This window comes from Zonotrichia leucophrys, chromosome 23, assembly GCF_028769735.1.
Source record: "Zonotrichia leucophrys gambelii isolate GWCS_2022_RI chromosome 23, RI_Zleu_2.0, whole genome shotgun sequence".
NCBI classification, from domain to species: Eukaryota; Metazoa; Chordata; class Aves; order Passeriformes; family Passerellidae; genus Zonotrichia; species Zonotrichia leucophrys.
The window spans coordinates 7585663-7654907 of record NC_088192.1 but is presented as its reverse complement, the minus strand read 5'-3'; the positions used below and the strand labels follow the sequence as shown (position 1 = coordinate 7654907).

At 48.9% G+C, this 69245-nt stretch overlaps 3 protein-coding genes and 1 pseudogene across 13 annotated transcripts; 1 reads left to right on the top strand and 3 right to left on the bottom strand.

Annotated features, from left to right (window-relative positions):
- Nucleotides 1–10747: 10747 nt before the first annotated feature.
- Nucleotides 10748–11725, bottom strand: LOC135457337 (olfactory receptor 14A16-like; annotated as a pseudogene).
- A 4952-nt stretch (nucleotides 11726–16677) lies between these two features.
- On the bottom strand, nucleotides 16678–33733 carry LOC135457085 (serine/threonine-protein kinase PAK 3-like). Of its 11 annotated transcripts, none has more exons than XR_010442660.1 (7): nucleotides 33514–33733; nucleotides 31346–31412; nucleotides 30611–30659; nucleotides 28917–29034; nucleotides 28116–28215; nucleotides 26058–26195; nucleotides 16678–17857 (listed from the first exon to the last, which is right to left on the bottom strand). XR_010442660.1 is itself a non-coding variant. In XM_064731433.1 (7 exons), the coding sequence occupies exons 4-7, from the start codon at nucleotides 29744–29746 to the stop codon at nucleotides 26122–26124; spliced, it is 342 nt and encodes a 113-aa protein (XP_064587503.1). In that variant the 5' UTR covers nucleotides 29747–29808; nucleotides 30611–30659; nucleotides 31346–31412; nucleotides 33514–33733; the 3' UTR covers nucleotides 20557–26121. The 11 variants fall into 11 exon arrangements, 3 of the variants coding, with proteins under 3 accessions (XP_064587503.1, XP_064587506.1, XP_064587505.1); XR_010442658.1 differs by lacking the exon at nucleotides 31346–31412 and adding an exon at nucleotides 29697–29808; XR_010442657.1 differs by lacking the exons at nucleotides 16678–17857; nucleotides 31346–31412 and adding exons at nucleotides 17958–18523; nucleotides 29697–29808.
- Nucleotides 33734–34006: 273 nt separating this feature from the next.
- LOC135457336 (leucine-rich repeat-containing protein 14-like) lies at nucleotides 34007–38252 on the top strand. Its single transcript, XM_064731867.1, has 2 exons — nucleotides 34007–34080; nucleotides 37486–38252. The coding sequence occupies exons 1-2, from the start codon at nucleotides 34007–34009 to the stop codon at nucleotides 37985–37987; spliced, it is 576 nt and encodes a 191-aa protein (XP_064587937.1). The 3' UTR covers nucleotides 37988–38252.
- Nucleotides 38253–40523: 2271 nt separating this feature from the next.
- Nucleotides 40524–46413, bottom strand: C23H8orf82 (chromosome 23 C8orf82 homolog). The gene is made up of 3 exons (XM_064731723.1): nucleotides 46155–46413; nucleotides 45110–45158; nucleotides 40524–41057 (listed from the first exon to the last, which is right to left on the bottom strand). Exons 1-3 carry the CDS (start codon nucleotides 46269–46271, stop codon nucleotides 40582–40584), a joined length of 642 nt encoding a protein of 213 aa, XP_064587793.1. The 5' UTR covers nucleotides 46272–46413; the 3' UTR covers nucleotides 40524–40581.
- Between the last annotated feature and the right edge of the window lie 22832 nt (nucleotides 46414–69245).

Sequence of the window (69245 nt, the reverse complement as noted above, 5' to 3'; positions counted from 1 at the left end):
AGCCCCAGAGGCTCATTAAAGTCCTTGTGCTGTGTCTGTGCTGCTGAGCTGGGCTGGGCTCCTGGCACAGAGGCAGCTCCTGGTAACCAAGAAGAGATTCAAAAAAAAGCACATTTCTCTTGATGAGCATCTCTTCTGCCAGCCCAGCAGGGCTGGGGCACTGCCTGCAGCCACCCTGGGCACAGCACAGAGGCACAGAGAGCTTCAATCAGTCAGGGCTGGGAAGGTGCTGAGAAATGCCTGGGGCACAATCAATGCCAGCCCTTGGCACAGGAACCTCTGGCTGCAGGACAATGCAGCTGCAGCTCCTGGAGCCATCTCCTAAAGCTGCAACATCCCACTGCCTACAGACCCTGTGAGTACATTCTCTGATTGTCTCTTGTGCAGAGCAACCAGGGGTGCCCAGGGCTGTGCTGCAGAGCAGGGTCCTGCAGCCCAGGGCGCCGTGCTGGGGCAGGGACTCTGCTGCCTTCCAGGGACAGCTCTCCACCAGCCGTGGCAGCTGCTCCCAGCACTGGGGGACAAGATCTGGGTGTGAGGAGACAGCTGGTCAGGCTTGGGAGTGTTCTCATAGTGTGGGGAGGATACTGCACTGATCAGCCATTCTCCTAGCATGACATTTAACTGCAGAACATTTCCAAGTACCTTATACAGGGAGTGCAGGAAGGCAGGGGCTGCATAAAAGGGAAAATCCTGCTTTTTTAATCTACTGCACTGTGTTGCCTGAATAGAAATTGCTTATAGCTATCATCTCTCAGTTCAGGTGGAGAATAAATACAAAAAAAAAATCTTACAGACTTGAATAAACCAGGCAGTGACAGAAATCAGCTCAGGGCCTTTCACAGGCAGCATCAGTGTCACTTTTCCAGCAGACACCTCAGCTCTCTGATGATCCAGGCACCATGCTGGGCCCTGTTTTAGACTGCAGTAGAGCAGATGTTGATAGGACAGGAGCCCTGCAGGGCTGTCAGGGACCTGCAGCTTGCAAGGTGCTCTGCTCTCCCTCTGGGACACAAGTGAGAAAGTGTCCCCAGGTTCCAGCTAGAGCACAACACTGCAGGCAGTGATGACAGGTGGGGACAAACAAGGCAAAGGTGTCTCTGGTGCTGAGCAAACCTCGATGTGGTTCAGGAATGCAAAGGGCCAAGGCCTGAGCCCCAGCCCCTGGCCATGCAGATCCTGTCCCTCCCTCCTTGCTCAGGGCTCTTCCCGGGATGGGCACTGGCATGTGGGGATGTGCAATGCCAAGGGCAGGACCATGAGGCGGCCCCTGCCAGGCTGCTGAGCAGGGACAAGGAGGCAATGAGGCCCCAGCCCTGCAAGGGTCACTTGTCCCCTCCTGGCCCCAGGGCCAGCAGCCATGGCCAAAGTGCTGCCCAAGATGGCTCTGGCAGGGCTGTCTTGCAGCTGCTGCCCATCCCTGTGCCCTGTGCAGCCCAGGCTGTCCCACGGTGTCCCTGCCCTGCGCCTCTGTCCCTGCAGGCTGTCGGCATCCCCCGGCTGCCCCACCTGGCTGGGCCCTTCCTTTGCTGACAGCTCTGCCTCCTGCCTGCCTCTGCCTGCCCACACAAAGCCTTGCGCTTGATATCAAAAGGTTTAATTCAATTTTTATTGTGCCTGTGAACTTTCAGCCAAGAAACAAGGCATTGAGGGACTGCTTTCCCAGCAGGAATGGTTGGAAGAGGAGATGAAGACATCTGGCTCAAGAATGCAGTGACAGAAAAAAGGTCTGAATCTGGGAACTTGGAGTGGGTTTTAGGGTTATTGGTAAATTGTAATACACATTTAGTGACACTGGTAGAATTACATGTCCACATAAGGTTAGGAGTTATCCCTCGCTAGACCTCAGGCCTGAATAAATGATACCCACTTAAATAGCAAATTAGTGTTAACGAGTCTTATTCTGATATTTCGGAGATTTGGTGGCAGTGCAGCCTGACAGAACCAAGGAGTCAGCTGAGACACTGAGCAAACTCATTGAACAAAGGGTCCATTGTGACACAGCGGAACCCCATGGAACCAAAATCCATTTTCGCACATTGGGGCCACATTGAACCAATTGTGATACACCACATTGAGATACTGCAGATCCAAGAAGAGCATTGTGACACTGAAAAACCTGTTGGAACCAAGGGACCATTGTGACACAGCAAGGCCTTGTGGAACTATGGGTCCATTGTGACACTGCAGAGCCTCACAGAACCAAGGTGACCATGTTCTACTATGGAACCTCATGGAACAAAGGAACCATGGTGACACTGTGGAACCAAGGAGACTCCTGTGGCTGTGTGAAAGCTCATGGAACCAAGGGTGCATTGTGACACAGCAAGGCCTTGTGGAACCAAGGATCCGTTGTTAAACTCGTTGGCCTCTTGGAACCATGAGCCATTGTGACACGGCGTAGCCACATGAAGCCAAGGGGCCACTGTGACACTGTGGATCCAAGGAGACCATTGGGACTGAGGAGCCTCATGGAACCAAGAGTCCATTGTTCCACTGTGGGGCCTAGGGGAACCACAGGGATGAAAGTGAATTTGTGGGTCTTCATGGAACAATGGAGACTGTTCTGACACTTTGGGACCCACTATAGCATGGCAGGGTCTCATGGAACCAAGGGACTACAGTGATTCCTGCGGGTCTCCACGGGATGAAGGGTCCAATGGAACCAAGGATACCATTGTGACACTCCGGGACATCATGGAACCAAAGGTCCGTGAGCAGGGCCTCATGGAACCATGGAAGCCTTTTTTACACTTTGAGGCCTTGTGAAACCAAAGGGCCATTGTTGCATTTCAGAGCCTTGTGGAGCCAAGGGGACCACAATGACACTCTGGGGCTCCATTAAACCAATGGTCTGTTGTGACACTGCAAGGCCTTACGGGATCATGGAGACTATTCTGACACCAAAAGCCTCACTGAACCAAGGGGCCATAGTGACACTAGAATGCCTCTGGGAAGCAAGGAATCATTGTGGCACCATGGAGTGTTGGCAGGCCAAATGGCAGCTGTCACGCTGTGTGGCACTGTGTGGCACCAAGGAGTCCATTGTGACACTACAGGGCCCCATGGAACTAAGGATGCATGGAACATTGCTGGAACACATGGAACCAAAGGTCCATTGTGACATTGCAGAGCCCCATGGAATCCTGGAGGCCATTATGACACTTTGAGGCCTCGTTGAATCAAGGGGCTCTGCAAGGCCTCATGGAACCAAGAAGACACTTCTGACATTGTGAGTCCCCATAGAGCCAAGGGTCCAGTGTGATACCATCAAATTTTTGGCAGTACAACAGCTCATGGAACCAAAAGTCCATTGTGACATTGTGGGGCCTCATGGAACCATGGAGATCATTATGACACTTCAGGATTCACTGGAACCAAGGGGCCACTCTGTCACCACAGGGCCTTTATATAACCAAGACAGACACTGTGACACTGCAAGATCTCATGGAAGCAAGGTGCCATTGTGTCACTGCAGGTCCCCATGGAAGCAAGTGGCCAGTGTAACACATCCAGGCCTGGTGGAACCAAGGGGCCATTGTGGCATTACGCAGTCCCATGGAAACAAGGAAGCCATTTTGACACTGTAAGGCCTCTTGGAGCCAAGGAGACCATTGTTATATCACTGGGCCTCATGGAAACAAAGATCTGTTGTGATCCTGCAGGGCCTCATGGAACTAAGGGGCCGTTGTGATCTTTCAGAGCCCCAATAGATCCCAGAAAATGGAACAGGTCTGATTGGCTGGACCTTCTGGGGGCTGCCTGACAGATTCAGCTGACCTTGGCATGTTGGGGGTCATTTCTCATCAGCCCCTGAAACCTTAGAATTCTGTGTTTTCCTTCCTGTGGGAAAGGACTGCCTTTCTCCTCCAGGGGTTCATGGCTGAAACTGGGATTCCTTCTCCAAATTTGATTATATGCAAGGATTATTTCCATATGAAACCTGCCAGGACAGACAGCTCTGGCTGGCCTTGGCTTCTTGGGGGCCACCTCTCATCAGCCTTCAAAACACTGGGAGCCTGTGCTTTTCTTCCCATGGAAAAAACTTCTTTCAAGTCCAGGCATCCATGGCAAAAGTTGAGAATCTGCCTCCAAAATTTGTTATATCCAAGGATAGCTCCCAGATTAAAGCTGCCACGACTATTTAGGTTCCCTTGGTTGTCTGAGAGTCAGCTCTCATCTGCCTTTGAAACACTGGGGCTCTGTATTTTCCTCCCTATGGAAAAGAACTGTCCTTCTCATCCAGTTGGCCCTAGACAAAAGTGGGGTTTGGCCTCCCAAATTCTGTCTGTCCGAGGATTCTCCCCTGAAAACAGGTCTGACTGCCTTGGCCTCCTTGGGGCGGCCTCTAATCAGCCTTTGAAACATTGGGGCTCTACCATTTCCTTTCTATGGAGAACTGTCATTCCAGTCCAGGAACCCATGGCGGAAAGGGAATTCCACCCCTAAAACTCCCCATATATCCAAGGGTTGTTTTCAGCCAAAAGCTGCAAGAACAGACAGGTCTGGCTGGTCTTGGCCTCTGGTGACTGCTTCTCATCTGCCTTCAAAACCCTGGGGTTGTGTGGTTTCCTCCTATAAAAAAGAACTGTCGCTCTTGTCCAGGTGCTTCTGGCATCAGGCATTTGACCACTGTATAGGGACACAGGAGCTCTGTGCTCAGTGGGGTGGAGACTGAGGACAGCAGAGGAGAGCCCTGGGAGGGATTGAAGGGTGGTTTCAGAGATGCTGGAGCTTTTCTTTATAGAGGATATAAGATTTTAAAAAAAATAATGGCACCAAAGGCAGCTGGGGAGGTGCAGAGCGGACACCAGGAGAAAGGAATTTCCCTGCCAGGGCAGGGATGTGGTGCAGCATGTCCCCTGAAGGAGCCTGGAGCAGCCCAAGGCTTTGTGGGGACAGGCAGAGGCAGGCAGGAGGCAGAGCTGTCAGCAAAGGAAGGGGCCAGCCAGGTGGGGCAGCCGTGGGATGCTGACAGCCTGCAGGGACAGACGCGCAGGTTTGCTCAGCACCAGAGACACCTTTCCCTTGCTTGTCCCCACCTGTCATCCCTGCCTGCAGTGTTGTGCTCTAGCTGGAACCTGGGGACACTTTCTCAGTCTTGTCCCTCAGACGGATCTTTTTAAAGTATGAGAAACTTCTGTGTTTCAATCACTTTCTGAGTCCCTGATAAGTTTTTTGAGCACACTCTGAGGGACTGAGTCTGATGCAAAGAGCACCAAAGCCCCAGAGGTTCATTAAAGTCCTTGTGCTGTGTCTGTGCTGCTGAGCTGGGCCGGGCTCCTGGCCCAGAGGCAGCACCTGGCAAGGGCAGCGCTGCGGAGAGACAGCTCTGGCCAGGAGCAGCTCCTGTGCACAGCCCAGCAGGGCTGGGGCACTGCCAGGGCCCCTCAGGGACACCAGCAGGGCACAGACAGAGCTCACAGGGGCTCAGCACTGGCAGGGACTGTGGCATGTCCCAGAAGGGGCTGTGTCACAGCAGCACCTCTGTGGCTGCGTCATAGAGGCACAGAGCAGCTGGGATGTCAGCAAGGGGCTTTGGGACAACACAGAGTGGGCTGTGTGAGGTCACAGATTGGGCTCTGATATCAAAGTGTTTATTGTGTGAGGTCATTGAGCAGCTGCAGCATCATAAAGGGAATTGTGTGACATCACAGAGCAGGTTGTGACATCATGGCATGGCTGTATGACATCATAGAGCAGGCTGTGAGATCAAAATGTGTGCGGTGACATTACAGAGTGGCAATATGACATCACAGAGAGGATTGTATGACCTCACTGAGGGGATTGTGACATCACAGATGTGACTGTGACATGATAGGGTAGGATGTGACACCATAGACCAGACTCTGCCATCATGGAGGGTGGCTCTGTGGCATCAGAGTGGGTTGTGGTATCACTGGGTGTCTGAGTAACATCACAGAACAGTCCGTGACGTCAGACAACATGCAGTGACATCCTAGGAGGCAGCTGTATGACATCACAGAGTGATATGCCAGCATTGGCTCTGTGATATCACAAGGGGATTCGTGACATCCCAGCATGGGCTGTGACATCACAGGGATTGTGTGACATCACAGATGGCTGTGTGACATCACAGGGGCTGTGTGAGGTCACTGGGGAGGTCACTCTGCCCCAGCCCCCCTCACAGTTCCCCCCAGAGCAGTCCAACCCTGCTCGTGCACAGCGGGGTCCCCTGTCCCCCTGGGTCCCCCCGGCCCCGGCCCCACAGCCTCCCCCAGAGGATGTTCCACGAGATCGACCCCAGAGCCTGACATGGGGACGGGGGGCCGGGGCCCTGGGGGTGGCACAGGGGGACAGGGGCCCCCTGGCAGTGTCCCCGTGTCCCCCAGGGCCACAGCCTGGGCCAGGGCTCCTTCACCTTGTCACAAATGAGAGCTTGAGAGAGCTGAAAAAATCCCCAGCAAGGGAGCAGCAAAAACCAGATTTAATATTAAGGGACAGCAGCATAAAGTTCCTTGGCAAGAGTCACTCTGCTCCTGACTGGACACTTCAGGTGCACCAAGGAAACAAAACAAAACAAACCAAACCAAAACAAAACAAAAAACAAAACAAAACAAACCTCCAAAATTAAGGCAATCAAACAAAATATGAACTGAGAACTAGGGCTTTCCTTTCTTTGGAAGGGAACTGTCCTTGTCCAGGTGCCCATGAAATTTGGGTTCCACTTCCAACATTCCCTGTTGTGCCAGGCTAGAGGAGACTTTTGGCTAAAAACATTTCATGTGTGGGGGAGGAAGGGGCAGGTCCAGCCTTGCCCTGCCCTGTAACCCCAGCCCTGCCCTGCCCTGTGACCCCAATCCCCCCAGAGCCTCTATCCCAGCCCAGCAGTGTCTGCCAGTCCCTGGCACAGCACAGGCAATGCTCCACAGCCACCTCTGCTGCCCCAGCCCAGCTCCTGAGGGACGAAATGAGCCCAACTCCCACCTGGGGGAAGGGCCCAGCAAGACCAAGGGGAATTTAAGGCTTGTGGTATTTAAGACCACATGGCAAGCACACATCTGGACCCTGTATCCTCTTGGAATTTCCATTTGTGCACCACTGAAATCCAGGAGGTGGTAGCTGTGTGTGTGCTTCTCTAAATAATTTTTGCCTTTCTCTCTTTCTATGTCGTCTTATTCTCTTTCGAACCTCTTTAAAATTTTGATTAATTTCAAATTGAACAGGTTTAGTGTTTATGAAATTGAATGGGCCAAAATAATGCTTTGAAAAGTATTTGCTGTTGATTGAAGGTTGTATTAAACATTTTGCCAAAGTTTCTCTGATTTTCTAAAGTACCCAGTAAAGGCTATTATGTTCTTTTGAGCTCCTCAGAATCTCTTGTTCATATTTCTCCAGGGAGTCCAACTCAGAATACACAAACAACTGTAATTCCTTTTAGATGTCTTCTTGTTTGAGAGAATTGTTTGGAGGATGGGAGTCAGGGCTTGTCTGTCCTGCTTGGCACAGCCCAGGCAGGGCTTTCCCAGCCACATTCCACACTCCATTGCCCAGCTGGAGCTGCTGGTGCCTCTGAGTTGTGCTGCCCCAGCCCCAGGGATGCTCTCCTTGTCTGTCCATTCCCCCACGGTCTATGGGCAGGGATGGCCTCAGTGGGGGCTGCTGACATCCTCAGCAAATTGGAGGCTGCTGCTGAATTTCACTGCTCCAGAGGCTTGTTCAGCCTTCAGTTCTTCATTGCAGGAATTCAGTGTGGCAGGGCTCATTAACATTCAGAACACCTTAACAAACCAAGCCTCTGAGAATAATTGGATTTTAATTTTCAAATCTTTTGTGGTTAATCGGGCAGATTTCAGAAGCCTATTCAAAGTGAATATGCTGTATTTAAAAAGGCAGGCGAAAAGATTTTTTAAGTTCTGTATTTTTTTTTCCTGTTAATACATTGATATGTGCAATCTCCAATTGACACTGAATCCCAGTACCTCCTCATGCAGTTTTCATAGATATGAAAATCAAGACCCTTCATGGCTGACAATCAATCACACTCTGTCCCTACCCCCACCCCACCATTTCCCCATCCAAGCCCTGGCACTCAGAGCAGCCTTGTGCAAATCTGAGCTCCCTCCAGCCCAGGCTGCACCTGCAGCTTTCAGCTCCTTGGCTCCAACTCCCACCTGCTTTCCTTGGAGAAGGACTGCCAGAGACACAGAGGGATGTTCATTTCTTGTCATCCAGCAAAGCCAAGGGGAGGCATAGCTCCATCAAATGCAAAAGTCATTCTTCTCCCTGAGTCTGCCATCCCCCTGATCCCCACAGCCTGTCCTTTTTCCTTCATCCCTGCATTGCCAGGGACTTTGTGGGACAAGGGAGCTCTGCTCTGGCTATGGAGGGAGGTCCAAGTGCAGCCCCCAGAGTGGGAACCACAACTCATCAGGTTTGTGTCCTTTGAGGGACCAGGAACTGGTGAGACTCAGAGACACAGAAAGGTTTTTCTTCATGGCCAACATAAAAATTGTGACCGTGATAAAATTTACTAAACATCAAAACACTTCCTTCAGTTCCTTGTGACATCTCAGCAATATCTGACATGTCCATCGTCCACAAAGGATAGCCATAAAGGAAGGATTTTAGACAAAGGCATAAGAAGAGGTGATAGAATAGATAGAACTACAACTAAGATGCTGACAAAGGAGTTATTTAAACTTCTGAAAGAGTAGGCAACTCCCTTAAGGTCAAACCATGAAGCCGGTCAAGGGAGACTCATTGAAATGGCCAGAAAACAGCTGCAGGAAGAAAACTGGAAGAAAGGGGAAGGACATAGATCCAGCTGCTCTAAATGAAGACATGTCCTTAGACATGGCCATTTAAACAGGAGAGCTGGAAACACCTGAAGGAAGAGGGTCATTACATATTAGACTGAATGTTGGTGACAAGAGTAGAGGACCAGTATTCCTTCTTCTCCCATCAGTAGAAGGATCCAGGAAATCCAGGAAATTCCTTTTCTTGGCAGGAATACTTTGCCAATTCTTAGAAGTACTCAAAACACCCAGGTAATTAAGATTTGCTTGTATACAAAAAAATCAAACAGGTATTTACATCTGTGTCCCTTTCCAGCCAAACATCCATTGTGTGCCCATGAACAGCAGTGCCACTTGTGCCCTGAGGTGCCCTGCTGGGATTGGATCTCTCTGAAAGCACCAGAGGGAGAGCAGAGCACCTTGCAAGCTACAGGTCCCTGACAGCCCTGCAGGGCTCCTGTCCTATCAACATCTGCTCTGCTCCAGTCTGAAACAGGGTCCAGCATGAAACAGGGTCCAGCATGGTGCCCGGATCATCAGAGAGCTGAGGTGTGTGTTGGAATTCAATGCCCTCCCAATCCCACAGCAGCCCTGCATTTCCCTCCTGCAGCCTTGGTCTCCAGCACAGCCATGGAGGCTCTTTGGGCTCTGGAGTATTGCTGCAGCCCCAAGGGCAGCTGAGCTCTGCCTTTGGCACAGTCAAGCCTGGCCAGCACAGGCCATGCTCAGCAATTTCTTGTGTGTGCCTGGCCTTGCTGTCAGCCCCAGCAGTGGCTGCGTGGCCCCTTTGTGGCCCTGTGCTGGCCCAGCCATGATGGCCCAGCCCCTGTGCAGGCCCAGCCCAGGCCAGGAGCATTGCGGCAGGGAACGGCCCCTGTGCCACGGTGCCCACAGCAGCCTTGGGGCTCTGTGCCCCATGGCCTCCCTACTGAGCAGCCTCTGCCAGCTCCTGCAGCGCCCGTGGCACCTGTGGGCTGCTCAGACAGCCCTGCCCCGGGCTCTGCCAGTTTCTGGGCCAGCAGAGAGGCCGGCCTGGGCTGGTCCTGGCTGGGAACAGGCCCGGAGTCCCGCAGGAGGATGGAGCTGGGCCACAGCCAAACTCAGCCCAGGCCAAAGCTGGGCTCAGCAGCCAGGGCTGCCAAGGGCTGGGTGCAGAGGCTGGAACTGACAAATGTCCTGGACCCCCTCCCTGCTTTGTCCATGCCACCAAGGGCACAGAGCAGCCTCCTCTCTGGGCCACTTGCCTGTTTTCAATGCCTTGCACAGGCACTGGCCCTGCCCCACAAGGCCTGGCCTGAGTACTGCCCCTGCACGCTCAGCCAGGCTGAGATGGACACTGAAGGTTTCTGGGCCAGGCTCTCTGAGCCCAGCCCAGCTCCCTACAAGCTCTGCCAGCTGCCCTGAGCTCTGGGCAGCACCAAGGGCCTCTCCCCAGCCCAGCCGACTCTGGCCCCACAGCTCTGTTGAGGCCAGGCTGCTCTGGGCACTGCCCCATGGCCTCAGCCCCTGGCAAGGGCACAGCAGCAGCTGCAGTTGCCACAGGACTCAGCCCCAGGCATGGGGGAAGGTGCTTGGCCAAGGCCAAAGGAGGCTCCCTGGCTGCCCTGCTCCCCTCTGCCTGAGGTGCTGAGAGCTCTGCAGCCCCTGCTGCCATCCCATCTGCCTAGGGCAGCACAAGAGCCTCGGTCTTGGGCCCTCAAGAGCTGCTCCTGCTCCAGGCCCAGGGCCCATCCCAAAGCGGGGGCAGCCACAAAACTGAGCCAATTTCTGCTCATTGCTGCTCTACTGGTGATAGTAGAATAAGACAAAAATATTGTTGCAAGTTCATTTATTTCAAATAAATACAATGTGAAAATCCTCATTTACATGAAGTTTCTGGGTCAAAAAAAGGGGGATAATTTTAAATTGGAGATAATGAATACCATCTGTGCTTTGATGACAACAGCATCAGAATTGGAAGAAATATAAATAAGGAGAAACTTGGCCTGTCATGATGTGCACCAGGGGCCAATGTCAGAAAGAAGCTGGAAGTGTGTGGTAGCTGAAAAGGATCGAGACATCAGAGCCCTGAGAGATTTCTTGAGCTCCTGGTTCCTCAGGCTGTAGATGAGGGCGTTCAGGGCTGGAGGCACCACCGAGTACAGAACTGACAGGGCCAGATCCAGGGATGGGGAGGAGATGGATGGGGGCTTCACGTAGGCAAATATGCCAGTGCTGACAAACAGGGAGACCACGGCCAGATGAGGGAGGCAGGTGGAAAAGGCTTTGTGCTGTCCCTGCTCAGAGGGGATCCTCAGCACAGCCCTGAAGATCTGCACATAGGAGAAAACAATGAACACAAAACAGCCAAAACCTAAACAGGCAATAACTACGATGAGCCCAAATTCCCTGAGGTGGGATTTGGAGCAGGAGAGCTTGAGGATCTGTGGGATTTCACAGAAGAACTGGCCCAGGTTATTGCCACGGCACAGGGGCAGGGAAAATGTATTGGCTGTGTGGATCAGCGAAAAGAGAAAGGCACTGGCCCAGGCAGCTGCTGCCATGTGGGCACAAGCTCTGCTGCCCAGGAGGGTTCCGTAGTGCAGAGGTTTGCAGATGGACACGTAGCGGTCGTAGCACATGACGGTCAGGAGGAAATACTCTGCTGACAGGAAGAACATAAAGAAAAAGAGCTGTGTGGCACATCCAGTGTAGGAGATGTTCCTGGTGTCCCAGAGGGAATTGTGCATGGCTTTGGGGACAGGGGTTCAGATGGAGCCCAGGTCAGTGAGGGCCAGGGTGAGCAGGAAGAAGAACATGGGCGTGTGCAGGTGGTGGCCGCAGGCTATGGCGCTGATGATGAGGCCGTTGCCCAGGAGGGCAGCCAGGGAGATGCCCAGCAAGAGGCAGAAGTGCAGGAGCTGCAGCTGCCGCGTGTCTGCCAATGCCAGCAGGAGGAAGTGCCTGATGGAGCTGCTGTTGGACATTTGCAATGTCTTGGCATGGAGGTCTGTAAAAAACGTAATCATGCAATAGCTGTGTTTGGAGAGGGACTTCAAATATCCCAGCACAGCTTGGGGGCACTTTCCCCCCACTGCCTGCCCAGGGCTCTGCTGCCTGGAGCTGTCCCTGCCAGCAGCTGCTTCCCTGTGCCCAGGGCTGGGCCCTGCCAGTGCTGCCAGAGCCCAGCCCAGCCCTGGGGGCTCAGCTCTGCCCGGCAGAGACCTCCCAGCTCAGGCACTGCCCAGAGGCATCTCTGGCTCTGCAGGCTCTGATGGCAACATCAAAGCAACCCTGAGGAGGATGGAAAAGCGACACTGAGGCTGCTTCGTAGAGACCCTCTGCTGATTTCTGTCACTAGCTGGTTTGTTAAGATCTGAGACAATATTTTTTTATTTTTTTAAACCTCAACCAGAGATGAGTATCTATAGACAATTTCCCATCCAGGCAACCCAGAGTAGTACTTAAATAAAACAGGATTTTCCCTTGTGTGCAGGCCTTGACTCACTGTGCTCCCTGTATAAGGTACTTGGAAATGTTCTGCAGTTAAATGTCATGCTGGGACAATGGCTGATCAATGCAACATCCTCCCCACACTATGAGAACACTCCCAAGCCTGACCAGCTGTCTCCTCACACCCAGATCTTGTCCCCCAGTGCTGGGAGCAGCTGCCACGGCTGGTGGAGAGCTGTCCCTGGAAGGCAGCAGAGTCCCTGCCCCAGCAGGACCCTGCTCTGCAGCACAGCCCTGGGCACCCCTGGTTGCTCTGCACAAGAGACAATCAGAGAATGTACTCACAGGGTCTGTAGGCAGTGGGATGTTGCAGCTTTAGGAGATGGCTCCAGGAGCTGCAGCTGCATTGTCCTGCAGCCAGAGGTTCCTGTGCCAAGGGCTGGCATTGATTGTGCCCCAGGCACTTCTCAGCACCTTCCCAGCCCTGACTGATTGAAGCTCTCTGTGCCTCTGTGCTGTGCCCGGGGTGGCTGCAGGCAGTGCCCCAGCCCTGCTGGGCTGGCAGAAGAGATGCTCATCAAGAGAAATGTGCTTTTTTTTGAATCTCTTCTTGGTTACCAGGAGCTGCCTCTGTGCCAGGAGCCCAGCCCAGCTCAGCAGCACAGACACAGCACAGGGACTTTAATGAGCCTCTGGGGCTTTGTGTTCAGGCCCTGAACATCAGTCTCTGAGAGGGAGCTGAAGAAACCTCTCCAGAACTCCTAGGCAGAATCCAACTTCAAAGTTTCTTGGAATTGTAATGGGTCCCACTGAGGGACATGACTGGGGAAGTGTCCCCAGGCCCCAGGCAGAGCAGAAAACTGGAGGCAGTGATGACAGGTGGGGACAAAGAGAAGCCAGGTCTTGGTGCCCTGGGGCACAGCAGAAGAGTCTGTGCCACCAAGGGCTGTGAGGAGACACCTTGTCCTGAGGCACTGGGGCCTCCTGGCACAGCCCCAGCCAGGCTGGGCACTGTCACTCCCTTGTCCTGCCCTCAGCATCCCCCCTAGCCCACATCCCAGTGGCCTCAAAGATCTGCTGGAAGGAGTCCCTGGGGACCCTTGCTCAGGAATGGCTCTGGGGGCTCCTGGATGCTCCCAGGGACTGCAGGTTTTCCAAATTACTTGGGTTTACCTTTTGCCTTGGAGTCCCCGAGAGCTTTCTGAAATCATGCCCTCCAATTATCTGCTGTAATTAGTCCCTGGAGCGGCTTTGTCAGTAACAACACTCAGTGGGGCTCATTAATGCCTTGAGATACTCAAGGATTTTAAGGTACTTTATGGATTTAACAATACTTTTAGGTATTCTTAAATACCAAAAATCCAATCTTTAAGGATTTTCCTTCCCACACTGAGAGGTTTTTGTGCCATACGGGCCTCCAGTTCTCTCGTCCAAAGAGTCCAAATTTGGGTGCCAAATGTCGCAATGAGGGTGGCTGTGACAAACCTTTCTGGTTCCCCAACTTCAGGGCAAGGGTGGTAAAAATGAAAATAAGCAGATGCTGGGAAGATGAAACAGGAAAGTCTTATAAATATGATTGCCTGGCAATACATTTTTAAAATATGAAACTATAAGTGAGATTGAAATGAAACAAGCTTTGAGATACCTTAGTTACTGAATGACTGGAAAACTATGGTATGGCTGGCTGAAGGTAATCCCCTTTTGATGAAACAATACCCCCTGCTTGCAGACATGTCCACGGGTCAGAGCAGACCCTACTAGCTTGGCAGAAGGGGTCCAAAGAGTAGTTTTTAGGGTTTGAAATGTAACACAGTATGGTAATGTAATTATTCCTATAGGCCGTACGTAAATGCTGTAAGATTTGTATCTTGTAATAGATTGGTTAGTGAAAATTAGAATATGCAGCACAGAAGTAGATTTATTGCATAGTAATGGGAACTCCTCTCCTCTTTCGGGCATCCATTTTGGGTGCCTCTTTTGAGGTCCTCTTTTGGGCCTGCTCCGAGCTGTGGCTGGCAGCTCCAAACAAGGCCCCTGCATCCACACCCTTTGCAATAAACCACAAATTCCAAGACCTGGCTTGAGACATCTCTTGTCTCTGTCCATCCCAACTGTCCTAACCCCCGATGCTCCTACAAGCAGGATCAATGGACTTGTCCAAAAAGAACTTTAGTAACAGGGTGAAAAACAATAAACATGGAGAAGTCGAGCACAGTACAAGGGGCAGGATCCAAAGACCTGAGATAAAGGTGAAGCAACAATATACACACTTGAGGGTAGAATACTCTAGAACAATAACCACAGAGGGGAAACAAATAACCAATAGGGGAGGAGAACTTGGACAACTTAGCATAACAACACTAAAGGCATATGGGGGAACTCTCAAACTTACCTGTCCTGGGGTGACATTATGATTCTTGTATCCCCATTCACCTGTTCTGTGCCTTTAAGACCGGCTCTGAAGAGTGGAAGTTTTGTTTGGGTTTCTCTTATCAAGGGACACAGAGACAAGCGGTACATAGGGCTGTTTTTCAACTTCCAGCTTCAGCTTGCTGCTTTTGCTTGCTCTCTTTTTCTGCTCTTGCTTCTGCTCTGCTTTCGCCTCTGCTTATTAGCTAAACAGTCCACATTCCTTCCTGGACTGTTTCTCCTCTCCTGTTTCTGTGACCATCTTGAACCTGTTTCGGACTGGGACCCGGGAACACCGAAGGTTCGGCTGCAGCAGCTGGCCCAGCGCCGGAGGGACTGAGACACAGAGCAACCACCCCCCCCGAAAGAGACTTTCTGATTTTGCCATCTTTCTCAAAGCGGTGTCATCGGGTATTGTTCATTTTGTGTGCTGTGGGGTGCGGGGCCAGTCAAATAAACAGGTTCTTTCCACCTCTCTCCAAGGAATTTTTTCCCGAACCGGCTGGGGGGAGGGGCCGTGTGGGTTTCGCTTTCTGGATGGGCCCTTCTCTGCAGATTCTTTAACAAATTTGCCCTAAACCAGGACATTACCCTAAGTTAAACTAATGATTCCCAGGGCTTGAAGCTCATGCCCATTCTTCCGGGATAAAATCTGGCTGACTCTGAGTTACAGCTGAGCTAACTTCCACACCACTGCTTTGCTGTGGTCCCTTGGGGCCATGTGGACCAACAGAGCCACAATGATGTCCTTGGTTCCACAATGCTCCACAGTGTCACATTGGTCCCTTGGATCCATGGTGCTCTGCAGTGCCACAATGGCCCCTTATTTCACAAGGCTCCCAAATGTCACATTGGTCTCCATAGGAAGGAAAGCACGGAGCCCCCATGTTTCAGGAGCTGATGAACGGCAACCACCAAGGCAAGCCTGACCTGTCTGTCCTGGCAGGTTCGCTTGGAGCAACCCTTGAATATTTGAAATTATGAATGCGGAGTCCTGATTTCAGACATTTGTGCCTGGAGAAGAGGAATGGGGTTTTTTCCATAAGAAGAAAAGCACAGAGTCTTTTCCGGTGTTTGGAAAATAGGTGAGTTCTGCCCCTCAGGAGTCAAAGACCAACCAGACTTGTCTGTCCAGCCAAACTTTTGTCTGGGAGCAATCCTTTGATACACAGAAATTTGGAGGTGGAATCCTAATTTTAGCCATGGATGCCTGGAAAAAATTGACAGTTCTTTTCCATAAAAAGAAAAGCCCAGAGCCCCAGTGTTTCAGGGGCAGATGGGAGTGGCCTTCCAGATTCCAAGATCAGCCAGACCTGTCAGGTGACCCCTGGGAGGCCAAGGCAGCCACACCTATTTCATGTTCCCTTGATTCCACAGGGCCCTGCAGTGTCACAATATCTCCTTGCTTCCGTGAGGCCTTGCAGTGCCACAATGGTTCTCTTACTTCCATGATGCCCTCAGGTGTTAAATTGGCCCCTTGATCACACAAGTCCTTAAGGATCTTAATGGTCTCCCTGGTTCCACAAGGCCCCACAGTGTCACAATGGTCTATTTGTTCCATGAAGCCTTGCTGTTTCCAATGCCCTCCCCAATGGTTCCACAATTTCCCATAGTGTCACAATGGCCCTTTCCTTCCATGAGGCCCCACAGTGTCACAAGGGTCTCCATGATTCCAAGGGGCCTTGCAATGCTCTCCATGGATCCACGGTGCCTTGCAGGATCACAATGGCCCTTTGGCTCCACAAGGCCCTGAAGTGCAGCAATGGCCTCTTGGCTCCACAAAGCTCCACTGCTTCACATTGGCCCCTTGGTACCATGCAGCCCAACAGAACCGCAAAGATGTCCTTGGTTCCACGAGGCCCCACAGTGTCACAGTGTCACAATGGCCCCTTGGATCCATGGTACCCTGCAGAGTCACAATGTTCTCCTTGGTTCCAGAAGTTCCTACAGTGTAACAGGTTCCACAAGGGCCTGCAGTGTCACCATGGCCCATTGGTTCCACAATGCTCCCCAGTGTCACAATGGTCTCCATAGTGCTATGTTTGCCCAAATATCCCATCAAAAAAACCAAACTACATTTAAGGTAGCAACAATTTTAATTGAATAGTTTAGAAAATATATAAATAAGGGATAATTTGGTTCAAATAATAGCGCATAAGCAAAAACAACTGCGGGGTACGGAGGGCAGGGTTCTAGACCCTTGCCACTTCACGTACAAGCTTGCCAAGTGAAAGTCACCCCTTATATGCCATGTGTCAATGCCATCTCCTCCCATTTTCAGTTAGTCACTTTTCTGTCTCCGCCTTCATTACCATCTTTACCACGCATGCGCCACCACTCGGTTTGGTGGTCGCACAAGTCTTTGGGGGTCGTCACTGACGAAGGCCCTGTAGTCTTCTTCGTTGTCCTTTAATTCCCCTTTGGGTTACACATGCGCACCAAGCCAGTACAATGTAAGCCAAGACTAACATATCACTGCATCTACATATCAAAGCAATAAGTCCCTTATAATTAGCATTTTCTTGGACCCAACCAGGTTCTTGTTCATTTTTAGCAACTGTATCTTCAGCTTCTTTCCTGTAGTCATTGAGAACATCTGCCATCTGCTGGGAAGAGGGGGGGGAGCCCCTGCTCTCCGTCTCTTCTTTGGCATTACACCTTTTAAAATATTTATTATTATCAAATATTAATTACTGTATCAATATTGATTACTGTTTCAATTTTTATCAGCATGAATCATTCCTATTTATCACAATAGGAAGGAAACAAGTGAATACCAGTGGTGCAGGGATATAGGTGGCATTTGAGTCATAGTAAAATATATGTATTGTATAGGTGGCCTTGCCCCGATAAGTCCCGCATGTTCTAATGGGGCTAATTCCGAGGTGCCCATGGCTCTCCACATCAGCGCAGCGGCTCTGTGGGACCAGAGCTGTGCGTCAGTATCGTGCCCCGTGCAGCTGCAGCAAGCTCAGGAAACAGAGGGGCCCGAGGGTGCCGGTGCTCTTTGCCTGTCTGGCAGAGCCCGCTGGACAGGCTGTACAGGGCAAGAGGCCCTCCGGGCCAGCGAGCACCGAGCTCTCGAGGCAGTTTTGCCCCGTACCCGTCACACGTTGGGGCACAGCGCAGGAGGCTCATCACCACGGGGGCAGGGTGTTCTTCAGTCAGGCTGACAATGGCCATTTGCAGCCCGGTGTCCACAGATTCACAGGACGTGAGTCTCTGCAGCATGGCACTCACCACAAGGAACCTTGCACCTGGAGGAAGCGGCAAGGGAGGACTTGGAGTGCTGTCCAAGGGAGCAACTTGCGCAGCTTCCCCCAAGAAGTGCTTGCCTTCCCAGCCCACTGTGATGGGGCTGAGGGGGGCCAGCGGACATGGCTTGAGGGGCTGTGTGATCCTGGGAGGCCTTCAGCCCTGGCCCCAGGCTGCTGCAGAGAATAAAAACCCTTCTGGAAAAACTCCAGAGTAGGTCTAGGACTGACAGTGAGCGTGGGCATGGCCACAGTCTCTGGGATGCCCTGTGGGATGGTGTTGGTGGTGGCCATGCCCTCTGTCAGGGCCATGTCAGCCTCCTCCCAGCCCTCATCCATTTCCCAGTCAGAGCGGTGGCCAGGTCAGAGGACACTGTGCTGGCAGCAGCCTCTGCCGGCAGCTCACTGGGCCTGGATTCAGGCTGGGCTGTGCCCTCAGGTGTGGGGCCGCTGGTGTTTTTGTGCTGAAGGCACAGGAACCTCCACAGTGTCTGCAGCAGAAGGACAGGCGGGAAGGGAGGGATGTTCCATGGTCTGCTCCAAGCGCGGGGCTTGGCTGGGCAGTGCCAGCAGGCCCAGCCCAGGTGGGGATGGCCTCAGGTACCTGCGCTGCTCGGTGGAAGCGGCCACGGATGGGCTCCTGCTCTTGAGTCTGGTCCTTGACCGCATCTGGCAAAGAGAGAGCTCAGCCAGAGCTGAGGGGCTGCGGGAGAGGCCGGAGAACACAGCCCAGCCCTGCGCTCCCCAGGCAGGGACAGCCCCCCAGGAGCCCCGGGGATGGAGCACGGCCATCGGTGGGGGCAGCCCCGGCCTCTGTCCCATCCCATCCATGGGCGTGTCCGCTGGGATGGGATGGGATGGGATGGGATGGGATGGGATGGGATGGGATGGGATGGGATGGGATGGGATGGGATGGGATGGGATGGGGCCAGGATGGCTGCAGGCACTGGCCCTCCAGCCCAGCTCCACCACTCACCGTCCTGCAGTGGCTGCAACTACTGCAGCTGTGCAGGCTGCTGCACTGGGGCAGCTGCAGGGCCTTTGCTTTTCTTGCCCCGAAGCCTCTTGAACAGGCTGAGCAGTCTGCCTGCCATCCTGCTGTCTGACCTCAAGGGCGCCTTTGAGACAGATGCCTCGGCAAAGGCCCGAGTCAGCGAGTGCTGCAGTCGTGCCTTGCAGGCACCTGCAACAGAGGAGCCTCAGGAAAGCTACAGGACAGCAAGTCCTGCACTCAAGGTCTCCTGCCACAATGACAGGAGACTCCTGGTGAATGATGGAGGTTCCCACAGCCTGGCCACGAGGGCACCGGCTGCAGGGATGGAAGATGCCTCGGAAAAGCTCCAGGTCAGCAATCAGTGAGCCGGCTGTGTGGGGACACCTCACAGCACCGCTCTGTCACCTCCTGTCCTGTCACGTGCATTGAGCACTGTGGCATTGCCTCATCACTGCCAGCACCCATGTCACCATGTGTCACAAAGGGTCCTGTTCCATTCTGTTCCATGGTAACCGTGCTGCGCCGTGTCAGCAAGGGCTGTTGGAGACGCTGCCAACTGCCCTGGGGGCACCCCCCCCCCCAAAATGCCTCTGATTGGAAGAAATCCATTGCCCCAAGTGTCTAAGACAGCCTTGGACACACCAAGCCCAGCCAAATGCTCAGGGAAGGACTCTCCACGGTGCCCAGCCCGCACAGCCTAGCTGGGTGCTGGCTCTGGAACAGAGCAGCCTCCAGCAAGCACAGGGCAAACGCATCTTGCCAAGAGTTAAAACACAGCAGATAGGGAAGGTGTCATGAATGTGTGCATCAAGGCCTTTGAATTCACAGCTCCCCAAGAGAGCTTTGGAGCACTCGGCTGGACAAACAGGATCTGGCTCAGACCTGTGCTCAAAGGTGGGCAACAAACCCTGCTACAGGTGCTTGGCTTGGTCTCTGCAGGCCCAGGCAGATGCCCAAGCTGCTCTTCACATCCTTGCCCTGCCCCTCTGCCAAGTGCATGGGGCCTCAAGGACTGAAGGAAACACAGGGAGTCAAATGGAGACACTTGCACCTGTCTCACTGGGGGCTCCTGGGAAAGCAGTTTCCTTGGGAATCAAGCCCCTCTCTTCCGGGGGCACTTCCCCAAATGTGTACATTTCCTGGGCAACACCAACACACTCTTAAGTGTGGGGTGCGGAAGTTCATGGACATCACACCATGACCAATATGATCCAGTGAAGCTAAATTTATTATTCCTAAAAAGACTCTATTTATAATAAATCTCTACTGTCCACGCGTCTCTAGCTAATACATGATTGGTTAATCCTAACTGTTCACACAACTAAAATAGAATGCTGATTGGATTACCTAATTTTTCAGGCATCTTGCTGGGGTTGTCTGGCCTACCCATGGCTCACTTTCCCAAGCTTGCTGACAAACTTACTGAGTCCTGATGACTCTTCTTCTTGTATCTTTTTCAAGGATATACCGACCCCATTTCTGATTATGTCCATAATTCATTCTTTGTGAATGTGTTCATTGTCCATTATTACAAGCAGGCTGGATTCAGTGCATTGGCTAAATATGGCCCTGGTCTTGTCAGAACTCCTCAACCTGCAAAATATCTTCAACAGTTCCCCACTTTTTTTTTGCACAAGCCAGACTGATTTAAAAGCATGGTCCATTACTTTTTGCACACAGCACAGTAAGCAAGGCACTATAAGCAGAATTGAAAAAAGAATAAAAATACAATAATACGTAGAATTATTTATTAATTACATAGCCAAGAATACCTAATACAGGCAATAATACATAATGCCAAAGCATACAAAGTCCTTGAGACAGCCTGTTATTCCCCAGGATTTTAGCCACTCATCAAAAGAATTCTAAACAACTGTCAGCTTTTTCACATTCTCCTTAAGCAATGACAGTTTCTTGTGAATAGATTCAGAGTGGTCAGAGAGATTCATGCAACACATCCCTTCAAAATCTTCACACCCATCTCCTTGTGCTAGCAACAAAAAATCTATAGCAGCCCTATCCTGTAACACAGCGTGGTGTATGCTACTGACATCAGTGGTAAGCTCATACAGTATTGCAGATCTAATGTTAATTTGTTTTCCTGTCCAACAGGCCAATTATTTGAATTATGTAAGGGCCTTTGATGAAGCTAATCCTGGTGTAAAAAGTGATGCCAATTTAACCGAAGGCCAATTCCACAATTCTACATTATCGTTGCAGTCGGAGCCTAATGGATGCACACTACGTTTTGGACATTGGAATTTGTGCCTGATGTCAAGCATCTGTTGAATGCTAGGGGCAAAATGTGTCAATTTCCCAAAATAGCATGGTCCTCCTAATGCTTTCCGAGGAATTGCAGGCCAAGCTTTATCTCCACAAAAGAGAAACGAAAGTAGAAAAAAGTTATTGTAGAAGTTTTTGTAGAAGGGACTTTTCTCTCAAATGATGGAGAAGCTTTTCCTGTAGTAACTAATGCTGCAAGTAGAGTTTGAAAACCTTTCAATTGGAAGATTTTAGGAAACTTGAGAGCTGCAATTTCACAATTTGGTTGAAAATCTCAACTTGCACTGTCACTTCTGCAGTATATTTTTCCATCTAACATGTTAATTCCAGCTGATGTGCATACCCTAATAAGATTTATAATGCCACCCCATTAGCAGGTGATGTGTCATAAAAGCTGGGAGGACAAGTGTGGTCAAGAAGCAGCAAGACCGAGAGTGCAGGGTGCTCCTCTGTATGGTTTAACAGCACAACAGTTCCTTGGCAAGGGGCCCTGGGCTACTGCCACTGCCCAGGCTGGGAGCATTGATCAAGTCTTACAGATGAGCCAACAACTAGCATATAATGCTATCCTTGCACTTCCAGATAAGTTACACACTATGTCTTTTACACAGATTTGTCAAAGAAAAAATGAAGGCTTTGATAAATTTGTAGACAAATTGCATGAAGCTATCTACAATCATTCTGATTTAAATTCAGACACAAAGATACAATTGTAGAGACTTTGGGATCATTACTCCATTCAAAATAGCTTTCCCTTCAGTCACAAGAGGCTTCCATCTCTTCCGAAAATTGCCTGCTGAAACTCTTCTGCTCCCTTTCAAATGAGTTCACTACTCCAGCATAACCCTTGAAGCATGGACAGATGACTCTTCAACTAATTATAGTAGAAAAGAAGGGTATTTATTGCAGCCCTGGTCACATGTGAACTAGTTTCCAAAGACACGTGCAAGGAGTTGCAGACTCCTGCTCTCTAATTCTACAGAAAAGGTTTTATATTAGATTTCTAAGGACACGTAATACGTAATTATCACCTGCCTGCTTCGTGTTTTTATCAGCTGAATATCTATTACAGCTGTGCAATTGTATTCCCTTAACTGGGTTGATGGGATTTTGAAATGAGGAAGTGGTTGTATGGGAGGAAGAAAGCCATCTTCCTCATGGTGAACTCTTCTCCCATGGCCAGCTGGCAAGACCTTTTGACCTGCTGCTCATGGTCCAAGCCTCTCCTAACTGTTCAATTATTCTTAAGGCAAGGTATTTCTATGGTCTCTGCTTCTTCACAATTGCTTTCTCAACCCCTGGCACTCCTAGCTTTATGTTCCTAATATATTTGGTACTCTTTAACTAAGGGACATGATTTCTGCTAGCTGTATTACTAACTTAGCTTCTTACCTCATTTGAAAATCTTAACTAAAACATGCAATCTTCTACTTTCTCAATTCTATTCCCAGCTGGCCCCTCGACTCATCTGCATTTTCAGTTATCCTAATTACATTTTCAGCTAACCCCTCGACTCAGGCACATCCCTGACTGCCTCTCTCCCAGCAGCTCAGAGCTGCATTGCACAGCCCTTGCTTTGCGCCAGAGAGCACAAAGCAGGCTGGCCTGGTGGGCCTGAATATTTCTGCCAAACACTCTGCATCTCACACCTTTGCTCTGGCTCAGTGCAGAACTGCAGGATTGCAGACGCTTCCTTCCAGAGCTGCGTGAGGCGCTGGCTCCTGCAGATGGGCCCTGCCAAGCTGTCCCTGCCTCACGCTGGCCTCGCTTCCCTGGCACAAGTGCCGGGCCTGAAGGAGCTGCCCTGTGCTCCAGCCTGCCGAGCAGCCCGGCTCCCTGTCCCAGCGCCCAGAGTGCTGCACCCACTGCTGACCTTTGCCAGGAGTTGCAGGGCAGCTGGCAGAAGAGGAGGAATCCTCAGCCAGCCCAGCGGCCCGCGGCTGCCCTTGGCCTTTCTCTGCTCCTGGGCACACTCCAGACGGCCAATGCCTCCAGGCCGGGCTGTGCCCAGCACGGCTGCGCTTCCCCTCGGCAGCAGCCAGCTGCCACCTGGGCTCTGAGAGCGGAGGATTCGCCCGCTGCCAGGAAGAGGCACCCAGGGCCCGGCTGCTGCCTCTTGCAGCTCCAAGGGCCTCCTTCCAGCCTGCCTCTGCCGGGGCTCAGGCTGCTCCGGCCTCTGCCGGGGCTCTGCTGGGGCTCCAGCCCAGCCAAGGCCGGGCCCGGTCTCACCTCACAGGCGCTGACAGCTCTGCACCACAGGAGACCTTCCCAAGCACCCTCTCTGATCTTTCTGCTTTCTCACTTGAGCAAGGCTCTCCTCCAGCCAAAGAGATTATTGCATTTAGGGGTACAAATCCAAGTGGCAGGAACCCCAGTGCTCTCCAGTCACAGCTGAAGGCCTGCATCTGCACAAGATGTTTGGGCTGCCTCATTCTTCCTTTGGTTTTGCCTTCAAATGCCATTGCCCTTTCTGCCTCAAGTAGAAATACCACAGCTGTGTCATAACCAGCCAGTGGGTCATATTCCAAAGGCAGTGTGGTCTGGAGAAGATGAATGAAAAGAGCCCTCCTCACTTATGAAATCATACAAAAGAAGACATATGTGTGACTTAGCACCAATAAAAAACAACTGATAATTCAGAAGGAAATGTTGAATTTTCTGAAGGGGTCAGAAGGAGGAGAATCTTCCAAATTAGTTGATGTTTCAGAAACTTTAATTAATTACAACCCTAATCTATAATCCTATGCTACAAATCTCTTCAACAACCCTACTCTACAATCCTACTCTAAATTGGTAACAGAGATAACATCTTGACATGATTGTTACGTTCTCATCCCCTAGGGTTAGGGTTAGGGTTTGGCTTAGGCTTAGGCTTAGGTTTAGGTTTAGGCTTAGGCTTAGGGTTGGGGTTAGGGTAAGGGCTAGGGATAGGGTAAGGGTTAGAGATAGGGACAGGGTTAGGGTTTGGCTTAGCATTTAAATTTAGGGTTAGGTATTAGGGTTAGGGTTTAGGGTTAGGGTTATTCTTCTTCTTCACTGAATTGATGAGTTGTGCCAGGATGAATGCTGGCTTGGCTGAAGTTACAAATGGATGCTGTCCACCGGAAAAAAAAATGCAATAAAGAACAGTGAACCATTACTTTCCGAGTTCAGTGCTTCAGAGACTCAATCAGGATACATCAAGTTCCTAGAAAGACCCAGAAAGAGGAGCAATGGGACCATGTGCTCCCCAGTCATCCCCAATGAGCAAGACTTTGCCATCATGGGCAAATGTGGCCCAGAATCCCACTTATCTGTTTATTGTGATGTCTTCATCACGCTGGGATTTTTGCCCTGCCAGTGCTCTAGAAATGGTGCTTTCTGTCCCTGGGTTATCTTCCTTTCAGGAAACCCCAATGGCTCACACAGGTCCCTGCCTTTGAAAGACACTGTGCTAATTCCCACAAGGACAGAAAGCAGTGTCTACCATTCCATGCCCATGTCCTCGTGTGCTGGATGGCACCTTCCTTCCCAGCAGGGCCAGCCCAGTGACACTGGGCCCTGCAGTTCCCTCTCTGCCACACAACCTGGCAGTAACCCTGGCACAGTTCCCGTCTGCTTGAGCGTGCCAGGCAGCAGATGGGGCTGGGACAAGTCCCTCCCAGCTGTCCCTGTTTGTGTGGCAGAAACCTCTAAGGGTGGGCTGGGGGGCACAAACCAGGGCCCCTCAGAGGCTCACAGTGAGCCCCCACAGCCCCTCCTGCCCACAGCCAAATCTCTGACTGCTCAGCTGGGACTGGCTTCCTTGGGTTCTTCCACCACCATTTCATGTCTCTGTACCCCGCATTGCTCTACTTCAATTCTTTTGCCATTAGATAAAACTGAACACCCCACCAAATCACAAAAGAGGGCAACTGTTGTAGAATTTTGCTCAGACATGGCTTGAAGGAAAAAAAGGCCATGAGGATATACAGCTGATGGAGAAGTAAAAGGCAGCTGTGAGGAGCAAATTCTCAGAGCCTGTTTCTGTAAATAACTAGGTTCTCAGGCACATTTCTATAAACAGCAGGGTTCTCAGGCAGTTTTCTCATAACCGGCGAACATTCTATCTTTGTCTGTTTTGGGAAAGTAAATGTGAGTTTTGAGAACCACTCATATCACGGTGAGAACACAGATCTTTGTTTCAATAAACAAACCACAGGTATTGAAAACAAAAGGAGGGGTTAGAGTTTGCTCTATAACCTATGATGAGCTCGGATTTTGCAATATGTATGAGTTTAATTAACACTGTTATAAAAAGTGAATGGTTGAATCAATAAAACGGAGCTCGATGCTGATCAATGAAGATGGGTTGTCTCCCTTCACTTCAATAGGCAACAGAAACAGTCAGAGGACAGAGCACCTCTCCTCTCAGGAAATGCGGAGAGAGGTGGAGTTATTCCATTTTGTGAAGAACAGGCCCCAGGGAGACTTTATTGCCACTTTCCAAGACTTCAGAGTGGCTTTGAAGAATGTGGAAGACATCTTTTTTAACAGGGCCAGTTACAATAGGATATGGACAAATATTTTTAAACAGAAAGGGCATCTAATCAGAGTAGGTCTATAAGGAAGAACTTGTTTACTCGGAGCATGGTGCCACCGTATCACAGCTTGCCCCAAGAGCTTGTAGGTGCCCCATCCCTGCAACCATTTCAGCTCCGGTGGCAAAGGGCTCTGAGCAACCTGATCTCTTTAAAGATGTCCCTGCTCATTGCAGGACACTTGCACCAGAGGACCTTTACAGGGCCCTGCCAGACCAGCCCAGTCTAGGATTCCTCACCATTTTCATTTGAAGAGTACCAAGAGTGGAGATGAGGAGGAAGGGGGCTCATCTGATGCCTTGGACTTGAGTGGAGGAGGAGCCCATCCCTCAGAGCCTGTTTCACCTGCAGCCCCTTCACATTTTACCTGCAGGAGCTCCTTGGCAGACCAGCGCTGCTCCTCGTCTCTCTGCAGGCAGCAGTTCAGGAAGTCACACAGCAAAGCTGAGAGGAGCTTGGGCTGCCACAGCTTTGAGGTCCCCATTGTGGCTATCAGGTGTTGAGCCTGGAAAAAAAAAAACCACAAGGCTCCACCCACTGCTTTCACATCTCTAAGTGCTCTCCCAGATCCCTTTGTTTAACCTCTGCTCTGCAGTGGCAGTTTCTACCCTGGCAGACACCCAGAGATGACTTTACCAACAAAAACCCAAACCCCGATGCAACCACAGCTTTTCCACCATCCCACAGATCTTGCCTCGGCAGCTGATTTCATTGACTGACCTAGTTAGTGGGAACTACATCACCACAAGCACATTTGCTTCTCTGAGGATTCACACCAGCTTGAGAGGCTTTTTGGAAGAGGGACTTTGCAATACAAATTTCAAGGATTAGTACAGGAAAGGCATCTCTGCAGTGCTTGTTGGTCCTTTAAGCACAGCTGCCATAGAACAAAACTCATCAAGCTTTTTGCGCTGTTCTTGAAAACAATGGGAATTACAAGGAAAGAAAGGAAATCCATCAGTTAATCCCCAGGTAAGGAAACAAACATTTACAATCTCATCTTCAATACAGACACATTAAGATGCCTGCACAAATGTATTGGGATGAAAATGCCTGCTTGGGCACACAGGAGACACCCGCAGCTCTGTCTCAGCAGTCTGAAAATTTCAGCTTCCCATTTTTCAGCAAAAGAGAAATTTTCATGGTCAGAAGAAGGAGAGGTGCCATCCCTATGGTCACCCTCTGCTCATTTGGCTACTCAAGTCAATGCATTAGTGGTAGACCCATCCCAGAAAGTGTCAGGAAACAAATGGGAGGTTTTGGCAGGCTCCAAATCACCAGGCTTCGGCTTGGTGACACAGAGAATGTTCCTTGGGCTAGGAGAGAAACACGGTCACTAAATGCAGTGCAGCAGCACTGCACAAGAAGCAGAAGAGACTCTGTGGCCTTTACACCCTCATGCCCAGGTTTCAGGCATGTTTCCCAGTGAGAAGCAACTGCACAGTGGGTTAGGTTCCTCTCTAAAGACCCCAGTTTTAGAAACTTTGTTGGGTTTGGGTTACATTCCTTCATTTATGGAAAGATAACAGAAGTTCTAAGATGCTTGTTTCCTGTTACTGGGGCCATCTCCACAGACAAAAGAACTGGAACCCCTTATAACCCAAAGGAAGGTGTTCCTAAGAATGGAGTTTGTTTGCATGTGGTAAGGCTTGAGTTACCCACCGATGCAAGCAAAACAAGAGCAGATGCTGATGTGTTGCAGGGATATTTGTAGGAGGGGACGTTGGTGGAAGTAGTTCCAGCAGATGGCAATGGGATTTTGTCCAACGGCACGCAGGACAGGGGACAGGTGAGAAAGACAGTGGGATCAGTGAGTATTTGCTCCTTACCGTGCCAGAACTTTTGCTCAAGTAAGGAGGTTCTTGTTCTATCATTTCAGTCCCCACAATTCCAAAAGACCATATGTCCACTTTGGGGCCATATGGTTGACCTGTCACCACTTCAGGCGCCATGCACCAAGGAGTCCCGGTTAGCGAGCACCGTCTGCTCTGCTCAGGGGTGAGCTGAGTAGCGAGGCCAAAATCAGCTGAGGAGAAAGCTAAATACTGGTTTTATTTGAATTCTGTTCAATTAGGAAAGCAAGCAAAAGAATTTCCCAGTAGAAGTTTGAAAATGTGCTGTTGAATCTCCTGGCATTGGCGACTTAAAAAGTCCCCCCATTTTTTACACGGCCTCTAGCAGTGGCTTTTGTTCTTTGGAAACTTTAGACTTGTAACTCCCTCCCTCTGGAAGGGACACACAGAGCAAGGCCACTCTTGACTGCTTGTGGCTCCTTCTACCTCTGTGCACGTTGCAACTGTGCCCTCAGCTCGCAGCAGGGGTCCCTGCACTGCCACCAGCACCATTTTTGGGGAGCTGGCTGTCCCTCCAAGCAGCCCCACACCCACATCCCTGGAATGCTGCACCTGACCAAGAATATACTGACCCAGCTTGACAGAACTGTCAGTTCTGAGAAGGATGTTGCGGCTCTTCACATCTTGATGGATCACATAGTTTGAATGAAGAAAATCCAGTCCTTGCAGGCACTGAGAGAGAAAAGAGAAAGTGGTGGGCAAAAATGAGTGATGTGATTTCATCACACAAGAAAGGAAACAAAGAATCTATAAGATTCCCTCTCTGGGGGAATGGGGAATAATGGCAGAGCAGTAATGGCCACTGAGAGAAAGGGCTTGCTGTTCCAACACCTACAGAGCAGGACCTTTCTGAGGAAAGGCATGTCAACTTTTGAAAGAGCAACAGCACCTGCTGTTGTAGGCTGTCCCCTGCAAACCAGCCAGGATGATTCCTGCTGCAGTGCATGTGCTCAGAAGCAAAGAGCATTCTGGCTGCACTCCTATCCTTTTTAGCTGAGGACTGAGAGAAATGGGTCTCTCTCTCTTTTCTTTGCTGACCATTTCAAATCCTGCCACGAGCACCTTTGCTTTTACAGGCAAGGAATGCAGTGAAGACAGACTCCAGGCAAACATTTAGAGAGGCAAGGTAGAGAACAGCAAATACAAATACAAGAGGGAGAGCAAGAATTCAACAGCAGGAGATAAGTGTACTGGCACTGAGTACAGGGAGTGCAGGGGCACTGGCAGGCCTTTCACTTGAGATGCTTTTAGTTGCCCATAGCATACCAGCAACACAGAAACAAAGCTTGGCCCAGGAAATCACTCCAGCTCTGAGCCCCTGTTTCCCAGACAATGCTGCCCAAGCCCTTGGAAACACAGCTGGGATTGCTGACCTCCCGACAGATGGCTGCCATCTCATCTTCAGACAGGCAGGTCTGGCTGATGACATCGCTCAGGATGCCTCCATCCATGTACTCCCTAAGCAGCAAGAGTTCCTTGCTCAGAAGGTAGCTGAAAGAAGGAAACGAGGGCATGGAGATGCACATGCATGGCTACGTTGAATTTTTGCTTCCAGGTTTCTTATTTCCAGATGCCTTTGTGACAAGGACAGAATCAAAGGAATAGATATTCCCTCTTGGCTGTGCATTGTTTGCAATCTGTGCAGTCTCAAAGAGAAAGACACAGCTGTGTAAAAGATGTCTTAGATGGGCAGCAAATGAAAAGTGCAGTTTAGAAACAGCCCAGATATAAAGTCTGTCAGGCATGGTGTTTCTGGAAATAAGTACCTAGTCTTCCTGGCATGCATAGCAATGGCAAAGAGGGGCAACAATCCAAGGGAAATCCACTTTAGGATGGTTCATCAGCACTTAAGGAACTTTAAAAAATCAATCCCAAATAAATGTGGAGGCAGTGAACTTCCAGGTTATTGAGTTAGGAAGTTACAGCAGATTCAGGTTTTGAATAATTTTGGAATAATTATCAAAGTAGGCGTGCCAGGGAAGACTCATGCAGACAAGATGCACTCTTTTCTCATCCATTGGAGATGAGTAGAGAAATATGAATAAATAAAAATTAACAGCTCTACTTTCTGCCACTGACCAAAGTGGGTTTTTAAACTCTTATGTTTGCTGTATGTAAACACACATCCATGGGATAAGACCATGACCTCTCACCTGTCTAAATAACTCACAACACTGGGACTCCTATACCTCTTCATGATCATTATTTCATTAAAGGTTAGCTCCTTCCTCCTCAGTCCTTGAAGATTTATTTTTTTATTGCCACCTAAAACGACATTGAAAATGAGTAACTTGAGCGGTTGGTGGCACGAGACTACAAGGCAGTGGAGAGAGTGATTTTTGCAATGACACAGCTGAGATGTGCAAAACTGCCTTGTGATTAGGCACTGCAGTAATTAGGAACTGACATTCCAACAGCCCATTTCTCTGCTCCCTTGGGAGCCAGTTACAGGACATGTGGGGCCACTGACATTTTGCCTTGTCCACTTGGTAACAGTGATGTCTCAACTATCACCCACAAACCTCTGACCACACTCTCTGCTGCTTTGTTTGGGACTCAGAAGAAGTAATCAATGCCTTAATACTCTGTTGATTCATCTTGTGATATGGGCAGGGCTTAGGGCTTTCAGGGACGCCTTGCAGATCTCTCCCTATGTGCAGTTCCCAAGTGCAGCACTGCAGGAGGCTAAGGAACTTTCAGATAACTTACCAGTAACTTTCAGATACCTTACCAGTAACTTTCAGATAGATTTGCTGGCAGCCAGAAATGAGAATTCAGGACTCTGAAGCTGTAGCCCCAAAAAGCAGTGAGGTGCTCGAAGGCACCACCTTTGTTTTAGCAATTGAGAGCGAGTGAGCACGTCCTTCTCTGAAAGGAACCGCTGCCCTCCGTGCCTTCCTTCTGGCAGCTCAAGAGGACAAAGTCCCAAATGTGTTTTGTGGGCTGGCACCAGTCTGTGCTTCTTGTGCCTTTTCAGCACAGCTCTGCCCAAAGCTCCAGCCACCGCTCTCACCAGAGGGGAAAGCCCTCGAGTGCAGCAGAGCCTGCAGGGGCTGTTGACATTTACCTCTCCTCCTGTGGCAGTGTCCAATGCTCTATAAACATCTCCAAAACTCCTAGAAACAAAACAGAAGCAGAGAAAGGAGAAGCCATTTAGATCTTGCAGTGAAAGCCAGCCCACACAAGAGATCTCTGCTGGAAGTGTCAAAACCTGCGGGATGCAGGAGAGCTCTGCCAGAAGGCAGATGATGCATTTTTCTCTCAAGTGCATGGGCACTGGGCCTGTTCGTAAAGCACTGGGGTTCAACTTCTAAAGGGAGTTTAGTCTTTCCTCTTGGGTTTCTCTGTCCAAACGTTGTGGTTCCTATCCTGACCACAGAGTGTTTCCTTCTTCAAACCAGGGGAAATAATTGTTCCTGGGAACTGCTATCTCACAGCTTTGATAGGGCGTAGGTTGCTCTTTCAGGCAAACAAGTTTCTTCTTTTTTCATTAGTGTGCCAGTATGATTTTGAGACATACAAAAAATGCTAAAGAAATTAACACAGAGCTGCCCCACACTTGAGAGACAAGGAGACCTTCCAGGTCCCATTCCTTGATGCAGGCAAGACTTTGGTAGCAAGGAGTATCTCTGACAATGCCTTCTGAGCCCACTCACAAATTCTGAGCAGCATTGAGAGATGGGACAATCTGTCCCCTGTGTGTGAACATCTTTGCAGCTGGCCTGACTTCACGCTGGATAGACATTCCACCCCAAAAACACCTGGCCCATGGTTGTGCAGGAGTAACTGCTGTTGGACTCACCCACTGCCAATATATCTCAGATGTGTGTATTTCATCAGGGGATTTTCAGTGGGGTTCACCATTCTCCCTGAGGAAAACAAAATGCAAGATGCTGACTTTAAAGCAGAGATCCCAGCTTCCAGGAGATACAAAAGGCAGCCCCAGTGCCTGGAGCTCTGAGCCCTTTGTGGTCAGCTGGGTAACAACGACCACAAGCAGGCAGACAGCTCTGCAGCACAAGTGGCCAGCACAGAGACTGATTTTGTACAGACCTTTGAAGAGTTCTCTTGACAGGAAACAAAGCACAGGGATGTGCAATCCCAGGAGAGAAGGACATCTTCCCCACCTTTCAGCAGTTTGCCAAAGGAATGCCTTCCCATTTGTAAACCAGAGCAGCTCAAGCTATAACTAATCCTGATGGGGCTTTCAGCATCAGTACCCTGACCTGTTTATGAGCAGGCTGAGCTCAAAGATGCCCCTCTCCCAGCTAAGGAAGGCTCCAGCCTCTGCAGTCCCTCCAGCCCTCAGGGACAGGGCAGCTGGCACAACAAGGCTGGCAAAGCCCAAACATGAGCACTGACAGTCACTGATGGGAAGAAGCCAGAGCCAGCCTGAGCCCCGGACAAGCTGTTGGCCCCATTCAGGGCACAACAGGATGGGCTTTGAGATCAGCCACACCGAGGTGCATATCAGTGCCTTTTTTGTCCCAACAGGTGATGGTAGACACAGAATCCACTGGGCTCTGGTCTCAGCCCTGTCACAGACTGTCACAGACATTCTTTCATAAAAATCCTTTCTTTTTGGAGTTTTCCTCTTCTGGGAAGCTGAGGCCCCAGAAAGAGAATGTAAAGAATAATTACCTGCTGATGTGGAATGCAATAGGTGCACCTGTGATTGGCTCATGTTCCATGTGTACAATTACGGGCCAATCACAGGATCAAGCTCGGGGACAGATTCACAGAGAGCTCTCTTGTTTTTAGATTCTTATTCTATTCTTAGCTTAGCAGCTTCTGAACTTTTCTCTGTATTCCTTTTAGTATAGTCATAATGTATTATATATCATAAAATAATAAATCCAGCCTTCTGATCATGAGACCAAGATTCTCGTCTATCTCTCTCACCCTGAGGAACCCTTGCAAAGCCATGTAACATTTGGTGGACCCCTCGTGTAAGGACAAATATTAATTTGATAAGACCAGAGGAGCAAATTGCTGCAGTGGGTAAAATCCTGTATGTGTAGCATTTGATGGTTGCTTTAGAAGTGACCACAAAAGTGGATTCAAGCCAGGAGCTGAAGAACTGAAGATTCTGATTTGGACAGAGTTCACAGCCAAGGCTGACCAGCAGTGAACCTGAAACCCCCCCAGGAAGATGTTTGAAAAGAGCAGCAGAACCATGGAGCTGGCCAGAGCTCGCTGGACTCTTTCAAAAGGTACTGTTGGCTTTTCCCTTTCTGATGAACCAGACTTTCATAGTTTGTGGCTGTTCATATGGGGAATGTCCCCTCTGGACGATGAGGTTCATTTCTCTGCTTCAGAGGAGAAACTTATTGCCCTCTGGCAAAAATGGGATGAAGACGATGGACTTTTCCTGTCAGAAACAGATCTCTATGAGTTGTTTCAATGGGAAAAGCTTTTTGGATTCTTTACTGATTTGCTATTTGCCTTGGATGTTTTCGTATGGGAGTGCATGGGCTCCTTTTTCTGATTCGTTTGGGGTCAGGGGTGCAGATTCTCTCCCATCTACCCAGCATTTAAGAAAGCTCTTTCCAGTTTTGAAGAGGAGAGCAGCTGTTTTTTCCTGGATTGCTAATTGCACAGGGCAAGTTCCGTTTCCTCCGTTCCCAGTGGGAGAAGACCTTTTGGAGGGGGATGAGATGCTGCTTCCCACCCCCCCTGCCCCCCGGAGGGGGGGGTGAAACTACGCCATGAGAAGAAGAATTTTTTTTTACTCTTTCTCTGGAGCGTGCGCAGATGGAGCGGTCTTTTGGCCCCCTTCTCTCTCTCCGGGGGGATGGGAGTGGGCGGTGCTGCCACAGCCGGCCTCTCGGACCCCGCCCCGTTCAGAGATGGGGGTGGTACCGATCCCTGAGGCCCCCCCGCCCCTGCCAGCGCTGCGGACACCTCCAAGACCCGCCCCGCCAGCCCGGCCGCCTCTCTGGGCCATCCCGCCTCCGCTGGTTTGCCTGCCTGCGCTGATGTTGCTAGCGATCCTCCGCCACCGCCCCTCCCGGCTGTTTCGCTGTTGTCCATGTGCATTCCGCCAGCGATTCCGTGGATGACCCCAGAGTCAGCGGCAGAAGACGGCGCCGACCCCGCGCCTTGCCTGCCGCCGCTTTCAGAGCCAAGGGCACAGCAGTGTCGTTTCCTGTAGCTGAGCCACTGTTGCTAGGCAACAAAGACGCGTCTGCAGCTTCCGGCTCATTAGAGGAGGAATCCTCTCCAGCCCCCTCGCCCCCCCTGCCGCTTCCACCGGCCTCCCCACTGCCTGAAGCCGAGACAGTCCCTGTTCCAGATGGTGCTGAAGACGGCACCGAACCCACAGGACCCTCGGAGCAGCCCGCAGCCGCTCCTACACCCAGCGTGATTTCCCCCCCGAGTGTTTCGGGTCATCCCAGGGCTGCCCCTGCAGCCCCTGTGGGGCGAGCTGGGACAGGGGAAGAGGGCGTCAGTCACTCCTTCCATGGAACCGGCGCGGCTCGACAGCTGGGGCGGGGGGGGCAGGCCGCCTGCCTGCTTTCAAGATCAGCATTCTCGGTGGGTTGGGGAGTTTTTGGTCAGTTGCTGTCCCTTAGAGGTTGCCATCTCTGCCTTTCTTTTGCGCCCTAGCGGCAGGGGGCAGGTGCGTCCCGAGAGTTCTGCCTTTGGTCCCCAGCCCGGAGGGGGTGGTGCCATGAGGCAGATGGGAGACACACCTGATGCGTTTGCATTGCAGAGGGAGAGGGCACAGCTGGAAGAGACCATGGCTTGTTTGCTGTGGGGAACAAACATCTCCAGACCCAAGACGAGATTTCTGGGGAAGGCTTCTATTTCCCTGCTGCTGGCATGCCTCAGTGGTTTTGGGGAAAGGAAGTGTCTCACCACCCATGCTGCCATTGTACTGGCAGCAGGGTGCAGGCCTGTGGGAATGCAGAGCCTGCTTCATGGTTTGACCTGGGCTATTGGGCTCAGGAAGTTTCTGGGCCAGGACCACTGCGTGGCCTCCTGATGTCTCTGGGAGTTGTGGTTTCTCCTACCGGTCCTGGCCCGCCTTTTGTGGGCCAGCTTTGGGGTTCCTGGTCTGTTCAAGGGCCAGGGCCCCCAGGACCTTTCTTTCTCTGGCTCTGGCTGCTTTGCTGCTGCTGCTCTTTTCGACAGAAAAAAAAAATTAAAAATTAAATAAAAAAAGATTGAAATAGCTGGCAGCAGCTCTGAAGCATTGAAGCATTGAAGGGCCAGAAAAGGACATTCCACAAATTGTTCAAATTGTTTGAAATAGTTTGAAATTGTTTTATGACCGTCAATGGTTTTTGATAACTATTGATGGGACTTTTTGCAGAAAGCCTGTTTCAGGACCAAAAAGGACTTTCAGATATGTCCAAGAAGAACATTTTCAGCCCATGGACTGTTCCTGAAACTCAGCTGCTTAGACTTGAATTTTCTTTGTGTTGTTTTTTGCCTTTTCTTAGATTGTAAGATTGTTTAAGTAATTTGTTAGTATTGTATGTTATACAGGTGAAGAAATTTCCTGTTCATTCCATATCAGCATTTTTATTTTTAGTTTATATAATTTGGAAAGGTAAGATGTCATGGACATTCTTTCATAAAAATCCTTTCTTTTAGGAGTTTTCTGGGAAGCTGAGGCCCCAGAAGAAAAATGTAAACAATTATTATCTGCTGCTGTGGAATGTAACAGGTGCATCTGTGATTGGTCTTCTGTGAGTGTTTGGATTTGCTGACCACTCACGGGAGAGTTTGTCCTTGCTTTCTGCCTGGACACAGAACTTTGTTATTCATTCCTATTTCTATTCTATTCTTAGCTTAGTAGCTTCTGAACTTTTCTCTGTATTCCTTTTAATATAGTCATAATGTATTATATATCATAAAATAATAAATCCAGCCTTCTGATCATGAAACCAAGATTCTCGTCTATCTCTCTCACCCTGAGGAACACTTGCAAAGCCATGTAACACTGTGATCTCATAATTCCATGAGTTTCAAACCTTGAACTTGATGGTCTTGGAGGCTTTCCCCAACCTCAGCTATTCCATAACTCCATGATCCAATCGTTCCCAAATCCCAGGATTTTCAGAGGTCAAACTTGATGTTCTTGGAGATCTTTCCCCACATTTCCCCCGTGAATTCCAACCAATCCTCACCTCTCCGTTTTCCCTCCCTCCAGCGACCTGCACGCTCCGTTGGAAAGCTTGGAATTGGCCTTCTGCTCCATCGTTCCCGCCGACATCGCCTTCCTCTGTCAAAGAGTCTCTCCATGGCTCCAGAACTCTGGGATCCCAACATTCCATGATCCCACATTCCACAATTCCATGAATTACGATCCCAGATCCCATGATCCCAGAACTCCATTTTCCCATCATTCCATAATTCCATTCAATTTCATTGAATTTGATAGTCTTGGAGGTTTTCCCCAACCTCAGCCAATCCATAATTCCCCAATTCCACGACCACACAACTCCATGACCCCATAATCTCATGGATCCATAATTCCATAATTCCATGATCCCATGATCCTCAGATGTCAAACCTGATGGTGTTGGAGATCTTTCCCAACCTCAGTAATTCCATAATCCCATGATTTGATTCCACAATTCCATGATCCCATAATGCCATGATTCTCCAACTTTGACCTTGATGTTCCTGGAGATCTTTCCCAACCTCAGCCATTCCATAACTCCAAGATCCCATCATTCCAAAATCCCAGGATTTTCAGAGGTCAAACTTGGTTTTCTTGGAGCTCTTTCCCAATCTCAGCCATTCCACAATTCCATGGCTCTGTGAACCCATAATTCCATTATTCTCAAACCTTGAACTTGATATTCTTGGAGCTCTTTCCCAATCTCACTCATTCCATAACTCCATGATCCCATAACTCCAAACTCCCAGGATTTTCAGAGTTCAAACTCGATGTTCTTGGAGACCTTTCCCAACTTGAGTCATTCCACAATTCCATGACTCCATGATCCCATAATTTCATGATTTTTCAAACCTTGAACTTGATGGTCTTGGAGGTTTCCCCCAACCTCAGCCATTCCATAATTCCATGATCCCATGATCTTCAGATGTCAAACCTGATGGTGTTGGAGACCTTTCCCAACCTGAGTAACTCCATAATTCCATTATTTGATTCCACAATTCCATGACTCCATGATCCCATAATTCCATGATTTTCAAACCTTCAATTTGACGGTCTTGGAGATCTTTCCCAACCTGAGTCATTCCACAATTCCATGACCCCATAACTCCAAAATCCCAGGATTTTCAGAGGTCAAACTTGATGTTCTTGGAGCTCTTTCTCAACCTCAGTCATTCCACAGTTCCATGGCTCTGTGATCCCATAGTTCCATGATTCTCAAACCTTGAACTTGATGGGTTTGGAGATCTTTCCCAACCTGAGTCATTCCATAACTCCATGATCCCATCACTCCAAAATCCCAGGATTTTCAGAGGTTGAACTTGATGTTCTTGGAGCTCTTTCCCAACCTCAGCCACGCCATAATTCCACAATTTGATTCCAGAATTCCATGACCCCATGATCCCATAATTCCATGATTCTCAAACCATGACCTTGATGGTCCTGGAGACCTTTCCTGACCTAAGTGATTCCATGATTCCAAGACCCCATAACTCCAAACTCCCAGGATTTTCAGAGGTTGAACTCGATGTTCTAGGAGCTCTTTCTCAACCTCACCCATCCCACAATTCCATGATTCCATCATTCCAAAATCCCAGGATTTTCAGAGGTCAAACTCAATGCTTTTGGAGATCTTTCCCAACCACAGTCATTCCATAACTCCACTACTTGACTTCACAATTCCATCATTCTCAAACCTTGACCTTGATGGTCTTGGGAGCTCTTTCCCAAGACAGAGATGGATGCAATCCCAGCTCTCATTGCCCACAAATGCACACCAATCTTCACCTCTCCCTTTTCCCTCCCTCCAGCGATCTCCAGGCTCCGTTGGAAAGCTTGGAATTGGCCTTCTGCTCCCTCGTTCCCGCCGACCTCGCCTTCCTCTCCCAAAGCTTCCATGCTCCGGCCCTCAAGCGCCTGGACCTGAGCAGCCATGACTTCTCCCAGGGCCTCCTGGAGCATCTGTGGCTGCTCCTGGAGGAAACCTCAGCCTCGCTGCTGCACCTGGATCTCATGGAATGCTGCATGGCCGACTCCCATCTGGACGCGCTACTGCCGACGCTGCGCCACTGCTCGTGCCTGTGTTTCCTGGGAGTCTACGGCAATCCCCTGTCCACGGCCACGCTCAAGGATCTGCTCCAGAAAACCTTGGAGCTGCGCGACGTCCACCTGGTCGTCTATGCCTTCCCGTGGTTTGCTGCAAGCCGCCGGAATCCGCCTGGAATTTTGAGGCACCAGTGGACGAGGAACTTTTGGCGGCAGTCAACGTTGAGTTTTGCCAAATGTTGGCGAATTCCAGGAGGAGTGACCTAGTGTGGACTTCCAACCCCTACGGCCACGGAACCTTGGACTTCTTCTCCTTGTGATTTGGGAAAAGCTCGGAGCCTTCATGGTGGAAAAGTTCCAGCACCTTAATTCCAAATTCTTCATCCCAAAATCCAAATTCTTCATCCCAAAGTCCAAATCCTTCATCCCAAAATTCTGCCTCATCCCCTTTTTTTTCCTTTATTTTGGTGCTTTTCTGTCTGGTTTTTATATTTTTTCACCCCATCCTGGTGTTTTGTGTTTTATTTTAGGGTTTTCCCCCTCATCCCGATGTTTTTCCATCCAATTTTGGTGTTTTCCCTCCCCAATCCCAAAGTTTTTAATTCGTATGGGACATTATTTAAGTATGAAATAAATATTAATTATTTATCAGAAATTGGTTATTAATTAATTAGCTGTCACCACTCAATTTCTATCAAACCCCCCCCAAATCCCCAAACTCTTCATCCCAAATTCCCAAATCCTTCATCCCAAACTACCAAGTCCTTGATCGAAAGTTCCCAAATCCTTCATCCCAAATCCACAAATCGCCAAATCCCCAAATCCCTCATCCCGAATCCCCCAAGTCCTTCATCCCAAATCCTTGATCTAAAGTTCCCAAATCCTTCATCCCAAATCCCTATAATCCTTCATCCCAAATTCCCAAATCCTTGATCCAAAGTTCCCAAATCCTTCATACCAAACCCTTCATCCCAAATCCCCAAACCCTTCATCCCAAACCCTTCACCCCAAATCCTTCATTTCAAATCTCCCATCCTAAATTCCTAAATCCCCCATCCCAAATCTCCCAAACACTTGATCCCAAATCCCCAAATCCTTGATCCAAAGTTCCCAAATCCTTCATCTCGAATCCACAAATTGCCAAATCCCCTAAACTCTTCCTTCCAAACCCTTCATCCAAAATTCCTCAGTCCTTCATCCCAAATTCTGAAATCCCCCATTCCAAATTCCCGAATCTTTTATCCCAAATCCTTGATCCAAAAATTCCCAAATCCTTTACCCCAAATCCCAAATTCCTTAATCTCAAATCTCCCAAATCAAATCCTTCATCCCAAATCCCCCATCCCAAATCCCCAAATGCAGGATTTAAAGAAGGAAGGAGTTTTTTTGGATTTTCTGGGAATTTTAGAGATGAGAAAAAAGAAGAATTGGGCAAGGAGGAAACCCCTTCTGAAATTAATTATTTAAATCAAAAATAGCAGTTTTGGGGTTTTTTTCAGAACTTTTTTTAGGGTTTTTGGGGTTGGTTTTTTTTTGTTTGTTTTTTGGGGTGTTTTTGGGGTGGGTTTTTTGGTATTTTTTGTTGTTGTTTTTGGGGTTTTCGAGTGTTTTTTGGGGTTAGTTTTGGTGGGGTTTTGGTCGTCTTTTAGGGTGTTTTTGGGGTTTTCCCATGCTTTACATGGAGTTTTTTATTGGGGCTGACTGGGGTTTTTTGGGTGGTTTTCCTGTGGTTATTTGCGGTTTTTAGAGGGGTTTTTGCCATTTTGGGGGCTTTTCATAGAGACTTTTTGGGGTGTTATTGGTGATTCTTCTGGAATATTTTTGGTGATTTTTGGGGTTTTTTCCAGGTTTTTCGGGTGATTTTGGGGGTTCTTCCAGTGGTATTTTTGGGTTTTCTTTGGCGTATTTCCAGTGTCTCTTTGGGGTCTTTTGGGGCTTTTTGGTGTTTTTTGGGGTTTTTCAAGTGTCTTTTTGGGAGTTTCTTGGTGGTCTTTTAGGGTATTTTTTGAGTTTTCCTGATGGTTTTCATGAAGCTTTTGTTGGAGTTGACTGGGATTTTTGGGGTGGTTTTTGGGGGGTTTTCTGGTGTTTTTTGGGGGTTTTCCTGTGGTTATTTGGGGCTTTTTTGAGGTTGTTATGGAGTTTCTTTTGGGGCCTGTCCTGGGAGCAAAATCCTGAGCTCAACTCTTGGGCCAGGGCCCAACGCATCAACCCAACACCAACGACTCTCAATAGGATTTTTTAGGTTTTTTTGGGGGATTTTTTTGGGTTTTTTGGGGCTTTCTTGGTGCTCTTTTGGGCGTTTTTTTGGTGGTTTTTTGTTGTTGTTTTTGGGGTTCTCCAGTGTTTTTTGGGGTTGTTTGGTAGGTTTTTTGGTGGTCTTTTGGGATTTTTTGGGTTTTCCTGGTGTCTTCCTGTGGTTATTTGGGTTTTTTTTGAGTTTTTAATGGACTTTTATTTGGGGTTGTCTAGTGGGCTTTTTGGTGGCTTTTTTTAGGGTTTTGGTGGTGGTTTTTGGTAATTTTTCAGAGTCTTTTTAGGGTTATTTTAGGAGGGTTTTTTTGAGTTTTCCAGTGGGTTTTTGGGAGGTTTTTTTGGGTTTTTTAGATTACTTTTGTGGTAGTTTTTAGGGTTTTTCCAGTGTCTTTTTGAGTCTTTTTCCGATGTTTTTTGGGAGTTTTCTGGCAGTTTTCACGGAATTTTTTTGTGGTTTTCTGAGAATTTTAGAGATGACAGAAAAGCAGAATTGGGAAAGGAAATGCTTGCTGAAATTAATTATTGAAATCAAAAATAGAGTCTATAATTAATTAACCAGTGAATTTAATGACTGCAGGACCAAGTTTATTCCGATTTTCAGCTATTCACGAGGCAGAAATTGCAGCTCCCACCTCCGATCCCGATTTCTCTGCCCGCAGCATTCCCAGGATTTCCCCAGAGAGCCGATGTTCCTTCCCCTGCCAAAGCAAATGCGTCGGGGGCTGCTGGGGCCCGTCCTGGAAGCGAAACCCTGAGCTCAACTCTTGGGCCAGGGCCCAACGCACCAACCCAACGCCGCCGACCCTCTCTGGCGCCGGGTGGTAGAGGCGCCCGTTGCGCGGGCACACGGCCAACATTCCCGGCTGGAAGGGCACCACCAGCTCGGAGCCGCCCCCGCAGTAGGACAGCAGGGAATTGCCACCGGGGCCGGGCAGGATTTGGGTGAAAACCACAGGAAGGTCAGAACAGCGAAGGAAATTCCGCTCGCGGCCGCAGCGCGACAGGAACGGGAAGTGCTCCTGGTAGCGCCCGCTGTGGTTCCGCTCCAGGTGCCGGAAGAAGAAGGAGAGGAATCCGACGTCTGGGGGAAAAATTCCGGGATCAGTGACAGGGATTTTGGGGAGGTTGTGTAAAGAGGTTTCTTTTGGTGATTTTGTGAAGAATTTGTGGAGATTTTTTGGGGTTTCCTGATGGTTTTCTGGGTTTTATTTGTAGGGTGTTTTCAGTGTTTTTTGGTATCTTTATGGTGGTTTTAGGGTTGTTTTTGGTGTTTTTCCAGTCTTATTTTGGCTCTTCCCAGTGTTTTTTAATAGAGGCTTAGTAGGGGTTTTCGGTCATTTTTTGGACGGTTTATGGGTTCTTTTGGATGGTTTTTCACAATTTTTTTGGGATTTCAGGGAGAATTTTTGGGGTGTTATTGTTGGTTTTTTTGGGATCTTTTTTGGTAATTTTTCCCTTCTTTTTCAGGTTTTTGGGGGGTTTTTGAGGGTTTTCTAGTGTCTTTTTGAGTGTTTTTTGGGGTTTTTCCAGTGGTATTTGGGGTTTCTTTAGGGTTTTTCTGGTGCTAATCTGGAGTCTTTTGCAGGTATTTTTGAGGTTTTTGGGGTGTTTCTAGGGGGTTTTTTGTGTCTTTTTGGGTTTTTCTTGGAGGGGGTTCTAGTCTAATTTGGGGGTTTTGCGGTGGTTTTTTGGTAGTTTTGTAGGGCTTTTTAGCGAGTTTTTTGCCAATTTTGGGGGTGTTTTGGATGCTTCTTTGTGGTTTTTTTGGGGTTTATGTGGAGATTTGTTTGGGGTGTTTTTAATGGTGTTTGGGTGGTTTTAGTGGTTGTTTTGGGGTTTTTTGGGGAGTTTTTCCTGTCTTATTTGGGGTTTTTAAAGTGTTTTTTCATAATGATTTAGTAGGCATTTTTGGTGGTTTTTGCCAGTTTTTTGGTGGGTTTTGGATGGGTTTTTGCCATTTTTGGGGGCTTTTCATTGAGATTTTCTTGGGTTTCCTGGAATTATTTAGATGATTTTTGAGATTTTTTCCAAGTTTTTTGGGTGATTTTTGGGGTTTTTCCTGTGGTATTTGTGGGTTTCTTTGGGGTTTTTCTGGTGCCTCTTTGGGGTCTTATGGGGCTTTTTTTGAGGTTTTATGTAGTAGTTTTTTGGTTTTTCTTTTAGGGTTTTCCTGTCTTATGTGGGGTTTTTCCAGTATTTTTCAATAGTAGTTTAGTAGGGTTTTTTGGGGATTTTTTGGTGGTTTTTGGCAGTTTTTTGGGGTGTTTTAGATGGTTTTCAGCCATTTTTTAGTGGTTTTGTCATGATTTTTGAAGCGTTATTGGTGGGTTTACTGGAATTTTTTTTGTGATTTTTGAGTTGTTTTTTAGGAGTTTTTAAAGGTTTTTCCAATAGTATATTGGGGTTTCTTTGGGGTTTTTCTGTTGTGCTTTTAGAGTGTTTTTGTGGGGTTTTTTGGGCTTTTTTTCATGGGTTTATGTGGTTTTGTTGATGGGTTTTGGTGGAGATTTTTTTGGGCTTTTCTGGTGGATTTTTGGGGTATCTTCATATTTTTTTGGTGGTTTTGGGAGTTTTTCCGGTGGTTTTTCTATTGGTTTGGAAGGTATTTTGGAGGTTTTTTTGAATTTTTTGGAAGTTTCTGTGAAGTTTTTTTGAGGTCTTTTTTGGTGCTTTCCATGCAATATTTTTTGGTCAGTTTTTGCATTTTTGGTTTTTTCCCAGGTTTTTTGGGTGTTTTTCCATTGGTATTTGGAGATTTCTTTGGAGTTTTCCAGTGTCTTTTCGGGGTCTTTGGCGGTTTTTTGGAAGTTTGTATGGTGGTTTTTGGGGTTTTTCTGGTGTCTTTTTAAGGGGGGGGTGGGTTCGGGTGATTTTTGGTGGTTTTGGGGATTTTTTTTTGGTGGGTTTTTTTGGTTTTGTGGATGGTTTTTAGAGATTTTTTTAAGAGGTTTTTGTTGAGATCTTTTTGGCTTTTCTGGTGGATTTTAGGAGGTTTTCTGTTGGTTTTTTGGTAAGTTTTGTGGAGTTTTTTTAGGGGTTTCAGGGTGGTTTTTGGTTTTTTTCTGGCGTCTTTTTGGGTTTTTTTGGGGATTTTCAAGTGATTTATTACGGATTTTTATTGGGGTATTTTGAGTTTTTAAATTGAGTTTATTGAGAGTTTTGGGGTTTTTGTGGAGTTTTTTGAGTTTTTTTGGTGGGTTTTCCAGAGTTTCTTGGGGGGCTTTTCCAATGGTTTTTTTTGGGTGTTTCTTTGGTGGTTTTTGGTTTTTTTTTTTTTTTTTAGCCTTTCATGGAGGGATTTTTCAGTCTTTCTGGAGTTTTTCTGTATCGTTTTGGGGGTTTTTTTATGTTTACTTGATGGTTTTTCTGGTATTATGGTGGGTTTTTTTGGGTTTTTGGGGTGATTTATGAGGTGGTTTCTGGGGCCTTTTGGGGTTTTTTTAGGTTTTTCTAGGTTTTTATTTCTTGCGGTTTTCTGGTTTTTTTAGGGCATTTCTGGATTTTGATTCAATGTATTTTGGTGGTTTTGTGGTGTTTCTTGGATTTTTGGGGGCTTTTTTGCAGGGTTTTCCAGCGGTTATTTGGGGGGGGGGGTGGTTGGTGGTTTTTGTAGTGGGTTTTGGGGTTTTTTAAGGCTTTTTTGGGGGTTTTTGAAGGGTTTTTTTGGTGGGTTTTTTTGGGTTCTTGCAGCATATTTTGGAGGGTTTTGTGGTGATGTCTGAGGCCTTTAGGGATTTTTTTCATTTTTTTCTGATAGTTTTCTGGTGGTATTTTGGGGTTTTTCTAGGGTTTTTTTCAACGTATTGTGGGGTTTTTTGGATTTTTCAGGGACTTTATTGAAGGTTTTTCCAGTGGTTATTTGGGTTTTTATTGGTGATTTTTGTAGTGGGTTTTGGGGGTTTTCTGAGGCTTTTTTTTGAGCATTTTCCAGTGTTGTTTGTGGGTTTTTTTGGTGGGGTTTGCTTGGGTTTTCTGGTGGTTTTTGTGAAGATTTTTTGTGGGTTTTTTTGGGTTTTTCCAGGGTCTTTTTGGGATTTTTGTGGTGATTTGTGAGGCGGTTTCTGGGGCCTTTTGGATTTTTTTTTTTTAGTTTTTTTTTTTTCTGACGGTTTTCTGGTGGTTTTTTTTTTTTTTGCTTTTCTGTGGTTTTTTTTAATGTATTTTAGGGTTTTTGTGGTGTCTTTTGGATTTTTTAGGGGGCTTTATTTCAGGTTTTCCCAGTAGTTATTTGGGGTTTTTAATTGGTAATTTCTGTAGTGGGTTTTGGGGGTTTTTGAGGGTTTTTCCAGTGTTGCTTTGGGCATTTTTTTTGTAGGATTTTGGGGGGTTTCTGGTGGCTTTTGTGATTTTTTTTTTGTGGGTTTTTTTGGGTTTTTCCAGGGTCTTTTGGGGGTTTTTGTGGTGATTTTTGAGGTGGTCTCTGGGGCCTTTTGGGTTTTTTAGTTGGTTTTTTTTGTTGGGTTTTTTTTTTTTTGGGTTTTTTTCCTGGCCATTTTCTGGTGTTTTTCTAGCCATTTTCTGGGTTTTTAGAACTGTATTTTGGGGGTATTGTGGTGTTTTTTTGGGGGCTTTTTTGCAGGTTTTTCCAGTGGTTATTTGGACTTTTTTATTGGTGATTTTTGTGGGTTTTGGGGTTTTCTCACGCTTTTTTTTTTAGTTTTTTCGGGGTTTTTTGAGTGTTTTCCCAGTGTTGTTTTGAGGTTTTTTTGGGGTTTTCTGGTGGTTTTTGTGGACTTTTTTTGTTTTTCCGGGGTTTTTTGGAGGTTTTTGTGAAGTTTTTTTGGAATTTTATGGATGAAGGAAAGGAAGAATTGGGAAGGGAAGGAAGAATTGGGAAGGGAAAATGCTTCATAAAAATTAATTTTTTAACTTAAGAAATATTTCTTAATTAACTAATTAGGCAAATAATTAATTCAGGATTTAATAATTAGGGAAATTAATGACCGAGGAAATAATTAAGTAATCAGTAAATTATTAATTAATGAAATATTTATATGCAAATTAGGCGGTCCCACATAAATTTAAGGATTAAATCCTAATGAAGGCTCAAATCTCAATTAATTACCAAATCTAATAAATATTCAGCTCCAAATTAACAAGAGATTAATTTAATCAGGTTAATTAGGGCAGTACCTTTGAAGCAGGTGACGAAGTTCTTGACTTTGGTGTCATCCAGGAAAAGCTGCAGAAAAAGCAGGAAAAGGGCGAGTTTCCCCCAAAAAACCTGGAATTTATCTCTGGGATGCATTTGGGATCTGTCCTGGATCCTTTTGGTGGTTTTTTTTAGGGGGATCCAGCTGGGATTTGCCCCAGAAATTTTAGGATTGTTTTGGGATCTGTCCCGAGTCCATGGAAAGGTTTTTTTGGGATTCCTTTGGAATCTGAGTGGGATTTGTGTGGGATCTGGCCAAGATCCAGCTGGGATTTGTTTGGGATATGTTTGCGTTTGATACAGGTTTAATCTGGGTTTAATCAGGGTTTAATCCATGTAATGGGTTAAAACTTTAAGTTTGTTCATCACAGCTGACAAAGTTATTCCAGTAAGACTGTTGCCTAATAAATTTCCAGACTTAAAAGGATAAGGAAGGTGAAACCAAAGACAATTGGGTTTCACAAACATTTGTTTATCTGCTTAATAAACTGTTGGGTGGTGGGCTTGCTATGATTGATAACACAGTATTAGCTTATCTGCTCAGTAAACTTAAGATTCCAGGAACTCAGTAGATTGAGTTTAAAATTCCAGGAATCAGACAAAGGAAAAATACCAAACTTCATCTTCAGACCTCCGGGAAGTGGACTATGACCACCTAGACACAAAAGAAGAATATGCAGAGTACTACACATCAACCCGGAAGCAGGACTGTACAAGAACTCCACGAAATATCAGAAGAGTGCGGCAGTGGCGGAGCGGAGACTCCCCTGTCGCCCAGCGCTGATTTGCTTATTGCTTTGCCCGCTGTAATCAATAAATTCTCAATTGATTTTACTTGGCAAATTGTCGGCTCAATTTATAACAATCCGGAATTATTTTGGGATTTGATCAGGATCCTCCTGGGTTTTCTGTGGGATCCTCCCTGCGATTTTTTCGCGGTCTGTCCAGAATCCAGGCAGAATCCGTTGCTCAGAACCCCCTCCCGACCCCCCAACCCTAATCGATCCCTTACCAATCCCCCCTCACCTGTCCTTGGTGATCTACGTAATAAAAATACTCGCGGATTCCAGGCTCCGGCCGCTGTCCCTGCTGGTACCGGAGCTCCGGGCGCGAGCAGAGCCGCAGCACCGCCCCCACCCTCATCGCGACAGCGAGCAGCGACCCCCGACAGGGCCAGGCCTCCTCCCTGTCGCGACAGGCGACAGCGACGGCCGCGCCACCGGCGCCACCCGGAAGTGGCCACCTGGGGGACCGCAATTTGTGAGCACCGCGGGTAGTGCGGCGATGAAAAGGTTCTGGAGGGAAGCGGAAATGAAAGGAGAAGGGCCGGGGGTGTCCCGCGGTTATAGGGGATCTATAAATCCCATAGAATCCCTCTAGAAACCCCTCAGGGCTTCTCTGTAGGTGCTCAAAGCCATAAAAAGCCTCAGCGACCCCATAAAAAACCCTCTATATGCCCCTATAGCGCTGCGCCCCCTCATAGATGCGCCCCCCCCCCCCCCCTCCCCCGGCGGCTTCCTGCCATTTTGCCCTCAGGGCTTTCAGAGCCCCAGAGGCGACGGGAAAAGCTCCGGGCTGAGGGAAAAAGTTGGAAAATGAGGCGGAAAAATCTCGGGCTGAGGGAAAAAACACCGGGTTGAGGTAGAAAAACAGCGGGGATGGGGTGGAAACAGAGTGGGATGAGGGGAAAAGTGGAAAATGAGGGGGGAAAATGACGGGGGAGAAACCACAAAATGAGGGGGGAAATGCCAAAATGAAGAGGGAAAACACCGGGATGAGGGAAAAAACACTGGGATAAGGGGAAAAATATAAAAATGAGGTGAAAAACTAAAAAAAAAAAAAAAATGAGGGGGGTAAGTAATGAAATGAGGTAAAAACCCAGCAAAATGAGATGAGAAAACACTGGGATGAGGGGAAAGCCACTGGGATAAGGGGGAAAATATCTAAATTGGGTGAAAAACAAAATAAATGAGGGGGGAAAACACTGAAATGTGGTAAAAGTTGGGAAGATACTGGGCTGAGGCAAAAAAATCTGAAAATGAGGTGGAAAAACAACTGGTATGAGGGGAAAATTACTGGGATAAGGGGAAAATACCAAAATTATGTCAAAATCGGAGGGGATAAGGCTGAAAACACCAAAATGAGGTGAGAAAAAAACGGAATAAGACCCAAAAATACTAAAAAGTTGAAAATCACCAGAATGAGAGGGGAAATATTGGGATAAAGTAAAAACCCAAAATTTAGGTGGAAAAAATCAAAGTAAAGGAGAAAAAAGTCCAGAATTAGGGGGAAAATCAAAAATGAGGCTGAAAACCATCAGGATAAGGGAAAAACACTGGGAAAAATTGGAAAAATACTGGGAAAATGTGGAAAAATACTGGGAAAAAGTCGAAAAATTGTGGGATGAGGGAAACCTGCCAAATGAGGTGGAAAAACACTGGTGTAAAGTAAAAAAAATGGAATGAGGTGGAACACCACCAAAATGAGGTGAAAAAACACCAAAATAAGGTGGGAATGAAGGAAATCATGGAGGATTCTTGGACTGGGATAAGGAAATTCCATCTGGGAACAACAAAGTTGGGATCTGGGATAGGATGAGTTTATTTCTAACAGAATCAGAGCAGGAGAACAAGAGCCCAAATCCAACTTTTCCCTCCCCCCATTCCCTCGTTCCCGGCTTTCCCTCAATCCCTCCGGCCATTCCAGGGGCGTTTTCCATGGATTTTTCCATGAATCCATCCCCAAGTAAGTTTTCCATGGATTTCTCCAAGATAAATTCCTCGGGGACTTTTCCAGAGGGTCAATCCTTGGGGAATATCCTGCTCCAAAGGTTTAATCCTCCATAGGATTCCTCCCAGGAATCTGCTCCTTTTTTTTCCATGGATCTTCAGATCCCCGCCAAGATCCAGCTCCAGGATGAGCTTCCTGTTGGACATGCCATGGAATTTTTGGGAATTTCCACTCCAGCACCATGGAATTGTCTCCAGAGTAGTTTCTTTGCAAAATTCCCACTCTGGAATTCCATCTGTGCCCAGATTGGCCATAATAACCCAGTACAATCCCAGTCACTTGCAGTCTAATCCCAGTTGCTCCCAGTTCCTCCCAGTGGCTGCTCAGTCGGTTCCCAGCATGCGCCTGGCAGCTCCCAGCACCTGCCAGACAGGGACCAATCACACCCCCTACAATCCCAGTCCAATTGTAGCTACTCCCAGTATGATCCCAGTCACTCCCAGTATGATCCTGGTCACTCGTAGTGTAACTCAAATCACTCCCAGTCACTCCCAGTATGATGCCAGTGGCCCCCAGTGTGATTCCAGTTGCTCCCTGTCAATGCCAGCATGACCCCAGGAGCATCCAGTATGATCCCTGTGACTCTCAGTCTCTCCCAGTATATCCCAGTCACTCCCAGTATGATCCTGGTCATTCCCAGTATGATCCCAGTCATTCCCAGTATGATCCCATTCACTCCCAGTATGATCCTGGTCACTTGCAGTCTAACTACAGTCACTTCCAGTCACTCCCAGTATGATGCCAGTGGCCCCCAGTGTGATTCCAGCTGCTCCCTGTCAATGCCAGCATGATGCCAGGAGCCTCCAATATAATCCCAGTGACTCCCAGTCTCTCCCAGTATATCCCAGTCCCCCCAGCATGCTCCCTGTCACTCCCACTTCCCCCCAGTTGCTTTCAGCATGATTCCAGTTGCTCACAGCCATTCCCAGTCAATCCCAGTATGATTCCAAGCATCCTCAGTGTGATCCCAGTCTCACCCAGCATGGACCCAGCTGCTGCCACTGTCATCCCAGTATGATCCCAGTTGCCTCCAGTATAGTTCCAGTTGTTCCCAGTTCCTCCCAGTATGATCCCAGTTGTCCCTAGAATAGTCCCAGTACCTCTCAGCAAGGTCCAGCTCATTCCCAGCTGCCCCCAGCATGGTCTCAGCTGTTCCCTGTATGCTTCCAGTCCCCCCAGTATGGTCACAGACACTCCCAGCATATTCCAGTTGGCCTAGTACAGTTCTAGTTAGCGCAGAATGATCCCAGTCTTTCCCAGTTCCTCCCAGTTGCCTCCACCATGATCCCAGTTTCTGGCAGTTGCACAAAGTGTGTTCCCAGTGGCTCCCAGGATGACCCCAGCAGGAGCAGTAGTCACTCCCAGCATGGTTCCAGTCACTGTTGCCTTCTGATACAAGGCAGGCGGCCTGGTTTCAGGAAACAGCACGGCGGCCCATTTCCCCAGGGCCGCTCGGGCCTAAGAAACACGCGGACACCAATGTGGTGGAGGATCAAAGGCCTTTATTCTCTCTTCTCGTGGGGTTTTATAGTCTAGGGGGCTTCTACGTCAGGTGGGGGTCTGTCCTTACCATCTATGGTTAGTAGGGATGGAAAGTTACCTGGGCAAGTGGAAAATTACCGGAATCCAGTTCAGGGGGCTACATTCCTATGTTAATTTTCTTATCTAAGGGGGCAGGGGCCCTGTCTTCCCGTAACATCACGAGATCTTCCGAACGCCAGGCCCTATCTGCTACATCTCCCCCCCCCTTTTTCACAAATGAATGAGGTAGTCATATACTGAAATGAGGTATAAGGTTGTAGTTCGATAAGGAAAAGGGGGTTTGGTAAATCTGAGTAAGTTTTCGCCAGTCAAGGTTAGAACTTGTGGCTGGCAGTGTTCCCTGGTTGGATTCGCCAGCCGATGAACAGGATGTTGGCCCGTTCCAGGCGGGCCTGAACGAATGAGACCAGCTTGTTCAGCAGGCAAGGTCCGAAGGTAACCGCTAGAAGTAGCAATGCCAGTGGACCTATTAGGGTAGAAATCAGAGTGGTTAGCCATGGTGATTGATTGAACCAGGACTCGAACCAGCCCTGTTGGGCTTCCCTGTCCTTCTGTCTCTGAGCCAGTCTGTTTCTGAGTTCTGCCATGGAGTCTCTCACGACTCCTGTGTGGTCTGCATAGAAGCAGCACTCCTCTCTCAAGGCGGCACACAGGCCCCCTTGCTGCATGAACAGGAGATCCAGACCTCGCCTGTTCTGCAAAACCACTTCCGAGAGAGAGGAGACCGACTTCTCCAGGAAGGAGATGGATTTCTCGATCCTTTGCAGGTCCTCATCGATGGTCATTTGCAGCTGGGACAGTCCTTGGTGCTGTGTCGCTAGGGCTGAGACACCCGTTGCCGTTCCTGCTGCTCCTAAACCGAGCAGCATTGCGATAGTTACACCTGTTATTATTTCTCTTTTGTGAAGCCGGCTGGGTTCCTCAAAAAGGTGGTACACCTCTTCGTCTGAGTGGTACAGGACCCTAGGAACAATCAGAAATTGGACACAAAAGTCGTTAGAGTCATCAAATTTGGCAAGAGACACACAGGGACTCACTCCAGATCGCTGGCAAACCCACATCCCAGGTGCGGATGGGACTACCCACTTATTGTTTTTCCTGTTAGGCTTGACAACTTTGGTGCAGACGTTGCCTTTCCGCCTAGCTAGGGTTTCATTGCCAAAGCATCTGCCCTGGCCTGTGACCTGCCTCAGGGTGATTCCTTTCCGAGGGGTTTCCCATCTGCACTGGTGAGGGGCATCGGCTGTGGAGTAACTGAAGGGAGTGTTTAAAGCAATTCCTTCATAAAAAGGAGGTTTGACATCGTAGCAAAGCCAGCAGGATTCGGTTAGATTAGGGTTGGATTCATTCAGGGATATAAAGGTAGTTTCTAACATACGAAGGATTGGGTCTGAGTCCGACCAGGCTGCGCGATCTGTCTGAAAGACTTCCGCATGGTCGGTTGGGACTTTGCTAACTCTAGTGGGTAAGGTTTTAGGGTAGGTTGCGTTTTTCCCTTTCAGCACGCTTTTAATCACTTTGTTTGGTCCAACCGCTCGGGGCGCCGACGGTTGGAGCCTGATAATTCACACATTCACTCTTTCTTTTGACCCTTGAAGGACAACTGTCCACGTTCGGCCTATGGCCCAACTGGGGTGATGTGGCTGCAAGACTGTCATGTTATAGCTAGTGCATTTCCGAATTTTTGGGATTTTATGGTGATTGCGATAAAAGTTTCCCTGGAGGAAAATGGGTATTTTGCAGCCGCTGGGTGCCCAGGCGAACTGTAAGAATTTGTCGGGCTCTTGTGGATCCCACCCAGGCCCCGACGGTCTGGCATCTGTAACAATGGTTTCACAGCCCCAGTGCCCACAATATCCCCACCCTGGGTGATTGCAGTAGCTTTTTCCTGGGTTTGAAGCTGGGCACCAGTAGGATAGGTACATGTGTGTGGCGTGTGGGGAATTGGGGTCTACCTTTGGTCGTCCTGGGAACAGGTCGGTGATGCGGAGCACGAAGGATGGGGCGTTTGGTGTGGTGACTTCCCTGAGCACCTTGTCACTACTAAGGTGACGCATGACCCACCTGAAAGGCCGGTGGGGGTAGTGATCTGGGCTGGCTTGTCCTCTGGCAACAAGCCCCAACAGCAAAATCACACAGAAACACCGCTGATGCTTGGGTCTCACCCGTGCGGGTCTCTCGGGCGCTGCCAAGCGGCTTGGTGGTCTGTCACTTTCCTCTGGGATGGGCATGTACGCGTCACGAGGACGTCCTATGAGCATGTCCTGTAAACAGAAACTCACAATTCTCGTCAGTCTCATCCTGCTTATTATGAAGGTCGGGCTTAATTGACTTAAGTGGACACCACCTGACTTTGCCGTCCTTTTTGACAGCAGCATACCCTCTCCCCGTGAGCATCAGCCTCCAGCCCCGTTCCCATTCGCCCAGCTCGTTTCTAATTACCACCTGTGGGCCCTCCTCTAGCGCTCGGGTGGCCCAGTGCTTTTGAATGGGACTGTTTGTTTCATCTCCCCTAGGGAACTGATTCAGTGCTAGCAAAGCAGTTGCCAGCATGCGTGCTTGATCTCCTGGGGGAATGGCATTGGCAAAGCCCTCTGCCTTTGCCAATACTTCTAGCTTGGTTTTCAGGGTCTGATTTGCCCTCTCTACTAAGGCCTGCCAGGTACTGTTATACGGGATACCTTGCACTAATGTGATGCCCCATTTTGAGGCGAATTCCTGTACTGGTTTGGAGGTGAAATTGGACCCGTTGTCCGTTTTGATCTGCTTGGGGATACCAAGCCAAGCCATGGCTGTCAGCCAGTGCTGAATTGTGGCCTTGGAGTTTGTTTTGGGGTGCTGTGTGGCTATGATCGCTCCGCTATAAGTGTCCACTGTCACTGCAAGCCATGCTCGGGGCTTCAGTAGCTCACACCAGGTGAAGTCCAATTGCCAGATCTCTGAAGGCTTGAGACCTCTCGGGTTGACCCCACAGGTCCATAGGGGTGACTTCTGGCAATGAGGACAGGTGGCTACCACGTGTTTTGCGTCTGCGGTCGGGATCCCGCATCTCTTCGCGATGGGTTGGATCGCTTTGGCTCCGATGTGGAGCGACTCGTGCAGCTGACAAAGCTTCCTGCAACGTCCATACGCCTTTTGCTGCGGCGTCCGCTTTGTCGTTGCCGATCTGGAAGTAGCCTTTGACTGGATCGTGGCTGTTAACGTGAATGACTGACACGGTGCCCTGTCGCGAGGAGAGTGCTTCTTCCAGCATTAGGGCTGCTGCTGATGTAGACACTCCTGGTCCTGCCATGGCTAGGCAAAGCTTTGCAACGAATATAGAGTCCGTTACTATGTTAAGGTGTTCCTCTTGAAAGAGTCCGCACGCCAAGACAACTGCTGTCGCCTCCAGCTGTTGCACTGACAGTGTGGGGTCACACGCTTTGACGCAATGCCATTGCTCTCCTGCCTGCCACACTGCTGCTGCGGTTGAAGTCATGGAGGAAGCGTCTGTGAAGACCGTCGGTCCTGGCTGCGGTCGGTCCATGACCTTTGGCGGTATGTCCATGTCGACAATGGTCAGCAGCTGAGTCCAGGGTGGTTTGGAGGAGTAGGAGATTTCTCCTCCGAAGCTGGTGAGAGCAAGGGCTAGGTACTCCGATATCGTGGCTGACTCCGTAGTTGGTTGCTTGCGAAACGGAAGGTGGATGCTTGTTGGCTCAGTCCCCAGGTGTTTCAAAGCGAGTTTCCTGCCTTTCATGATGAGGTTAGCGATGCATTCGATTCCTGGGGAGAAAGCACGAGCAGGTCTTCCGAGAACCACCCATTGAATCGGTCGGGCCTTTTCAGAAGGTCCTTGAGCCAGTGCTCCCACTCCCCCCCTCGGTGTAAAGTGAACGTATAAGTCCACTGGCAGGGCTGGGTTCCACCTGGCAAGTGTGCCTGTGGACATCTGGCTTTCGATGAAGTCAAGGGAGCTCGTCGCTTGCGGTGTCAGCTCCTTGGGTTCCCAGGGGTGCTTTCCTTTCAGGAGGTCATACAAGGGGTCCATGACCTCAGGAGGGATCAGGACGATGTTGCGAAGCCACTGCAGTGATCCCACCAGGCGTTGCACGTCGTGTAGTGTTTTGACGTCTCGACTGACCTTCGCCTTGGGGTGTGTCACGTAGGAGCTTGTGATCCCCACTCCCAGGAAGGTCACGCAGGGTCCTCTCTTGATCTTTGTGCTTGCAATCTCGAAGCCGTTGGCCTGAAGGGTTTCCGTGATTGTGGATACCAGGTGATCCACTTCACTTGCCGATGGAGCTGCTACCAGGATGTCGTCCATGTACTGGATGATGGTTGCGGTGGGATGGGAGTGTCGAACTGGCATCAGTGCTTTGTCCACGGTGATTTGGCATATGACAGGACTGTTGACAAGTCCCTGTGGCAATACCCGCCATTGGAAGCGGAGGTTAGGCCGTTCGCCATTTCGGAATGCCACGGAAAAGGCAAATCGTTCTCTGTCCTCAGGGTGCAGGGGTATTGAGAAGAAACAGTCCTTGATGTCCAGCACTGCGCACGGCCGCCCTGCAGGGATGGCTGAGTTCGTGGGTAGCAGTGTCTGGACCGGACCCATGGGTTGGATCGCTTTGTTTACCTCTCTCAGGTCGTGGATGAGACGATAGCCTTCTCCGGACCTTTTGGGGATCACGAATACAGGGGTGTTCCAGAGGCTGATGGAGGGTTCTATGTGACCCTTTTGCAGCTCGCGGTCGACCAGTTCCAGCAAGGCTGCCGCTCGAGGCTCTGTCAGGGGCCACTGCTCAACCCATACGGGGTCTGATGATTTCCAGGTCAATTTGATCGGCAGCGGAGGGTGTACAGCAGTGGCCCTTAGGATAAATTTGTAATCCGGAATCCTAGCATGGAAAGAATGTCTCTTCCTAACAGGGGTGGAGAATTTTGCAGTATGTATGGGTGGATCGCAACTGTCTGTTCTGGTCCCTTTTTCATGTGGAGTGTTATAGCCACCAGCTGGGTGCTTTTCCATGCCCGAGACTGCCCTCCCACTCCATTCGCTGGAGGGACTTCTTTGAATTGCCAATGTCTGGGCCAATGTGCTTGGGGAATAATCGTGCAGTCTGAACCCGTGTCCGCCCAGAACTGTAACCCTATGACATGGGAATCCTGACTGCCATAAAGCCAGCATGTTCCCCACACCATCAAGGGTTCCCTCCCTATTTTCATGGCCAAGGCCACCCAGGGATCCCGCTCTGGGGCGTCTCCTGCTGGCCCTGTACCACCGGAGCAGCTTGTGGCAGTGGGGGGTGTGAGGGTGCTGAGGGGGTTGCATAGCTTTGCCATTGCACCGTAGGCAGGGATGCAAAATTGGCTACTCCCTGTGGGGGGATAGGAAATGAGGGTCCCCTGCCCCAGTGGGGGTTGCTGTAGCTGGGCCGCTGCATATTCCAGGTGGGAGGGGGCTGGACACGGCCCGGCTGCCCCCCCTCTCCCGTTTCCCTGAAGCCTGGATCTGCATTCCTTAGCCAAGTGCCCCTTCTTCCCGCATGCCCAGCACGGTCCCTTAAGTCCCCCTTGGCGTGGTGGAGCAGCTGCTGATAGGCGCCTTGGCTGGGGACAGTTTGCTGCCAGGTGGCCTGCCTGGCCACACTTAAGGCATGCCATCACACTGGTTATTGCAGTGTGAACTGCTGCTTGGATGGGAGCCAGATGCTCTTCCTTTGCAACGTGCCTAATCATGGTTGCTGCATTAGCCTCAGGTGGCAGTGACCTTAAGATGTCCTTGGTGGCTGAGTTACACTGCTGGCGCAGGCAGTCTGCCAGCACGGGACCCTTAGCCTCCGACGGCAACGAAGAGGAGTCCAGTGCTGCCTGAAGTCTGTCCACAAACTGAGTGAAGCTCTCGCTCTCACTCTGTTTGATGGTCGACCATGGGGCTGGACTGGCTACTACTTTAGCCGCAGCACGGATGGCTTCCCGGGCAGCACGGGTGGTTGTCATAACCTCATGAGCCCGCAAGCCCTCAGCCTGTGCCTGGGGGGTGATCATAGTGGGGTCTCTGCCCATTCGCCTCTGTATGCTGGAGCCATGCAGTGGATGGTTAGGTCCTGTCACTTGGGCCAGCTCCTTTGTGCATTGATCTTCCCACTCCTGTTTAAAAACTATCATCCCCACGCCATCAAAAATCATCCTACACGTCTGTTTAATATCAAAAGGCAACATATCATCCCCTCCGAAAACGCCATCAATAAGTGTGGTAGCCATGGCAGAATTAATTCCCTTGTCTGCAATCGCTTTGATTATTGCCTGGATTTCCTTTGGGTTTACAGGGGAGTAAGTCCTCTGTTGGTTATCGCCTGTTCCCCTCACGCGGACCGGGAGCACCAGGTTAGCAGACGGGCTCCACTCTGCACAAAACATCTTTATTTTCCGCCAATCCGTAAGCGGAGTCCGGTCTTTCTCTAATGACCCCTTCACCCATGCGGGAGCCCTGCGACTAGAAACCTTGTATGCCGCTGATCTCCCTCTGTTAAAGCTAGAATCCGAATCCGAACTCCCTGACTCCCCCTCGTCCCAGACCGAGTCAGAGTCAGAGCCGGAAACAGAGTGAGTCCGCACTTCCGGGCTGCTCTGCCTTTTTCCCGGGCTCCGACCCCGCCCCCTCCTGCGGGGGTCGGGCCGTTCCCTCCCCCTGGGGTCCCCCCACCTCCTGCTGGGGGAGGTTCTTGCCCTATAAGGACTTAATTTGAATAGAGCGCTTTGATTGGTCTTACGCCGTACCGCGGGGGCCGCCCCTTCTCCCCGCTCTCCCGCACACGCGTTCTGGGGCGCGCTGACTGCATTTCCACCCCCCGTCTCCTTACTTCCGCCCTCACCATGTGTTACGGCGCTATTTTCAAACCCATATGGCGGCAGGGAGTCCCTGCCGCTCCCAGCGCCGCTCCCGGCGCTGCTCCCGTCGCCACTCCCGGCGGGGTCGGCCGTGTTCCGCGCCTCCTCCGCCAACCCCCGCCAGAACGCCCGTGCGTGTCCTTCCCCCCTCAATGGCGAGCCCGCTCTCTGGGGGGCTTCCGCCGACCGCGCCTCCCCCGCGAGACCGCCCGGGTCAAGAATCTCCGCAGTCTGTGTCGCCGCACCTACCCCGGGCTGTGGGGGGGCTAGCAAGCAGGTTTGTGCGGCTTTCCAGGCTTCCTGCTCTTGTCGAGCTTTCTGTAAAGCCTGGAGAACTTTGCCCCAGGATTTTAGGGCTTTCCCTGAGCCGGACAACATAGTGTCTTCGGCCAGGACCTTTGTGCAATCATCCCAAACCTCCGGATGGAGGATATCCGTGGGGCTTTCTATAGCCCCAAGCTTAACCAATCTCGGCAATGCGAGAGATAAATCCTTAATTTTACATTCTATCCCAAACTGTGCATGCATATCTGATACGACCTTTGCATAGGATTCCATGTTCCTTGCTGGTCCGGGGCGTTCCCCACGCTGCAGTCGGAACCGGCCGCTGGCAGCCACTGCTTCCTGTCCAGGCGAATCCCGTTCCCCGGGCGCTGATCGGCTTCCCGGGTTTTCGGCACCAGATGTTGCCTTCTGATACAAGGCAGGCGGCCTGGTTTCAGGAAACAGCACGGCGGCCCATTTCCCCAGGGCCGCTCGGGCCTAAGAAACACGCGGACACCAATATGGTGGAGGATCAAAGGCCTTTATTCTCTCTTCTCGTGGGGTTTTATAGTCTAGGGGGCTTCTACGTCAGGTGGGGGTCTGTCCTTACCATCTATGGTTAGTAGGGATGGAAAGTTACCTGGGCAAGTGGAAAATTACCGGAATCCGGTTCAGGGGGCTACATTCCTATGTTAATTTTCTTATCTAAGGGGGCAGATAACATCTCGTAACATCACGAGATCTTCCGAACGCCAGGCCCTATCTGCTACAAGTCACCCCCAGTATGACCCCAGTCAGTCCCAGATACTCCCAGCATTATTGCAGTCATGCTCAGAGTGACTCCCTGTCATTCCCAGTGTGGGTCCAATTGCTCCCAGTCGCTTCCAGTACGGTTCCAGTCAGAGCCAGCACCTTCCCAGTCACTCCCAGTATGATCCCAGCTATTCCCCATAGGATCCCAGTATGATCCCAGCATGGGCACAGCTGCTCCCATGATCATCCTGTAGTGTTCCAGTTGCTCCCATTTACCCCCAGTGTGGTTTCGGTCTCTCCCAGTGTATCCCAGTTGCTCCCAGCATGTTCCCAGTCACTCCCAGTTGCCCTGAGTTGCTTCCAGCCTGATGCCAGTTGCTCGCAGCCACTCCCAGTCACCCTCAGTGCAGTCCCAGTTGCTGCCAGTATGATCCAGTATGATGCCAGTCACTCCCAGCATTGGCCAGCTTCTCCTACTGTGATCCCAGTAGGATCCTAGTAGCCCCTAGCACGGTTCCAGTCACTCCCTGTTCCTCCCAGTGTGATCCCAGTTATCCCTAGTATAGTGCCAGCGAATCCACAGATGATCCCAGTCCCTGCCAGCATGGTCCTAGTCATGCCCAGTTGTCCCCAGTGTACACCTAGTCATTCCCACTCACTCCCAGTTGCCCCCAGCATGGGGTCCCAGTTCTTCCTAGCATGGTCCCACCGGTTCCCAATGTGGTTCCAGTCACCTGAGTATGGTTAACAGACACTCCCAGTATATCGCAGTGTCCCTCAGCATGCTCACAGTCATTCCCAGTTCCCACAGTACAAACCAGTCCCTGGCAGTGCTGCCACTGCTGGGATCCCCCGGCCCTGTGTGCGTTCCCCCCTGGCAGATGTGCCGAGAGGAGCCCCAAGGGCTGGCACTGGCCAGGCGGGGTCCCCAGCAAGGCCCAGTTTGGATGTGCAGCCCCCAGTTTGCCCAGTTTGCCTCTCCTTTGGCCCGGGCCGGGTTCCCCCCGCCCGCAGCGGCTGGGAGCAGCCGAGAGCCCTGCGCTGCCCATCCCGACCTGTCCCGGCTCCATCCCTGCTCCTGCTGTGGCTGCGAGGGCTGCGGGAACTGGGCACCGAGGGTGTGGCTCCTGCTGGGGGAGGAGGAGGAGGGAGGGGAAGGATGAAGGAGGAGAGCCAGAAGAGAAGGAGGAGGAAAAGGAGGTGGGCTGAGGGAGGAGGAGGAGAAGGAGGGATGGAAGAGGAGGAGTGGGAGGAAGAGGAGGGACAAAGGCAGATCGAGGAAAGCAGAGGGAAGCCCCAGCCCTGAAAGCCCCCCTGAGCCTGGACTGAGCCCTAGTGTGGGCAGCAGAGAAGGGGAGGTTTCTGCTCCTCAGCCCAGCTCAGGTGAGACCCCACCTGCAGAGCTGCCCCAGCCCTGGGGCCCAGCACAGGAAGGACCTGGAGCTGATGGAACCAGTCCAGAGGAGGCCCCAGAGGTGCTCCAAGAGCTGGAGCCCAGCTGATCTGGAGGCAGGCTGGGAGAGCTGGAGGTGCTCACCTGGAGAAGGATCCAGGGAAACCTGAGATGTCCTGCAGCTCCCTCTTTCTCAGCCAGGCAGAAGCAGGCTCTGGATTCAGCCCTGGAGGACTGCAGGTGTTGGGGGTGATCCTCCAGGATGCAAGCTCCTGGAGGAGTGAATCCAGGAATGTGGCTGTGGTCGTTCTTCCTCATGGCTTCCCCCAGCCTTGCTATTCCCTTGCCCATTCCTGTGGGATATAGTGCAGGTTCAGGTGCCTCAGCACCACCAAACCCTCCCTGAATTCACACCCCCGACCCTTGGGATTGTGACTGGGGATGGGGAGCTCGGCTCAGATATCCTGGGGGGTCCCTTTTCTGGGGGGATGTTTGGAGAATGAAGACCTGCAAAACTGAGCAGAAAAGGCCCCTTGTAGGGACAGCAGAGCCCTGTGTCCCCCAGGAGCCCAAAGTGGGAAGCCCAGAGAGGGGGGAGCGCTGCCATTGGCGGGAGCCTCAAGAGCCTGGAGAGGGGCTGGGGGGACTCCTTGGAGCTGCTGCAGCCCAGAGCAGAGAATGAGGGGAGAAGGGACCCCCAAATACCCCAGCATGCCTAAATGGGGAGACAGAATAGAGAAGAGCTTTTGGGATTGCTGGGACACCCAGCAGCCTGGACAGAGAGGAATCCCAGAACCCCAAAACTGAGAGACCAGAGATGGGGAACTCCTGGGAGGCTTTTTTAGAGGAGATTTTTATGGACACATGATGCTGACATCTAGACATGGACTTGGACAGGGGGACCTTCAAACCCAAGGTGCTCATCTCTTGTTTTTCCCCAAACCAGGATTTCCTATTGCAAACCCCTGGGAGTCTGTGAGGAAGAAGAAGATGCCCTGGGACACTGAGGCAGGTGAGGAGGAAGTCAGTGCCCCTTTCCTCTCTGTGCTGCTCCATCTCTCAGCCCAGCACGGCCTCCGGCTGCAGCACAGCCCTGGGGGGATCTCCTTGCCCTTGCCTGTGGCACAGAGGCAAATCCCATCCTGTCTTTGTCCTTCCTCCCCCAGATCAGGAGCTGAGCATGGAGAGCAAGGAGGACAAATCCCCATGGCAGAACCTGGTGGAAGAGGCCGTTTTGAGCGGCTCCATGGCGCAGGAAGCCGACGGGGAGGAAAAGCCCCAGAGATGCCTCACGAGGAGGGGCTGCAAATGCAGATGGCGGGGATCTGAGGAGGAAAGCCCACCCTAAGCCAGGGAGGTGGACAGAGCTTCAGCCAGAGCTCAGAGCTGGTGATCCCTGAGCAGCTCCATGATGGGGAGAAGCCCCACAAGTGCTTGAAGTGTGGGAAAAGCTTCAGCTGGAGGTCCTGCCTGCTCCACCACCAGATGATCCACACTGAGGAGAAGCCCTACGAGTGTCCTGAGTGTGGGAAGGGCTTCAGAGACAGCCCCCAGCTCACCATCCACCATTGCATCCGCACCGGGGAGCGGCCCTATGAGTGTTGGGAATGTAGCTAGAACTTCCTCCGGAGCTCCCACCTGACCTCCCACCAGAAGATCCACAGTGGGGAGAGGCCCTACGAGTGTTCCGAGTGTGGGAAATCGTTTCAGATCAGCTTCTTTCTCCTCACCCACCAGCGGATTCATGCTGAGGAGACGCCCTTCCGCTGCCCCAACTGCAGGAAGGGCTTCAAGCACAACTCCCATCTCACCAGGCACCGGCGCATCTACACCAGGGAGAGGCCCTACGAGTGCCCTGAGTGTGGGAAGAGGTTCAGGATCAGCTCAGTCTTGAATCAACACCAGTGGAGACACTGCTAAGGGAAGCCCTGCAAGTGCCCCAGCTACAGGAGGAGCTTCATGCACTGCTCCAACTTCCTGCCCCATCAGAGAACCTTCATTGCAGAGAGCCCTGGTGACCCACATTCCCAATAATCCAAGTTGGAAAAACCCTGGTGATCCACATTCCCAATAATCCAAGTTGAGAAGATACCTGGCTGGTCTCTACATCATCCTGGATCCACGTAGGCGCCTGACTCAATGCTGGGGCAGGAACATCCATTGGGTCTCAGCTCCATATTGGAAACTCCTTGGGAAGAGCTGATTTTTTACCTTGTCGTGGTTTGAAAGATGGGTGTCTGCTAAGGAAGGCAGGAGCCCTCCTTGGAATGGAAAGTGTAAACCCCCTTCCTCTGAATTATTAGAATCATGAAATTAAGGGGCTCTCAGGCAAAGATATGGGAATAGGAATAACAGTTCTTTACTGGTGTGTATAATAAAGCAAACAAAGAACAACAACTACAGCACTGACAGAGGGTCTGCTGCACAAACCCACAGGGGCAGCTGATCCTGGTGCCCCAGCAGGGCTCAGGGAGCACCAGAGTGGGCTGGCAAGATGTATCAGCAGGCAGGGGGTGTGGGGTGTGAAAAACACCTTCAGTCTCCTTTGAAAATTTAAAAAGTTTAATAAAGAACAGTAGGAAACAAGGACCATATAGCAAAAGTTATTACAGCCAGGTGCATCTTGGCACTCAGCTGGGGATACCCCTTAAATACCTTTTCCCTTACACCAACCTTTTGAATATTCATAGACCCTTATGCATAGTAAACATTTCCCCAAACCAGTCTACATGTTCCAAGAGCTCCTTAGCATATCTCGTCCTTGGATCTGCCGTTTTAGAGCATGAATGTTCCTGGCTTGTGGTTTTAGTCCTTTTTTATCATCATCTTCAGTTTTGGGTCCAGACCACACAGCCTTCAGATAGTGGTTGCTGACAGTTGGCAGATCTGTACAGGTGTCCTCATCCTGTGTTCATTATGTTAGGAAAATTAATGCACAAACATCAGAGATTTATGTCCAAAAAGAAGACAGAGGAATCCTTTGATTTTATTTGAATAAAGGGAGAGGCCATGGGGCATTCCCCTGGGGTCTCTCAAAATTTTGGAGGATGCAGCCTCCTTTTTATCCCAATTTCCCTTCTCTCTTCCTCCATTGGCTGCGGTGTTTGAGAGGCACAGACTTCCTGAAATACCTGATACCAAAGATTTCCCTCTAATGAATAATTTTAATTTTTAATTCTTATGGAATTTAGGGGTTTCCCTCATTGTTTCTTTCATCTTTCAATGTCCAATTTCATTTATCAGCAAACCTAATTTCTTTTTTATTTGTAAAGGCAAATATCTTTTTCCATTGATCAGTGGAATCCTTCCCATGGTTTCTTTTATCTCTCAGTGCTAGTTTTGTTTACCAGCAGACCCACAGCTGGTTTGTAAAGACAAATCTGCTGTTCCTCTCAATTGGATGTTATCCCAACCAAAGCAGGCATTTTAGCACAAGCATAATTATATCAGGTATTTCACTCTACGTCTAACCTTAATTAGCAACAGAAATAGAAACTATATAGCAAAGTTATTTTAACACCACAGATATAAAATCCATTTTTACATTTGTGAAAAGCTAGTGTTATAATATGTAACTATACCAGGGGCAGCAGGGCAGGGAGAGCCGAGCTCAGGGTCCCAGGCAGATGGGGATGGGTCCCTCTCTCAGTGAGGTGGGTGTTAATAAGGTCCCAGTGCAGTCTCACAAGCAGAGACTCACCCTGATTTGCAGAAAAAACCCCCACAATTTGTAGAAACTATAAAGCCAATATGATCGATTTAAGCACTGGATGGTGCTCCCTAAGGACATAGGCACCCCTGAAAATTCCCAAGTCTATTTTACCTCTTAACTTGTTGCATATGCATGAAAGACATGTACATATGAGAGGAATTGTGGGATTGTCTTTACAAACCTGCTGCGGGTCTGCTGCTAGATAAAACCAGCACTGAGAGATAAAAGAAACAATGGGAAGAATTCCACTGATCAATGGAAAAAGATATTTGCTTTTACAAATAAACTTTAGGGTTACTGATAAATGAAATTGTATGTTGCAAGATGAAAGAAACAATAAAGGAAACCCCTAAATTCCATAAGATTTAAAAATTAAAAGAGGGGAGTTATACGTTAGAGGGAAATCTTTGGTATCAGGCATTTTGGGAAGTCTCTACCTCTCAAGTACCTCAGCCAATGGGGGAAGAGAAAAGGGAAATTAGGATAAAAAGGAGGCTGCATCCTCCAAAATTTTGAGAGACCCCAGGGGAATGCCCCATGGTCTCTCCTTTTATTCAAATAAAGTCAAAGGACTCCTCTGTCTCCTTTCTGGACATAAACCTCTGATGTTTGTGGATTCATTTTCCTGGCACACACATATTAAACTGTCTTATAAATTTTATGAGCCTGCCAGTTGTTTAGTCACGTAGTTGTAACCCAGATTCAGTTTTTCCATCTGCTTCAGCCCCAGGGTCAGTGCGGGAGCCCCCTCTCCTTATCTCTCTACAGCTTGGATGTTTGCATTCCTTTCTAGGTAGCCTTGAACCTCCTTTGTTTTCTCTGTAGGCTTTTTTGGGAGCACACAAGTTAACAGACTACAGGAGATTAAACAGCAGACTTCAGCTAAATCTAAAATTGGTTTCTACCCCGAGTTAAATTTCTAACCCACAGCTGGAGAAGCAGCTCTGGGCTGGGCTCAGGAGAAACTCCCAAATAAGAGAAGTACAGCCAGATGCCCTCCTCCGTGAGCTTGATCACATCTTTTGTTTTCTTAAGTATCCAGTTGTTAGTGTTTGCTAGCAATTCTCTAAGTAAAAAGGAACAAAAGGACCCCCCAACATACCTTTGCACCCTAAAAATTCTGCTCTGTCCAATCATTTCTTCTGGTGGCATCGATCATAGCTGGATGATCCTTGGAGGTCTTTTCCAACCTAATTATTTTCCATCTTTATCCCATCAAAACACTCAAAATGGAGGTAACAATAAAGAAATTAAACAAAGAGATCTAAAGCTGCACCACTTCACTGGAATTTGCAGCTGAATTGGGGGTTCAGAGGAATATCTAGGAGGATGTGGGTGTTGTAGGGCTGTGGGGCCACAATCTCCCACTGCTGTGCTGGCAGTTTGTCCCCCTTAGCCCGTCTGTTCTCCAGGAATTCTGGTTCTGTCCCAGTCCCTGGCTTGGGTCTCCCCATTTGGGCTGTCGCCCCAAAGTGCCCAAATCGCTGCTGAAGTGCCTGGGCTGCTCCTTGCTGGGGATGTTCCTGCCCACCAACCTCTCCTGGTCAGTGCCGGGGGAGTGGGAGGGGGTTTGTGGAATCCTGGGGGAGTGGGGAGAGGCTTCTGTGGCTGTTGGGGTGTTTGTGGTGCTGGGAGGGGGTTTGTTATGAACAAAAATTCAGTTAATATTTTTTGTTAGAAAGAGTTACAAGGACGCAGCCAGGTCTCAGGCTCTGCCAGGATTCTTAGTGCTTTGTTATTGTAATACCGGGTCGTTAAGGCTTATCTCCTCTTTTGTATTAGTAAAAAAACCTGGCTGGGTGTGGTGGATGACCCTTCCCCCGAGGCTGTGCTCTCTTACAGCATAGGGAAGACACCTGAGAGGGTGGGGGGGGTTATGCAAAGTGACTCCAAAGTCCAGAATGCTTTGTGAGACCCCGACTCGAAATGCAACGAGAAAACCCCAAAAACAACGAGCCAAATAAGAATTGAGAGACTAAAGTGATGTCTGGACGTGAGGAGCCTGAGTGCAGAGATGCTGAACACCTTCGGAGCCCCCCTCGCCCTGAGCAGGGAGTGGTCCCAACGCCGGGACCAGACGAGACCGAGGCAGGGAAAGCAACACCTGACGGGAACACCACGCCCTAAAGGCTCCCACGAGGACCAGATCCCCCGGCTCTGCCCCTAGTGGACAGAGCTGCGCACATCCTCCTCCTCTGAGTCGCCCTGGGAGACGCGATGGGGACTGCAGCCCTGCCGAGCCGCCCAAGCCTGAGCTGATCACTTTTAATAAAGGCATTAAAAAGGAGAAGAAGGCTAGAAAACTTGCTTCCCCTTAGAAGGGGTTTTTATGGCTTAGAGCAAAGGACAAACCCACCTCAAACAAGAAGATGTTTTTACCGAGCAGAAGGATACCACAGGCAAACAAGACATGAGGCAAGTAGAAAAAAGGTCTCAGAATTTTCCATTGCAAGGAAACTGAAAAACAACTTCTAGCTTTAACTGTAAAGTACTAACTTTTAGTGATTGGAGAATAGTACCATGAATATGGTAATTATAATAGTCATGATGTAGGTATCATTATGATATGATATATTATATGATATGGTATGATATGATATGATATGATATTATTGATATAGTAGTTATAATATCATATGATACGACATAGTAGTTAGGCTATAGGTAAAAGTTAAGGTATAGATTGGTTGTGCAGTATTAAATTATTCATATACTGCAAATAAAGGAATACAGGCTCCCTGGGAGAGTCCTGTAATTTTACCTGCACCCTAAAATCTGAAATTTCAATACTCACACCATATCACAGGATAAAATAATGACACTTGGCTTCATAGCGCTCTTTCAGTCTGTTATGTATTTCATCATTTAAGGATTATCCAATTAAGCTCTCCAGTTAGTGAAAGAAATCTTTATGCTCAGCAAAGAAAAGTATATAATACATTGTAACCAAAATTAAAGGGTGTCCAGTCTTGTGTGCAGCTGGAGCTGACAGCTGTAGGCACAGGCTCTGTCACCCACGACCTTGGACTGCTGTAACCTCTGGGATGGAATAAACTGCAGTTTGTATACAATAAACTGCATTTTGAAGAGCCACCTGGAGTCCCACATCTCTCATTTAGGCTCTTACAACCTTCCCCTTTGTCAAGTCTTCAGCCGTTGTACAGCTCATTAGAGAGGGTTGAGGGCTGGAGATGAAGGCTGCAGAGCCCACTCTGAAGAGGTGATAACAGCACTGTGCAACTGGCACTGATCCAGGGTATGCTAAGGAGACCATGCCCAGTGGAAAAACAGCTCCTCAACATGGGATGGACAACTCTGCCCATCCCCTCCAGCCCCACCCCTTTGTCTCAGTGGCCACCTGGGCCCTGCCTCACAGTCTGTGACATGAGACTTGTCCACTGGATCCTGTTACAGATGTTTTGCACCAACTTCCACCTCCTTTCACCCTGGACCTGGCTGTGAACAGGCATGGAAGGGTTGCTGCTAATTATTTAAAAATAAATTATTTTAATTTAAAAAAAAATATTAAAAGTAATAGCAACAAGAATAGCTCCGTGCCTGAAAAATACATATTACATGATTGGCTGTTCACTTTTTTAGAAGGAATAATATACATGTTATATTGTATTAATTAGTAGTACTGTATTTTTTAAGTAGTGTGGTAAATATAGTTTTAGGCTACAACATAATATTAAAATAGAAACCATGCCATGTAAGATACTTTTAACTGGCTCAAAGAATGGATAAGATAATAAAGAAATTCTTTGCACAGAAATAACAGCAACAAGACACCCAAAATCCCAGAGAGAAGAATTATTGCCTCCTTATCAGGAAGAACCAGGCTTTTCTACCTCCTTTCAGACTCCGTGGAGCCAAACCGTGATTTACAAATGAAGGGGGAGAAGTTGACAATAAACAGAAAAATCCTTAGTTTGAAAGGAATGTTTGCATCATGTATGAGATATTTTAATATGCAACAGGCTGTTGCTTTTAAGGGTTAATGCTTTGTTAGCATGCCATGCTTTCAAGAGGAAAGCATCCAAATGTCAGTAATTCTTTGCTTTTTATTGTCTTTATTGTCTTAACTCTGTCCAAATTCTTATTGCTCTAATTTTTATTACTATTTTATAACCATTTTTTTACTATTGAACTTTTAAAATTTTAACACAAGTGACTGGGGATTCTCACACCCTCAGAGAAAAAGGAACCCCTCAGAGCCCCATGGGTCCTGGCCCCAGTGAAGCTGAAAGCTTCCCTCCCAAAATGCTGCATTCAGTTCTGACCCAGCACTAAGAAATCCAAGAACAAAACAGAAATCTGATGACAGAATCTTGCAAAATCCCATACAAGAACATTCTGTTATAAAATCACAAGTATTAACTGTGATTAACTGACAAAGAAGCTGAGAAAGTCAACAACATTAGAAAATGATGCTGTAGATGAATAATGAGATGGATGGTTATCTCTCACAATTAAAGAGTGAATATTAAATATATGTTAAGAGAAGTTTTGTAGATTTATAGTTATGTGTGTGTGAAAAACGCCAATCACTTGTTTTTAAAAATTTAAAAGTTTAGTAGTAATAAGATGGTTATAAAAATAGTAACACAATTAGAGCAATAACAATTTGAACAAATTGAATTAAGACAATATGAGATAATAAAAACAAAGAATTACAGACGTCTGGGTACCTTTTCTGGGCATGAAGAGCCCGAAAAAGGACCCCTGCTAACAAAGGATTAACCATTAGGAACCGTAGCCCGTTGCATATTCATACACTTCATACATGATGCATAAATTCCATTCAAACACAGGATTCTGTCTGGTCATTGTCAACTTCTTCCTTCTAATCCTAACAGCGCCTCCAAGGTGGGAAGAAATTAATTTCTTCTGATAAGAAGGCAATAAATTCCCTTTCTCTGAAAGATTTAGGTGTCCTGTGGCTGCTATCTCGCTGCAAGCCCTTTCTGTTAAACAAAGCATCTTACATAGCATCGTTTCTGTTTTAACATTTTTTATAGCCTAAAACTTTATTTAACACAGTGCGCAGGGGCGTCCACAGCCCTGGAATCCGGCTATCTGGTGAGGGGCGAAGGCCAGGGCCCCTGCGCATCAGAAAGCAGCCCCCCTCGGCATCTTGGCCTCGGGCTGAGCTGGGTGATAGCTCGGAGCAGTGCGGTGAGAGATGAATTAGGAGGCGACCACTTGCTGGGGGTAAACTGTCGGTTTATTACAGAAGAACTAACAAGGAGGGGAAACACCCAGCAAATGGCCCCGAACAGGGGGCAGGAGAGGGTTTTAAGGGAAAAGGGGGGAAGAAGGCAGGGAAACCCGGCTATCCAATAGAAATACATATTTGGAGGTACGAAACATAACTGATATACTAAAGTAACCAACTGTTATAAATCATAGGAGGGGCTCCGGGGCTACAGCTAACCATAACTTCCAGAGAAAAGAAAATTCTCGAAACCTGGGAGGAGAAAAGGGGTGATTGACTGAGCTCAAGGAGGAGGCACTTTCACTTTATAAGAGAAACCAGGGGAGGAGCAGTTTCATTTCCATAGCAACCTAACTGACAGGGTCCTGGGAAATTTAATACAGAAAATGGGGGGAGCAAACTAACAAACTTAAGAACACACCACAGCAACACAGTACTTAAGAAAATTAATACAGCATTACTTTCTAACACAACACATATAATATTCATTTTAATATTTGCAAAAAGCCAATCGTAAAATACAGGCATTTTTCACAATCCCCACTCTTATTCTTTGTAAATCATTTGGCTTGAGCAATATTTCTTATCTACTTGCATCTTCTGGACTATGCTGGCAAAATAAAACAGGGGATTACAAAAGGAAAAAATATATATATAAACAGTTGTAACACATAAAATGAAAGATCTTCATTTCTTCTAATACATTACCTCACCAGCTAGGTTTTAACATTGTTTTCTCATTTTTGGACTGGTACCTGGGTTATTTTATGTATATATATATTTTTCTTCTTTGATTTCCTTTGCTTTTTCTAGAATGATTTTTCCGTGGTCATCAATTTTCAACAATCTGATATATTGAACTTTCCACAAACACCTCCTTCTTCGGCCAATAAATAGTCCAAAGCCAACCTATTCTGATACCCTACAGTTTTTGTTTGACTTAGCTGACTTGATATTAACTCTAATGCTTGGGCAGCCTTATTTGCTACCATTTCTGTAACTGCTTGGCGTCTTGTAATACGATTCAACAGATGATTTGGAGTCAATATAGAGTTAGATTGCTGTGCTGGTTTTACCTTTTCGTTTATTATTTATTTTTTTACTAAATCTTGAACCGTATCTTCAAGATTAAATTTAAAACAAATCCATCTCTCTACTTTTGGACATTCAATTCCAAATCTATTACCACTTTTTCCTAAGTTTCTTGTAGTCCAATAATTTACTCCCTTTTGCCTACAGGTTCTTAATTTGGATGGGTTATAACAGTGGCTGTTGACATGGGTGTGTGTAATAAAAGAGGAACTTTGGTTTCTTTCCATGTGATACTTTCTGTAGCATTTTTGACACAATCTTGCTGGTATCCCGAAAAGGAAAAGACAACAAATGAGTGCCAGAAACAGGAATAACAGAGATCCAGTACGGCTTATACTCCCACCTCCCATGCCTGTGAGGCTGCAATCCACAGCAGGTGTATTTGATCTTCTTGGTGGCAAAATATAGAGGCCAATCTGGTCTTGCCCTCTATTTCCTTGTCACTTTCTCCTAACTAATTTCCAGGCAAATTGTTTTTGA

What these genes read in the sequence shown, in the direction of transcription:
- LOC135457085 (XM_064731433.1), bottom strand. Translation starts at nt 29,746, where the DNA reads ATGATCATGAAGAGGTATAGGAGTCCCAGTGTTGTGAGTTATTTAGAC. An exon ending in GTTGTGAGTTATTTAGACAG is followed by an intron (nt 29,035 to 29,696) that starts GTGAGAGGTCAT and finishes TCCTTCTTTCAG; the next exon opens with CTACCTTCTGAGCAAGGAAC. An exon ending in TGGCAGCCATCTGTCGGGAG is followed by an intron (nt 28,216 to 28,916) that starts GTCAGCAATCCC and finishes TTTCTCTCTCAG; the next exon opens with TGCCTGCAAGGACTGGATTT.
- LOC135457336 (XM_064731867.1), top strand. Translation starts at nt 34,007, where the DNA reads ATGGAACCGGCGCGGCTCGACAGCTGGGGCGGGGGGGGCAGGCCGCCT. An exon ending in TTTCAAGATCAGCATTCTCG is followed by an intron (nt 34,081 to 37,485) that starts GTGGGTTGGGGA and finishes CCCTCCCTCCAG; the next exon opens with CGATCTCCAGGCTCCGTTGG.
- C23H8orf82 (XM_064731723.1), bottom strand. Translation starts at nt 46,271, where the DNA reads ATGAGGGTGGGGGCGGTGCTGCGGCTCTGCTCGCGCCCGGAGCTCCGG. An exon ending in ACGTAGATCACCAAGGACAG is followed by an intron (nt 45,159 to 46,154) that starts GTGAGGGGGGAT and finishes CTTTTTCTGCAG; the next exon opens with CTTTTCCTGGATGACACCAA. An exon ending in CTTCGTCACCTGCTTCAAAG is followed by an intron (nt 41,058 to 45,109) that starts GTACTGCCCTAA and finishes TTTTTCCCCCAG; the next exon opens with ACGTCGGATTCCTCTCCTTC.